This window comes from Cryptomeria japonica, chromosome 11, assembly GCF_030272615.1.
Source record: "Cryptomeria japonica chromosome 11, Sugi_1.0, whole genome shotgun sequence".
Taxonomy (NCBI): Eukaryota; Viridiplantae; Streptophyta; class Pinopsida; order Cupressales; family Cupressaceae; genus Cryptomeria; species Cryptomeria japonica.
Window position 1 is genome coordinate 661,392,213 of NC_081415.1, and position 72,089 is coordinate 661,464,301.

A 72,089-nucleotide genomic window follows, 5' to 3' on the forward strand; every position below is an offset into this window, starting at 1 on the left:
ATTTATAAGTGAATCTTTCTTGCTTCTACATGCATTCATAGTTCAATCTTTCTATCTACATTCTTTACAAAAGAGGGTATCCTTGCTATCACAACTCTTGAAACTCACATAGAATCCAATCTTGCATTGCGTGGGATTGGATCTTGTGGGTTTCAACCCCTCTTTTGAATGTAAAGTCCCTCCTAAGTGAAAACCATCAACCCTAGTGACTCTCCCTTCTCTCTCCTTGGAGTTGGGGAGGGGAGAACGACTAGGGTTCGATTTTTCCGCTTTACACATTGATATGATGATCTTCCACAAGTATGGTTCTTCCCTCGATGCTCTAGCACGCCTACAAAAAAATGTAATAATCGAAGGTAGCATAACGTTGTCACAACAAATCATCCATACATTATTGAATGCACAACAACTTTTTGATCGTCTTTAACATTTGACAACATGCATACAATCCTTATACATTCATACATACATATTCAAATGCATAAGTACATACATATACATATCCACCTACATACATATGCACATATACATAGATTGCACATATGCACACATACATACATATGCATATGCATATGCATATATATAACATACATACATATTGCAAACAAATAGTCACATAAGGAATGTGCAAAGGGAATTGTCAGAAATATGCAATGAATTGGATTGTAATGAAAGTGATATGGAAAATTCTGTCTTATAATATAATTCGAATGTGCAATGCATTCGATTGTGGTAGCTAGCTATTTTCAAATTTGAATTTTTGTGGGAAACAGTCGGTCATGTCATATTAAATATGCAGTCCTCCATTGCTTCAAATTGTTCAGTTTTCTTCTATGCTTTGATTAAAACTTGATTTTTTTAATTTGATTTTATGCAAATTCTTCTATACTATTGTGTGTGTCTACACACATAGGGGTGTGTGTATGGACAATAACCATATAAACACATTATAATGAAGCAAAGAAAGTTGAATCAAATTCACACTATAATGAGTCAAGTTCACACTATATATATGTATGCCTAAAACCATGAACTTTTCCACGAAACCTATTTAAAAAAAAAAAGAAAAACATAAAACTAATTTTTTTTTTTTTAAACCATACAACTAATTTTCCTTACAAAGCAAGGAATGTGGGGAAGGTTTGAATTGAATTTTCTATAATATATCCTTCAATAGAGCTTTCGACCAAAAAAGAAACAATTTTGTCTAACAAATACCTTAGTGTCTTCTGTTTTTGATGGTCGTATGGCCCTATGTTTGTATTTTAATTTAAAATACAGTCAAACCTTTGCTAGAATTTTATTATTATTTTTTAAATCAACATGTACACGCTCGTTGATGTTATCTTCATTTTAACATTGGGTGCCTTTGAAGGGCAAATCTCTCTGAGCGTGAAATTTATCCCTTTATTTGTGGGACATTTTAAAAGGTTTAAAAATTTAAATAACATACTTAATTCAAACATCAAAATCACAATTACATAACAAACTTCAAGTGATCATTTCCCAAAAAAAAAAGAAGGAAAAATCCAGACATCGAAAGAAAGAGTCCAGCCAAAGAATGGCAAATGGACGGCGGCACCACGTGGACTAATGACAGCGACGCGGCCCCTTCCCATAAAATGCTGTGTACCGCACCATAGCTACAGCTGCTGGTATGCCGGCAGGGAAAATGGCGTTGCAGGTTGGGCGTATATGAACACCTGAGAGTATAAGCATTTCGTATGTGTCGTTTCTCTGAGGGTTGCGGTGTAAATTTCTTTCCAGAAATGGGGGTTCCTCTGGCAATGGAGAGCCTGGCGCAGCGAGCGCAGATGATGAGGGAAAGCTTGCTGAAAAGCGAGAAGAATACGGAGAAAATAGTTTCGATCCTCGGATCTTTCGATCACCGCCTTTCCACGCTCGAAACAGCCATGCGTCCTACACAGGTCAGAGATATATAACTCTAATTTAACCCTTTTCAACCACATCTTAGTAATTTAGAGGGGGCAAAATGCCACAGATCGGAGATTTTGACAGGTTAAAATTGTCCAAGTTCTTGTTGACGATCTGCCTCGTAATTTGTTTTTTCCTGATGATGAGTGAGATAGTTCTCTTGAAATGAATGGCTCAACAAATTATAACTCAAATTTAACCCTTTAAAATCAAAAAGCTGTTGATCGAAGCTTCTTGAGGGCGAATATTTTCCAAGATAAATTTCCCGTGGATCATCTGCTTGGTAATTTTGTTTCCCTGATGATGAGTGAGTTAGCTCAAACTGTCGGTCAAAAAATAATCATGAGCAGGTCAACATTATTTAACTCAAGCGTAAACCTTAATCAAATCTTGATAATTTAGATAAAAGGAAAATAAATTTGGATTGGAGCTTTTGGCAGGTTGATATTTAGAAGTATTAGGTTTCACAGTCCATATCAGCGAGTTGTAAAGCTTCTGCAGGAAATCGTGTAACAAATTTTTACGTCAAAGTTTTTGATCGCACTCCATTATCCGTCATCAGATTAACTCAGGAAAGACAGTGGGGATTACTCCTTGCAAATTTATCTGACATAATTTTCATAACCTACCATTTGTCATCTTTACTCGTACCAGGGTACACACTATAACTGCATTTCCCTAGGTAGCCTACTTTTTCTCGGCATCTTGAACATTATATAGGTGAAACTACTATCTGCAATCTTCACTTTCTTGCCAGAGTAATCTTGATGATGGATCTTCAAGGTATGGCTTGGGACCGTGGGTTCTGCTAAGGTATGACCTGAGCAATTCAGGGATGTACCGAGCAGGACCCCTGGCACCTGGGATGTGTTTGGGGCCTGGGTTAGAATGAATTGATTTAAAGAGGGGAAACGATAACAGCATGGTCAAGAAAGCATGATTAATTTTACCTCAACAGCAGTTATATATTCGGCAATCATAAACAATATGAGCCGCGTGTACAAGTAAGGTGAAGCAGGGTAGGATTGAAAGTGAGTTGGGCATGGCAGCTGCTAAAGTATTGGGGTTACATCAGGGAAGGGCTCATTGTCCTGCATTTATGGTGCTCATGGACTCGGTGCCCCTAAATTTGGTACATGTGCTGCCCTATGACACTTATGATTTCTTCATCAAAAATCTATGATTGGTTTAATCTATCTCTTTGATCATATGAATTCTGCCTCCTTTCACATCACTATCTGTACCACGTCTTATGGCTTGTCTCAACTTCTTTTTTTTTTTATTTGCTTATATATTCTCACCCAGCTGTGTGGACCCAGGAATTTTTTTCATTATCAAACCACCATACCTGAACCTGAGCCATAAAGAGCAACTTGGGTGGGGAGGAGAGGACAGTGAAATGTGGGAATCCAATAAGTGGATGCCTAGAAGTACCTACAGAATGGCAAAATCCTAAATATTATCTTGATTAGGAAAATAGTATGCGGATGTGAACGGAATTGGGAATGGAGCCAAGGGGTGGGGATGCGTTTCTTGGGACATGAATGTAGCCCATAATTGCTCATTGGAGTTAAGGGCCACCTGATTTGAACCTGGGTCACAGTCTTAAATTTTCTCCCATTATGATGAGCTGTAGGTACTTGGACCAGAAAAACCCCGATGACCACTGCCACTTAGCACTAAAACTTCTTTTCTATCTAACACTACTTTTAGTCAGGCCTCTTTTCCAGTAGCTTCTGGAATCTTCCCTCTTCAAAGTAGGCGCTTCTGTGTTTTTTAAATGGGGCAATTCAGTATATTGCAATTTGTAGAATCCATAACCTTTTTATCAGACCATCTGGGGCTTAAAAATTGGATCTGCAGCAACCTCCTTTGGACCTTCGTGTTCCTTAATTAGCACCATGTTTAGGATGCAGTTTTTAAGTCACTTCATTCTTTGCTACTTTTGCTGTTCCTTTCTAAAATACTGGTCATCTTACCTTAGGTACAGTGCTTTTGCTTCATTCAGTGTAGCCAGACATGGACTAGGCCAAATCTATTTGCCAAATCCACTCAACTTCAAATTGCATTTGGGACAAAAAAATTGCATATTTCGAGATGGGAAAATGTTGGAAAAAGTTTAAGATCAGGAGCACAATCTCTCAATTAACTTATAATTATCTACATATAGATCTGCTAAGGATTTGTAGCTGTCAGTTAACATGTGCAGAACTAATAGTTCAAGGCAAAAAATTACTTTATAAATAATGTGTAACGTTAAGCATTCATAACAAGTTAGGGAGTAAGGAGGACAGATGCATCAACTAATACTAACTTAACACTTAACAATGATACTAACAACTGTGCCTTTGAACTTATGGTCAATGTTTGCATACTGGAATTCGCAACATAGATACAACTACTATATATAAGAGTTGTTTGGATAAGAAATGCATAATCTATGTACTTTTTTCTACAATGCTTCATTGTAAGGGTTGATGGTGCAGAAATGTAAGGGTTGTTGTAGTTCCTGAGGTCATCATGCTTTCTGTTGCTATTAGTTCCCTAATGATGTAAATTATCTGCTGTAGAGTGTAAAAAAAACCAAGAAATGGATTATTATTGGCCTCTGACATGCATTTGACATATAGGCCTTATGAGAGATTGGTTACAACTTTTAAATATATTCTACTATTTTTGTGGACAGTGCTTGCGCACTTTCCATTTTCAAGTTTTTCTTTGTTGTGTAACTTTGTTTGATATTTATTGTCATCAGTGAGCATGCATTATGTATTTTTGTTAGTTGTAGTTAGCCATTTTGCTCATTTACTAGTGATGTCATTGTAAGTGTCGCATTTTGTTGTACAGGTGCGCACACATGCTATTAGAAAAGCACACGAAAATATTGACAAGACGTTGAAGGCGGCTGATGTGATATTAACACAGTTTGATATATCTCGCCAGGTGTGTTCATGTTGTAAAGATATGAAACTGTGATCTTATATTGTTTCTTATAATCATTTGGCACAGGTCATATTTTTTATTGTGTTGCTTAGTAATAAAGTTGCTTTAGTTTTTTTGGAAATTTCATATTAGAATGTTTGAGTTAACTTCACATTCATGCTATTGGAGTATGAAGGGAGCCCTTTTCATTGACACATTATGATATGATATGAATGCACATAGAGAAATAAAGCTCTTTATATATTATACATGAGGATCTTTTTTCCAAGCTATATTATTTATGATATTCCTAGAAGTGTATTGAAATCAGTTATATTCATGGAGTTCTCGTCATTCGCACATGATGACATGATACAGATACACACATAGAAACAAAGTTAATATACACACATAGAAACAAAGTTAATATATTATGTTACTAGGATTTTTATTTCCAAGCTATTTAAATATAATGTTTTTTGAAGTGTTGAATTGAAGTCAAATATTTTATCATTATATTTGGAAATTTGATATAAAATATTAGAGTTAACTTCTCTCTCCTGCTATTGGAGTATGTATAAAGCTTTCTTTATTAGCACATGATGATTTGATATGGAAACACATGGAAACAAAGCTCTCCATACATTATGTACTGGGACTTTTTTCCACGCTATAGTAAGTACAATGTTCCTAAAAGTGTTGAATTGAAATTAGTATTTTATTTTCACATTTGGTAAACACTGTTAACAAAATGTACAATACCGATGTTAGGTTCCTTTGTTGACAACATACAACGTGTGGTTTGTAAGCCAGTATTCTATTCATGCCCCTTGACCCAGCATATGGGGTTTGATAAGTAACTAGGTCTAATGAATTAATTGAATTTGTTTGATACCTGCTTGATCAAGAAATTCATGCCTACCGGGGACAATCATTGCATCAGACTTTTGTGACTCCTTTTTGCATCATGATATGATTCTTTTGAAGGGTCAATTGTTGAATAAAACATGGTATGATTATCCCATTGATGCATGTAGATCCTCTCACACTTAGTTGTTCAAAATAATTTTGTGCCATAGTTATTTTCTTGACCATTTGATGTCTTATAAGTTGGAGCATAATTTGAGTTGTGCAAAGTACTGTTGTTGCTGGACCATAAAGTGTAATGTACCTACTTTGAAATATAATTAAATAATAAATAATAAAAAAATTAAAATACAAAAGAATAAATATAAAAATAAAAATAAAAATATAAAGAATATAATTAAATATAATTAAAATTTGATTAAAGCTAATGAAAGGTCAAAAGGCATGAAATGATAAGTCGTGACTCCCTCAAACATGAGATATAAAAGGGAGAAGAGAAACTCATTTGAAAAATGAGAAGTGCAGATCTGATTATGAAAGGTTGTGTCCCTTTCAAAGGGCAGAAATAATGGAAAGTTGCACTCTTTCAAAAGGTGCTAATGGTGAAAGGGTGTGTCTCTTGCCAAATGGCATGCATGATGAAGAGGTGTGACCTCTCCCTCACATTGAGAGATATAAAGGAAAGGAACTAAAGCATCCAATAACATCACCATGGATTGATAAGATCAGAACTGTTATTAAGTTACAGGCAGTAACATCTTTGTCCTTGGTGGTATGAATGGGGATGAGCTGAGTATGTATTTTTAATATATGAAACCTGATAATGTTCTTATGCAGAATTAATTGTAATATTAATATGGACTGCAATATGTATGACAGTCATACTTAATTTCATATATATTCATGATACATAAGAAATTAGTATACTTATAGTCTAAATCATGTTATTACTGTCAGTATTTAAGAAGATGGGAATGAGATGTTCCAAAGAGGGGCAGTCTAAATCCAAGCAATAGGTTAAGTCTCAAGATAGGGTGGGGATCAGCGACCCATAAGCCTTGAGGGTATAGACCCAAGATAGGTAAGGGCTTGGATCTGTAAACTTTGAGGGAACCTATTGTATTTGGTCTCTAAGTGCTTTGGTAACATGCATAGACGCTTCTCCCTTAAAACTGAAGTAGTGGCAGGGTTTGATATCTATATGAAAAACTATGAATAATGAAATTAAGCATCTAGTGAGGAAAATAAATAAGAACTTGTTAATAACTAATTGAAGAATATCAATCAATTTTAGTATATTGAAATAGATCAAGTAGGGGACATCACATAAAGTGACCCACATGGTGTTGCCTATAGTTATAACAAGATTTATTGTGTAGAGGTGTTGTTCTAGCAACACCTCAAAATTTTCTTCAAAGAATCTGCAATACAACAAAATTAACTTCTGGAAGGTGCTGCCCAGTTGATACCTCATATAAAGAATTTGACTCCACCGTTGGATTACTCTTAGAAAAATACATGAAATTAAAAAAGAATTGACACTTGATATTAATTCCATATGAAGACTATCTGGTCTCTGCAAGCTATTGTTGCCAACATACCACACAATTTGCAAGGTATCACTACACAATGTAAGTTTTGATAGAAATATTGAATTCCTCTTGAAAAAAGTATATGATGTTGAAAAAAAATGATACTCAATTTATAGTCTGGACAACAATGTTATGCCCTCTGCAAGTTTTCGGTGTTCGACCAAAAAGTCAAATCTAATATGGTCATCTCATGATGATTTCAAGCATGACTCTTCTCTTAAATTCCAACAAAGTGCTTTCTAAATGATATATATATATAGGGGTGAAGCTCTCACCTGTTTGCAGCCTTTCACATTTAGTATGATCTGTTCATTCTTGATTCTATAATGAATATATTATGTTCATGGTGCCTTAAGAGCATTACCATATAATGGTGTTCTTGTTCATTGAACTCTTTGTGTGGGTTTGCTGCCTTTTAGTTGATCATAGGACTTTGTACTTAATTTACACATGGTTCAAGAGCATTGGGTTAAAAAACCTCCAATGTTTGGCTCTTTGCATCTGCTAGGATTGGCAGCAATCCATGAAAGTGTTAAGGCTGTATTTCAGTGTTCTGCAGGGTTTTCTTTTCCTCAAGAGAAGAATTAGAACAAGTTAGTGGAACATAGGACACTTTCTAGCAGTGGATTTGCAGTTCTTGCAAATTTTCTGAGGTGGAAAGTGCTTGTTTTCCAGCTTTGATCACATATTTGGGTTTCTTGAATTTTTTTGTCAGGGTTTATGGTATATTTTCTAAATTAAGGAGCTTGGAATACTTAGGTTATGTTTGAAATTAATTTGATCATCATTTGGACATATCCATAGCCACTTGGGCTCGAGTTTGTTTTCTAGCAGAGTATTTCTTACAGATTGTAGAAGGCATCATCATTTAACCTGACGAGCTGCACCATCACTGACTCCATGAATTGAGGATTGCCAACTAATGGGGTGGTCTCTACAAATATGTGAGAGTAGCCAACATAACTTGTGGGCTAAGAGAAGTGCCATATCTGCACCTCCAGGAGGTTGGGACTGAGAACCTCTCTATTATTAGATGTTTTCTATTATGAATCCAAGGAGATCATAAAGCACTCTTTATACAGGAACTCAAGTAAATGTTTATCCTTTCCTTATTACGATGTTTGATCTGGCTTGGCCCTCTTCTTTCAGATGTGATTGTAGGCACATATATTGTAGGTGACTCTTGAGCTGTCAGGTTAATTCTTCCTTCTTTCAGTCCACCACATGGATTTAGGCTTTAAGCATTCCATGTACACAACTTATTCATGGCCAGAGGGAGAAAGTTCAAGGAGACAAAATTCTCTGAGAGCTCTCCAATCCTCTGGCTTTATTCTAGGCGGGTGGATTTCATTGTTTCAGTGTCGAGGGGCTTCCCCTTGCCTGCAGCATAAGTCATATTTTTCTAGTCTTTTCTTAGCTACCAGGGTTTCATTGGCCTTGGATGTTAGGAGAGGCTCGAGGTAGACTATTTAACTTCTTTCTAGGGATACGTACTCTAGATCCTCAGCTTTGGAATTTTTCCTGCAAGCATTCTTTGATCTTGCTTGGGCTCTTTCATTGTGATAAATGATTATTTCATTGAATATTCTGTTCCCTGTGACAATTTTGGGCTCTCTTGCTGGATCATCATTAGCTCCATGCCTCTTTGAGGGTCTCTTCTTTTGCATTCTATTTATACTTGTGCCATGTCTTCTGGACCGATGATTAAATGGTTTAACCCTCATTGTGTTGTTCACTTTTCTTTGTTCTGTACGTTTAGTTACGTATAACAGATTTTAATTTTCTGTCCCATTGCTTTATTTTCTTTTATTGGTTGAACTTGATACCTTTCTTTCTTTCTTAAGGCTCAATAAGTCAATTCCCTTACCATTTTGAACTACATTGAAAAATTTCAATCTTTTTCTTGGTGGTCGGTCTGTCAACCACATTTTTTGGAACTATCTAAATTAGGTTTAGTCATCTACAATTTTTCAATGGGAAAAGGCTATTTATAGGTGGATGGTTCTCTTCACCAAAAAAATGGGCAAATGATCTACCCCAATATTTTGGAGGATGTTAGACTGTAGGATTAAATTTGGATCCAATCACTTAATACATAATATTTTTTAATAATTTAGCTATATATCTGCAATAAAATATTTTCCTTTTTGTCCATTACTCCAGGTTAACATGCCATAATATTGAAGGAGATTCCATAGATGCAAATTAGAGATGAAATTAAGCGAATTGGAACTAAAATGTTCATCAGTAAGAGCTCCCTTATTTCCTTACCTGCATGGAAGATTCCACTTGGTGATGGTATTGCTAATAATGAAAATAGTTTGTCACAATGGATAACCTTACTAGGCTTATCTGCTACACAATACTTTCCAATCATTTTTTATTAGCATATATTTAATTTTACTATTCAAAGCCAATTTTTGTATGCTTTGACCTTTCAAATACTCAATATTTATAAGATTTGCCTTTCAATAGTACGCTACACATCTTTATCGGTTTTCACATTCTCCAATAAGCAATTAAAATATCATAAAAATGATTTTGAACATCTATTGATATCTCTCTATATAATAGGATTACTGAGTTGCTAGGCCTCCTGATATAGATGCCCTTATTCATTTAACATTGCTATTCCAGATACGTTTTCCATGTTATTGCATAATTCACTGTATGATTTTTTGTCACTTGATTATTATCACTAACATGTTATTGTGAACTCAAATACACATGGAGTTTTGGCTCATATTTTAGCAAATACACGTGGAGTTTTGGTTCATATTTTAGCAATTGTCTTTCTGGTTAAATAGGTGGAAGCTAAGATTATGAAAGGTCCTATGGAAGATCTTGAAAGTTATCTAGCTGCAGTTGATCAACTGCATGATAATGTTGAATTTTTCAACTGCAACAAAAGCTTCAAGAGTAGTGATGGAGTTCTCACAAATGCAAATAGTTTACTTGCTAAGGCAATGCTAAAGCTTGAAGAAGAGTTTAAGCAACTTCTATCTGCTTACAGGTTTGTTTTCTCACTAGTTGTACTGCTAGGTATTTTCTTATGTTTATATTGGCTTTTCTACTCATCTTGTTACATCTATAAGGTGTTTCATGTTTGCCAGGTGAAGTGATAATAATTTATTTCTGGCTATTCTATTAGTTCTTTATTTATCCTTGTTAGAATTTGCTGATTGGTCATTCCAACAAGTGCAATTGAATTATTTAATGTGGAGATTATTTATATCAGGTCATGCTTTAGTGGCATGGATCAACAAGCATTGTAAAATTGAAATATTTAGAGTTTGATTTCGTTGGATTTCTAATGCACAATGCATGCTGGATAGACTTTCAATAGAAAAAGAACTCGAAAGCTATGCCATTTTTAACTGAAGAGCTTACTATTTATGTGTAAAACTGACATATAAGTAGAACAAACATCACATAATGAGGGGGACATTTATGACATGAGGTTGTGAACATCTAAATCTAAATCCTTGGTACATCGTAAACAGTAAAAATAATAAAGAAGTTAAGAATAGAGTTATGTCCCGTTTTTATAATTATATGCTGACTTGAAGAGTGATTGTATATGTTGAATTCTTATCACAGCAAAGTTGTCGAACCTGAACGCTTGTTTGAATGTCTTCCAAATTCCTTGAGGCCTTCAACAGGATCTCCTGGGAATCTTGGGGATCACAGTGTTAAGAAAAATCATACTGAACAAATTGCAAAAGGCACTGAGGGATCCGCATATACACTTCCCACATTGATTCCTCCTAGAATAATCCCGCAGCTACATGATTTGGCCCAGCGGATGGAGGAGGCGGGACATGGTCAGCAGTGCTTAAAAATTTACAGGTAGGTCTAGCTGGATTTTTAATTTTTTTTTTTTTCCTTTTTCCTTCTCAGTCTCTTCATGTTACCTGCTTTATCTGTCATATGGTATCAAAATTCGAGGGCATGGTTTGGAAGTGTTTGGTGGAACTCTTGGTTGTTTTCAGCCTGTTTTGAAGTGATGTCAATATCTTCCATCAGTATTATCTTTGTAAACAATGGCTTGATTTTTATACAACTCATAACTAATGTAGATTGGAAGTCAAGTGTTTATTATTTTGGCATAGGACACTAAAATGTAATCACGTTGATTTGACTGTGCAGGTAGAATTGTGTATGGGATAAGATTGATGCTTCTTTGGATAAACTTTGCAAGTTTGTGCAAATACTTCATGGTTCTAGAAAACATAAGTCATGAGATTTTTTTGTGCTTTGGGTCAAGTGAAAATATTGCTAATGCCTTTTAAGCACCTGCACTTGTCAGAATCTTCTTTGCTAGACCACATGAAAATTCAGACAATCTACTGGTGTATGAATAATAGTCATCAAGTTATGATAGTAAAGATGTTTCAATATGATTTGCTTCAGGCTGTTGTAATGATTTTATTTTAGCTGATTATATGCTTTCAAAACATGCTTCCTTTAGAGAGATGCAAAGGTCCAAGTCAAGTGGTTCCTTGTACAGTTCCTCTTATGTGCTTGGCACAGTGTGGCCTTGTACTTGAACACGACAAAGACATGGTACCAATATGTTTGCCTCCACCACGTTTGCATGTTTACTTTATGTATGTGCAATTGACTGGGTTTTTAGTTTTGAATTATTAAACTTCTTTTGGCTTTCTTCTATGCCCATATTCATGGCAAAAATGCAACAGAAGTGAATGCATTCATAGTCTATTGATTGCTCCCACTCGATTCTTTCTTATTGTAGTTTGGAAGGGGACACACCAGATCCATATCTATCTTAGTTCCATGGAGTTGCCTGATGGGGGGACAAGTTTCGTGGGTGGGGTGACCAAGGGCCTAAGTTTGGGGATGACATGGAGATGGCGGTGGGGGTCGGACAAATACATATAGTACTTGAAAAATTAGTTATAAAAAGATGTGTAAGGAATAAGTATAAGAATTACAAATGAAACTTTGGCATACTATGTAAAGGGTAAACTAAAAAGCATTAAAAACATGACAATGATTGCATTGAAATTTGAACATTAACAATGGTGGGCAGAATTTTGGAACTTTGGGAGCAAACCAATCATAAGTATAAGAATTGCAAACGAAAATTTGGCATGCTAAGTGAATTTTAAACTAATAAACATAAAAAACATGACAATGATTGTATTAACAATGATGATGGTGGGTGGGGGCACAGCTGCCAACAAGGTCAAGGGGCAGTGCCCCTTGTGGGGGTTTGGGGGTAGAATCCCTATCGGGATTGTGGGGCAATGCCCCTTGCAAGGTATGGGGTCAACAAGCACAAAGAAGGCCTGCAAAATCTCACAAACCTTTATAATGTCATTTTTACAATTTTATTATCGTTTTTAAACATTAGTTGGAGTTTCTAGCAAGGGGCCATGGGAGACTCTTAGGCGTCCCCAAGACAATCAGGGGACTCCAGGGAATCCTAGGGACATCCCTAGCATCTTGGCGGCAGTGGCGGTGGTAGTGCGGGGGAAGGATGTTTCCCCCAAGACCTTGAATATCGGAAACGTCCCCTATCTGGAAATGCACAATCAGTAAGATTAGAAGTCTCTTTTCCCCTAGGTAGGCATCTGCTCAAGTGTAAAAACAGGGAAATGAATTTGAAAAATGTGAAAGTTGTAGATCACCAAACGAGGCCAAGTTTCCTCATGATACATTGCATGCTTGTGCAAATGAAATGGCCTCAATTGAGGCAGACACCTCAGCACCTTTCATGCCAGCAGAGATGGAAAAATACTCACAAAAGGTGACATGAACAATGAACATTGTGCATTCACACTTCTAAGTATCAGTAAATGAAAGACAATAAGAATTTTAAATGTTTGATTTGAAGCAAACAAATCCACAATAGAAAATGGCCACATTGTATTGGAAAACATATAAATGTAAATATAATAAGGTCCAGCCTCATTTAGGTTCATAGCTACACCATTAGAAAAACTGAAAATATGACACGTTTTAGAAGAAAATATTCCGACAAATGCAAGGGAATAAAATGTTAAGCAGGATGAAAGGGAGAAACATTCAGGAATGAAAGTTCAATCTCTACAATAAAACTATTACATTGCCATACAATATAGCTACTTAAAGGTGAGTTATTAAATAAATGTGAGTGAAAAAAATGTTAAGTGGGATGAAAGATAGAAACTTTCACAAGTAGAATCGCAGCCATCTTCTCAATGGAGAAACTTAAAAAAATTGCCCTAAAGAGGCCCTTGCCCAAGGAAAAGAAGGAAGTGATACCAGGGATAGCTATAGTGCACCTTCATGTAGGTTTATGCTTGGAGTCACTCTTCTTGCTTTGAATAAATAAAAGTAGTCATCTTTGTGCTATAAAGATATTTATTCGTGTGGCCAACTTATCTTCTTTTTAGGCAAATTGGCTGAAGAATGGCTATCATTGTGCTATAGGAATATGCATTCGTCATGGTTAATGTGTTTGTTTCTTAGAAGTAAATTAGGTAACTGATTACTGAATTTTTATTTTACTTTACTTCAATCCAACAAGGAAAGAAATGTGACTTTCTATGCTGGTGGAGGAACAAATACATACATGTGTGTGACTGTTGACGTGTATTTTGTACACCATCATACACAGAATAAAATACCAATAGGCATCTTATCCTCTCTTGAGAAAATAGTCTCTAACTGCTGAAGATCTGCAAAAAGGATCAGTTAGGTAGACTCCAAGGTTCTTTTAGTAGGGTCTCTACGTGTGGACAAGCTCCAGTGGTATGATGTGATTTGCTGGGATCACAAGGGGACTTACATGTGATGATTGAACTTCCGATCTGCTTTGCTGGACACAGGCTCTTACTAACTTAGATTTGGAAAAAAGAATGAAAAAAGGATAAGGGCGAAGAGAGGATCTAATCCTAATACTAAGAATGTAGGAGCAATGACTTGATTTTTGATGAAACTCTAACTAGATCTTGTTTTGACATCAATGGAACATCTACACAAGGCTAGTGCGATCTTCTAAGGGAAGCTTTATGATGTTCAAATCATCACCACAGGCATAGACACCATCAAGTTGATGCATATCAATGAAGAAGCGACAAATTGAAATTGAGCTTAGGCTGAATGATTCCAGTTGACTACGCAAGGCAAGTCTGCAATCAACAAACTGCTAGTAGTATGGATGTACGAATTCCACCATTAATCAATCGCATTTCCTCCATTCATCTAATCATTTACCATCTAGGATTGAAGACTCAACAAGAAACCATGCAAATTGCAAGAAAACGACATATTTCACCATTACTTCAATGAAAATGGAGTTTGTTTACAATCAATGGCAACAATTTCTTGCCTTGTCCTCCTATTCTACTCTAATTGCTTCCAACTATTCTCTAACTATTCTAACTATTTACAAACTATCTCTAACAATTGCTAATTAGCCTTTACAAATGAAATGCCTGGGCTTATATAGTGCCCACAATACAATTTGATGGCTTAGATCAATTCAAGATCAATGGCCAAGATTCAACAATGAAAACCCTAATTAGGGTTTGTTACAACCATTACATAACATTTAATGCTTGACCAATGATAAAATTGTATTGCTTGGACACATGTCCCCTCTAGAAAAATCGACCAATGGATAGCCGGGGTAGGTACATCGGAGTTTGTGCCACCTTCCATGAGTTAAGTACATTGAATCTGGACATGCTGAGGTGGACCACACTGACTGGAGGAGCGATGACTAGGATGCCACCTCATCTGACACTTGTAGCTTGCTAGATATTCAATTTGGATGTCGTTGAGAGGCTATCTTTAATTAACTCTTGTCCTAACTCCTTTTGTCCTTGATTTGCAAGATGATGATGTACCTCGCCTCGGAACGCTGGATTGAGAGAGGTCGCCCATGTCCTGGCGAAGACCGTCCTTGATCCGGCTTGATTTCCCTTGATGAGATCTCCATTTGATGCCTGCACAATCATTTCAAAATTAGTAACATGATTTTGCAATGAATAGCATAGATTAAATTAATTTTAGGAAACTTCATGATAAGCCCTTGAATTATCATTTCCTAAAAAACGATTGAGCTTATTGAAATTCAAAATTTCAAAATTCACAATTTAAGGCTATGACGATCAAAATTCAAAATTAAAACAATAAAACCAAATCGCCATACCTCACTATAGAACTAACTCTAGAATGCAAAACAAGGATTGCCTAGGCAAAAATCAAAATTTGAAGCCTTTGACTTGATCTTGAAGGATAATGAACGTCCTCTTTATCAATTCGCCACCCTTGGGGATGTCTTGGATGTGATCTCATCTTCAAGTTAGCAATTTCGCCATCTTTGATACGTCTTTGACGTCCTAGGCAACTTCGCTCAAATGGAAACTTCAAGTTCGCACCACCTTGCTTTGAAATAAAATTCGCTCCTTTGAATACAACTTCGCACTTCTCTCTTTGATAGCATTTGAATGATAAAATGGTGATGTAAAAATGAAATCTTTCACCCCCCTTATATAAGCGCTTACACCATCAATTCATTGAGGCCGACTTGGTAATTAATAAGGCAATTTAAACGATTTTTAAACAAATAACAAAGCCGACCTTGACAAAATAAATAAATACTAAGTGCTCCATAATAATTAATTAATTTGCCATCGTTTTTTAATTAATGAACTTCGATTTTTTTTTTACAAGGCAAAATAATTAATTAACATTTAAATGCAATATTTAAATGCTAATAAATTGAGTTTCAAAGCATATCGAAATTTAGCATTTAAAAAATAAATTCAAACAAATTTGTTTGAGCGCTAAATTTTGAAGATGAAGGATACGTACCTCATCGCCCTGGTCCCTGACTGAGGGACAGGAGCGATCCATCAATTTGGCCTTGATCCTTGCATTTTTGACGTCCAAAATCTTGATCCTTACGTTCAAATCGACATTTTAGCTGGGTCCTTCAAGTTTGATTGACTTGCATGTGTGAATAAATGTATCTCATGACCATTATCACCCTGGTCCCTTGGAGAGGGATAGGAGCGATCTCCATTGTTTCTCCTTGACCTTGCATCTTCGATCTCCAATTTTCCTTGTGAGGGACAAACAATGTTATTCCTTCATCCCACTTTCGTTTCACTTGAATTCAACGAGGCGTATTTGATGTTAGGAGGAATATCGCCCTTGTCCCTTGGAGAGGGACAGGAGCGATCCTGAAGCTCTAGCCAAAACGTGTCATCTTTCATCCTTGGTTCCTCGTTCATTGCCTCTTAAAGGACGTCCTTGACCTTAGCTATCCTTGCATTGTCTGGATTTTGTCGGAACATGAGTGTTTTAGTAAAAATCGCCTTGGTCCTTGTCCAAAGGACAGGAGCGATATGAGTTCCTTAGCTTAATTGATAGCATTTTGACGTTTGGAACCTTTGTAAATCATCTTCAAATGACACCTTATACCTTGTATGACCTTGCAAAACATTGACTCAACGTGATTTTTGCATGAATTAGCAAATATATTCAACATCGCTCTGGTCCCTTCCTGAGGGACAGGAGCGAACTTCATGATGTTGAGCTTGTCATTGCCTCGTTCAACTTGTCATCGCTATCATCGTGCAAAATAAAGTTCCTTGATCCTTCGTGATCACTTGATGCTTGATAAACTTTCAAATTTTATGCCTTTATGCAAATTTCGCTCTGGTCCCTTCCTGAGGGACAGGAGTGAACTGGGATATTTTAGTGCAAATCTTTCAATGTTGATGACCTTTGATGCTTTGTGTTTGACGAAGATGCCTTAAGACGTCCTTGCCACCTTGTTCTTCGCCTTGGAGTGTCTTGAATTTGGAGGGACGGCAATATAATCATCATATCGCCCTGGTCCCTTGGAGAGGGACAGGAGCGATCTTGCTCTTGTGGGCCTCATCTCACTTTATCATCTTCGCAAATTATCTTCAACGGTCTCGTAATGTCCCCTTTCATTCATCCATGCCTTGGAATTCATTGTAACTTGGCAAGAAAATCATCTAAAACAAAAATCGCTCTGGTCCCTCCCTGAGGGACAAGAGCGAACTAGGACATTTGGGTCGCTTGTTGATGTTTGGCAATCTTCAATTTATCTTCAATAGGTTCAACTTGCCCTCTTTCTTGCCTTCAAACATAAAACTTGCTTGATCTTTGCCGAGATCGTACCTTGTGAAGAATTTCGCTCTGGTCCTTCAGTGAGGGACAGGAGCGAATTTGACCCTCTAGGCAAAAACTTCATCATTTCATTGTTTTTGATCAAGTCTGGATGCTCTATCATGCTCATTTCGTCCTTCACCATGCCTATGATGTCTCGATTCGTCCAAACAAGGTCAGGAATGGCTCAACTAAGCATTTTCGCTCTGGTCCCTTGGTGAGGGACACGAGCGATTCGCCTTGGTCCCTTGGAGAGGGACAGGAGCGCTTTTCGCTCTGGACCCTTGGAGAAGGACACGAGCGAAATTTGGCATTTCGCACTCTCTATCAGGATAATTTTTATGGAATATAACATTTAAGTATAAGTGAAGAAGGAAATGTCACTTATACTTTAAGTTATATTCCATATATACTTTCAGGATGTTTGAGAGTGGTTTCAGACCTCTAGGAGTTATATTGCAAAATCTAGTTTTTGGAGGTTTTTTCAGTTTCCAGACTTAGTCAAATTCAGGATCAGGACATTCCAGACTTAGCCAAATTTCAGGATCAGGACCTTACTCAAGCCGGACTTGCTATCCTATGATCACCCCGACAGCACTCAAAAATGCAAAGGCCAACTAACAAAACCCTAAAAAACCTAGAAAACAAACCCTAAAAAGCAAAAAAAAACATGGGTCCCCATTTGCAATGGGGCGATGTGTGAAAACGTCACAACAGTGACATGCTTCCTACCCTAGATTTTCAGTTAGCGGGGAGATTCTTATGCATGCACATTTATCATGAACTATTAATACCGTTGGCCTTCACCACAAAAATGGAGGAATTGTGCTTTTTGGTTTGTTTTTGGGTTGTATTTTGATAATGAGAATATGGAGCAGTGATATGATACTGCACAAGACAAGTGTTATAGTGTGCAACACTTCATGAAGGAGCCATACAAAATTGGCTTTGGAGCATCTTAGCTTTAGGGTATCTGGCTTTGTCTCTATCTCAACCTCAATCCTCATCTCCTATGCTTAAGAAGATTCCTAAATGATGAAGGATGCAATGATAGATGTTGAAAATAAATCTAACACTAGACCAAAGGTTCACAACAAATCTTACGAGGAAGTAAGTTTGGCTTTAATTTGCATAGTTATTTGGAGTTCTAAACCATAAACCATGAAGCAAGCTCTTGAGTCACCACCTTGGAAAGATGCCATAGATGCAAAATATGAGGCATTGTTTAGGAACAACACATGGGAACTTGTTGATCTTCTAGTAGGGAAGAAAGTAATTGGATGGAAATGGGTCTTTAGAATCAAATTTAAGGCACATGATAGGATTGAAAAAGTACAAAAGCCAACTTGTGGCTAAGGGTTACGCTTAGAGGGAAGGTATTGACTATGATGAAACTTTTGCCTACATAGCAAAGATCAATTGTATTTGAATGGTTTTGGCAATGTCAACATAGTTTGCTTGGCAAATTAATTAGATGGATGTCCAGATTGCCTTTCTTAAGGGAGTTCTCAAAGATGACTCAACCTGAGGGATATTATTGCATCTGGCCAATAGCAAAAGTGTGTCGAATTGTGAAATCCCTCCAATGTCTGAAGTAGGCTCATTGAGCTTGATATGTATTCACTAGGAGTCCATATGAACTTAATTTCTACCTCAAAGTGCAAGGGGGGAGATTGTGATAGTGAATACATATGTTGATGATCTAGTTATCTTAAGGAGTTCTTTGCAAATGATTGCAACGACAAAGAATGATCTCAAAATGGTAGTTTGACATGTCATTTCTTGGGCTCCTACATTTTTGTCTTGAACTTGAAGTATGGAAATAGAAGATTCATAGTTTTCTCTCCAATGAAATATGCCAAGACATTGTTTGGGATATTCATTATGGAAGATTGCAAGCCTATTTCAACTCCCATGTAGAGAAGATTGATCTTTTCTGCAATGATCCATCACCTCAAGTGAATGCTACTATTTATTATCAATTGATTAAGAGTCTCATTTACTTGACCTTGCCAAGTTCGATATTAACAATGCTATCGACTATCTCTGTAGGTGTATGAAGGAACCTAATGTTGACAATGTGTTTTAACTTTTGAGATACATTTGCAGTATAGTGGAATATGACGGAATATAAATGAACTGGAAATATTTCTAAGGATACATGGATGTGGACTGTGCAAGTTCTGTGGATGATAGGAAGTCCACTTCAGGTTTTTTTGGGATCTAGTTTGATATCATGGGGGAGCAAAAATTAAATCACTGTTGCTTACTCTTCCAAAGAGGCAAAATAATGTGCCGCAAGTGGAGTTGTTTGTGAGGTGATATAGTTATAGTTATGTTGTGTTTTGACAAGCTTGGGTGTTGTTGAGACAAATCCTGCAGCTTTGTTTTGTGACAATTTAAGTCACAGAGTTCGCCGAATTTCAACCATGAAGTTCGAAATTTGGCGAACTTCAAAACATGACTTAAAATTCGTTGAAATTCATCATATATTCGAACAGGTATATGGCATAATTTTTTTCAGAAAAACGTATTCAAAAGGTATCTTTTTTACAGCTCCAATTCAGTTTATTTCCCATTTCGATAGTTCCAGGAACAGACACAGAAATCCTTGTAGCAGGGATGCGGGGGTTCGAGATGGAAAAAATATTGCCGGTCGTCACTTCTCATACTCAAGCGAGGCCTAAGTTTGTGCATAGTTGAAGCCGCTGAGCACAAACAGATGAAATTTTCCTGTGTCGAAGCATATTTTGCAATATTTTGACTCGGCATTTTTTATATATGTGTTCAAACATCTTATGTAAATTAAAGTCGTATTAGAGTCTTCCTGTACGTGTTTAGATATGTAAATCAAATTCATATTAAAGTCATACGTAAATTAATATATATGTTAAATTTTCTAACGTATGTTAAGATATGTCTTCCTGCTAGGCATATATAATATATCAAATATATATATATATATATATATATATATATATTAAAGTTGTATTTTAATATATTTATGATTTATATAGTAATAATATTTTAAGTTTAAATTTTAAACTTATTTATATTATAATATATTCAAATTTAATTAATAATTATTTATATTAGTCGAATTTAATTCGAATTTTTTTTCCTGAATTTTTTCCTCGAATTTCATCCGAATTTTATTGTTGCCGAATTCGAATTCGAACTCGAACCTTGTGACATAGGTGACAATCAAATTGTGTTGAAGCTTGTTCAGATTACAATTATTCATGAACACACCAAACACATTGAGGCTTAGGGCCAATTCATTTGGGAACATGTCCAATAGCAGCATATCCAACTCTAGCATTGTCACACTTTCTTGATTTGTTCTCTTGAGCATATGATATAATAAGGAGGGTTTGTTGCAATGTAATCATATACTATTACATCATTGTATTACATATTATAATAATTAGTTAATGATGATAATCAAACATTCTATTTAACATTAATTGGTTGGATGGGTAGATGATCTGTTTCCTCTTTGGAACTGTTTATTGTCATGTTGCCATGTATATATTTTTGCTTCCTCTCAATAATATACTGCTCTCTGCTCTCTGAAATTCAATCACTAAAATCAAAACCTAGGAATGTAGTGGATCATACTCAAGCAATCAGAGAGATATCCATGCTTATTAAATGTTGTGATTTTCTGATCGTATGGTAAATCTTTCTCTAGTTGATTGCAGGAAATACTTTACATGGTGGATATGCCATTTAACAGAATGGAAAATATCTTTCACAAACGAGAAGATTATCTTCTAAATCTCCATAAGTGATCTACAACACATTAACATTCATATTATCTACAATAGTTTGAGAAGTGTGGTCGATGTGACTGATAATTAAAAAAGATGCTACACTCTTGATGTATTCAGAATGAAATTTTATGGATGTTTACATGATATATTCTTAAAATGCTTCCCCCCATGAAATTCTCCTCTTAAAAGAAGTTGATTATTCAGGGACACAAGAGCTTCTGTTTTGGAGCAAAGCCTTAGAAAACTTGGAGTAGAAAAACTGAGTAAAGATGACGTGCAAAAGATGCAATGGGAAGTGCTAGAGGGGAAGATTGGTAATTGGATCCACTTTATGCGCATAGCTGTAAGTTGTTTTCCCATGTTGTGACCTTTGAAGATCTAAATTTGCCTTCAAGAAATTGGTTTTTAGTGTTTTTCTTGTTCATAATACTGATTTCTGTTTGGTTGATTTGGATTTCATACAGGTGAAGCTGTTATTTGCAGGGGAACGTAAAGTTTGTGACCAAATATTTGAAGATTTAGATCCCTTGAAAGATCAGTGCTTTGCTGAAGTAACAACAAACAGTGTTATAATGTTGTTGAGTTTTGGAGAAGCAATTGCGAAAAGCAAGAGGTCTCCGGAAAAGTTATTTGTACTGCTCGACATGTATGAAACAATGCGAGAGCTGTTACCAGAGGTATTATTACCAAAGCATCTTATGTGTTTTACCTCTTTGGTATGAAACGCATGCATATCTAAAATCAATATCTATGAAGAAGTGAACTGTTATTGTAGTATTATCATATTATGCATAAGCATTTTCTTATTGCTTACAATCTCTACTTTATATGATTAAGTGTTCTACATATTAGTATGATTTTGATTTTTGTCAGTTAATTATGCCTATTAAGTATATGCAACCTGCAGGTGTGTCGTATGCTCTGTTTGATGTATTATATATGATGTTAGTGTTTTGTCCCATTGACTGTTTTGCTTCAGACTAGTTGAGAATAATTTGTTACTTTCTGCAGTTTCTCTAATCTTGAATTGTGTGAAGATATATATTAAAAATGTCATGTGCCTAATTTTAGTAATTTCATTTACCTATTTGAACCAAAACTTGTTTTGATCTGACAGTATCAAGAAATTTGAAAGGTAGAATTCCTATTACCTCATATTTTTCAAAATGGTGAGTTCTTTTGATTAGAATCCCTACTATTCGCATTGTTCAAGCAACCATTTTGTCCCTAATTCTTTTTGACACTTTTCTGAATTGTTGTTTTATTCTTTTTCACATTTGTCTCAATCAACAATCTGGGTTTCCTCAAATGTTTGCAATCCAAATGGCATGTATTAACCCACTGGCCCCTTGGTCTTTTGACAAATTCACTACCTTTTTTAATCTTTTCACCAAGGGTAAATCAAGGACATTGACATGACCTGTTACTGTGGCTTTGATGGATTGACGTTTATTAATCAAAACAGAATTCGGGTCTAACACTTGCTCTCTTGGAAATCCATTTTTGAAATAAAATCTTTTCTGCCTTAGCCAAATTGAAAATTATAACTGCTGCTTTTTGTATTTGATCACCACTGCTGTAAGAAACTGCTGAAATGGCTGTCACAGAAGTGCCATACAAGTGCTTGTTTTAGGCTTGAAAAATTAGCAATCATGGATGCCTGATACTTTACCCAAATCAGCTCAAGAAAATTGCTAAAAATAAAGCCTCTAACCTTTGTGAAAGGATAAAACCTTAGCACTTGAATGTAGAGATTTTTATGGTGTCAAGCTGTAGAGGACAAGCTGGAAATTGCTTGGTGCTTGACATGAAGTTGTCAAAAACTGCTGAAATCTGTTGCAGAACATCATAGCAGTACCTTCAATTTCTCAGTAAATATTCACGAGTCCTTGTTTCTTCTTCCAAAGCTTCATAAGCTTTAAGTGCTTCAAATAAAATGAAATCTTCCTTCACTGATTTATAATGCTCCTTGGGCCACAACATTTCCTCAAGACACTTTTCCTTTTCTATTTATTTAACTTTCAACATTTTTTTTCTTTTTTCTTTTGAGTGGCAAGGAGTGGCCGAGTGTGCATCTAGAGGGGTCAATTACGATGAAAATTGGTGAGATATAACATTAAAGGCGCATTCCTTGAAGGTGTTTTTCACTTCACTTTTGGTCTTGATTGGAGAAACATGCATTTGGAGGTGTTCTGTCACTTGAAACTTAATTAATTTACCAAAAGAATGTTTTGGAGTGTTGCATGCCAAGCCAAAACGTGCACTAGGAGTTCACTTGCCACTTGAAACTTGGGCATAACTAGTGAAGTATGTGCTTTTGGACACATTATCACTTTTTTTAAGACTTCGTAAAATTTCACTCTTTTTTGATACTCACCCGTAAAGTGAGTGCATGGAGTCACTTTGCCATTGTTGGACACCCAAAAGTGTACACTATATTACTTCATTCTAACACTTGGCTTGATGCACAATTCATACACTTCCTTGTAGATTATGCTAGTTTGAAAGATCCAATTTCATCTAGAGCTATTTGGAGGTTAAAATTGCCATCTATGCCTCACCATTAACCACACACCTTTGAATGGTTTAGTTTAGGTATTGAGAAGCGCTTCCTTCATTAATGTCACTTGATGTACACAAATAATGCTTTTCCAAGACGTTGTCTATTGTGGCATTGTGCCACTAGAGGTGTGTAATGTTTACTTGGGAAATTATATCTTTACCAATGTCATGCAATCTGTGAAGCAGAATCATAGAATTGATTCCATAGATGTGGGTTGACAGATAGTGCATAGCAGAAGTTGTTGGAACGTGTCCAGCATCTTCCCTTGGGATTAATGATATGGTTTAACAACCTCTTGTCAGATCCTCAACTGGGATGGTAGCAGTTTCCTAAACAGGTGCATCTTTTGGGAGAAACAACCAGCTCAACTCCCTTCAAGTGGTATTAGAGCGAGGTCACAGAATCCCCTCAGATAACACTAAGGTGGAAATTGTTGGATTGTGTCCACTGTCTTCCCTTGGGATTAATGGCATGGTTTAACAGCCTCCTATGAGATCCTTAACTAGGATGGTGGTAACGGTTTCTTGAATAGGTGCATCTTTTGGGAATAACAGCCAGCTCAACTCCTTTCAGAAGTAGTACCTAAGCATTCACTTATTCGTTAGTGCCAAGCAATGTAAGAAGGTGGTTAGTTCTAGCAAGAAGTTTTTTCTCTTGATGGTTAGATCTAAACATAATGACATCTGTATAGTACTGAGAACATTGAACCAAAAACTAATGGAAAATGAGAAATTTTTCCAATTCCAACTAAATTACATAAACATTATTTGGTAAGGCATACTATGGACCTAATACAATGACTACCTCTTTCTATGGGTTCCTTTACTATGTCTCATTCCTGGAGGATAAAGAGATAAAAGAACTTATTTGGGAACTTGTGAATTACAGACACATCTATCACAGCTTTCACATTGTAACAGCCTAATATTGCTTATGCCAAAGTAAGAAAAATAGAGTTTATGTATCTGGCACAAAGCCTTGAACTGGATTACGGTACAATTTAAGAATACAAGACCTACTAGACCAGCTCAGCCGACAAACTTCTTTACTAGGATAGATTTTAAACCAAGGTATCTTGAGATTAATGATGAATCTTCTAATAATCAGAAAATTGCATACATGGAAAAGATGGTTTTTATGTATTTGGCTTGACCATTGCTCCCATAACATTCATGTTGATGACGAATGAAATCTTAGTGTGCTTTACGATATCCTTTGTTATTGTCTACCTACGTAACATATCCATTTTTAGTAGAACATAAGAAGGATATTTGAATCGCACTCAACAAGTTCTCCACACTTTGTGGCACCACAAGTAGTATACAAATCTTGAAATGCTCGTTACTATGATGGATAAGTTGTTGATCCATATGGAGTACTGCAGCCCTGATCCCAATTTGTGTCATTCAAGAATTACTTACACTAAAGATTGTCACAAAACTTCTCAGTTTCTTGAAGTTGGCAAATTTATATAGGAAATTTGTACACGATTTCTCTCACATCACCTGGGCCTTTAATCAAGTCAGCAAAGGTGGTGGTAAGGAAAACATAAGCTGGTCAATTGTCGTAATAAAATCATTGAGGAATTGAAGTGCATATTTTGTTGCAAGCCAGTGCTTGTACTTGTACTACTTGATCTTGAAAAACCGTTTGAGATAGACATTTATGCATTTGAATATGCAGATGGAGCATTCCTTTTACGATTTAGTCATCAAGTTGTTTACCACAATTATTCTGTTATTGTCAAATTAAGAAAATAAATGACATATTTGTATGCCATTGTGACTCATGCAAACATGAAGCAACTTATATTATAAATGGTCTTCATATCCTCAACCATTCCACTTGAAAATCAGGCATAAGGGACTGTTAATATACTTCTCATGCAAACACAAAGCAACTTATATTATAAATGGTCTTCATATCCTCAACCATTCCACTTGAAAATCAGGCATAAGGGACTGTTAATATACTAACACATTGTTTGAATTTCCCTTTTTCAAGCCCTTCTCTCTTGACATATGTGAACATGAGACCAACAATTGAACGAAATTGTATCAGGCAGATTCAAACTTTTAAAAAATCTACCAAACCAAATTGCTACATGTAGGACAGACTTTTATATCATTAAGGACACTTCCTTGTACCACACAAATCACAAAAACAAAAATTGATAAGAACGGTTCACTTCAGGAAGGTTGCAAGTCATTTCGGAGTCAAAAAGACCTTTACTATAGTGGAAATGTACCTCGTTTGGCCAAATCTCAGTCTAGATATTGCATGTTAAATTAGAAATCATACCACTTGTTGGTGATAAACTATGTTTTATTTGCATAAGGAAATGTTTGCAATGCCCTATTGCAAGATCCTACTTTTTTGATATAGAGCATGCACTACCTCTGAGAAAGGTGGGGATAATACCTAACTTGATCTCCATCCTTAGCCATTGCAGAAGCTCTGTGCCAGTACTTCCACCTTTGTGATACATTCTAGGTGCAGCAGCAGAACCTTAGGCAACATATATCAATCCTTATTTCAACATGCCAACAAACACTGATCAAGTTATTGATACATGGGTCAAACTCACAAGGAATCAAGAGATGCTAATTTAGTAGATTATGAAGCTTGGTTGGGCACCTCATAAATGAAATTGGCACATTAAGGCTCATGTTACAGAACTCTTTCCCACCTCTTTCGACTTGCTGGAATTGGTAGGTGAATGATCCAGAAGGATCTAGAACTTCTATCATCTATTATTATTACAAGAGTACTCCATGGCAAGCTTGGTCCTCAACAGTAGCTCCATCAACGTCTTTAGAACATGTAGAAAAAAATGATATCACCAATTTGTTGTATCCTATGATAGATGGACACGCCCATGTGGTTTTTGGCCATTCCCATTGTCTTGACATTTTAGGGATGTGTGAATGTGTCAGAAACATCCCTGAGTTGCCCTTATCCCCCTTTCCTGTACGATAATGTCTTGGAAATGGGTGTCTGCTGTCTGGGGATGGTTGGTGATGCCAAGCAGGTGGAGATGTTCATAGACATCCCTGGCCATCCAAAACATAAGTACAATTAAAAAGAAAAAACACTCGGTCAAATGTTCTGAAATGGATATGTGATCAATTTTTGGATACTGATGTTCTTGGATGGCTGTCTGCTGTCTGGGGATGGTTGGGGACATCAAGCAGCTGGAGATGTACATAGACACACCCGGCCACCCAAAAACACAAGTACAATTAAAAAGAAAAAAAATCCAGTCAATTGTTCTGAAATGGATATGTGCTCAATTTGGGGATACTAGTGTACCATATTCAACCTCTTTATTAAAGAGTGGAACAAACATTTTGACTGCCTTTTTTAGATCTATGTCCATACACCACCATCTACCTTAAACTGTTATTCCTGCCATTGTTATAGTTACATCGAGAGGTGTTCTACTGTGGCATCATGGAGTTTTATTTTGTTACCGTGTACATAAAATCCAAAATACAGCCAACATATATTTAGGAAAAAAATTAAATTATAAAATAACTCAAAAGTAAAAAAAAAGCTCTTCGAATAAAATAAAGTAGCCAATCTAAATAAATATTACATTTTTTAAATAGTAAATAAAATAACTCCTAAGCAAATAAAATAACTATTAAAGTAAATAAAAATAGCTCTTCAAAATATAAACGAAGTAAACAATGTAAATAAAAGAAAATAATTCTTTGGGGGTTCTAAAGTAAAATAGTAAAATAATTCAAGACTGATATCATTTTGCATTTTTCAGATAGAGGCATTCAACAGTGGTATCAAGGAGTATCATGTTGTTTCCGTGTACATAAATAATTATAATAAACATAATATTTGTGATGCCCATTTAATAAGAAAAACTGAATAAATAAGTAAAATAAAATAACTTTTAAGTAAATAAAATAGTTCTAAAGTAAAATAAAATAACTTGAAATTGACATTTCATTGCATTTGTTAGATAGATGTACTTAAGATCTTAAGATTTCTAACTAGTACTATTACTAATGGCTGTGAATATAATGTGATAATGACTGAAAGTTGAAACCAAAAACTTATACAGTGTGGCAGAAAAAGGTTCATAAACTCAGTCATAATGTTTCCTGCTTTTTTGTATATCAGAGTTTTCAGTTCATTCATATACAATTTCTCTTTAAACACTTTGTGAGGACATCTGTTTAATATATATACTGCATAGATTTATGCTTCAGCCCTATTAACATGGGGTAGATTTAGGTCATTAACCATAGACTTAGTAGCCTCTATGATAGACTTGTTCTTCATTTCTGCGCCTCATTTTGTTGAGGGTTGTAAGATATGATTGGCACTTGCTTGAGCCCTGCATCTTTTTAAAAAGCGTCAACTCCTTGGAGTTATATTCACCTCCATTGTCAGACCTTAACACTTTAATTCTTCTACATGTCTGAATTTCCACAAGAGCTTTTTAATTCATGAAATATTCAAAAACCTCATTCGATTAAGTTCTTCATTGAAAAATCATCAATGAAGAAACATTGTAAATATTTTTAGCCAATGAAGCTGTTGACATGGATCCACAAGCATCTGAATATATCAGATCTAGAATGACTTTTAACTTGCTCACTGCAAGGAAAAACAATTTTGATTTGCTTGTCAAGTGCACAATACTTGCATATACCAGTCTTCTTTTACCTTAAGGTCAGGTAATCTATGTACTATATCCATCAAAAGAGGTAGAGCTCACACAATTGGTCTTTATCATGTAAAAAATGCTGTTTTCTTGATCGGATTGGGAATCAACCTATAAGGACCTCCTTTGTGAATACCTCTAGCCAATACTTGATTGGAATCTTGACTACAATTTCTGATGATAACTTGTTTATTATCAAATTTAGCCATACATCTCAAATCTGTCATGGCTGAAACTGAAAGTAAGTTCTTTGTTAATTGAGAAACATGAAGGACATCCTGAAGGTCATTAATATCCCTAGAAGGCATACAAAAATAAATAATTCCAGTCCTAGCAATAGGATATGTGGCATCATCGTCAAGCTCTACCTGTATAGTAGCTCCCCGCTCCTTAAGTATACTGAAAGTTTTATAATCCAATATTATGTGTCATAATGCTTCTCTGCCCACATACCATCCGACAATAGAAATGGTGCTAGTGGATAAGCATGAAATCAAGGAGATGGTAGTCTCAAGGTTGGATGGAAGCTCATCCACTGTTGAAGCTTTTGCATTCCTTGTAAATTGCTTCTGCTTCTGCTGTTGCTTGCCCCTTTCTCTTTTTCTCTTTCCCCTTTTCTTCTTAGGACATTGAAAAAAATGTTGGCCAAACAATTGTCACTTGAAACACTTGATATAGTTCAAATCTTTTTTCTCTTGTTGAGAAGAATTTGTATCTTGATGCTTCCTTTTGATCTTTTGTAGGTGCTTTCTTGTCACTTCTTTTCACATTCTCATGATTGTTTGGTTGTGACTATTTTCCAATATGACTAGAGTAGCTTTAACATTTGTTGTTTTCTTGAATAAAATCATCCCAAAGCTGCTCAAAAGTAGGAAGCTTCTCATGAGCAGAAACACCTTGAACAAATGATTCCTAGAATGTAGAAAACCCATTTAAGGCTATAGCTATCAACTCTTCATCCTCCACCTCAATCACAATTGCTGCAAGTTGGTCACGAGGTTTTATGAGCCTCATTAGGAAGGTGACCACCCTATTTGTGTCATTCATGCATGTGGCACTGAGTTTGTTCTTTAGCATCGTCTTACAAGAGATTTTCTTTACAACAATGTGAAGAATTGAATAATCTTTCATAGAATCCAAGATGAAATGCTTTGCCTTGGCCAACTTCTTGTTATCCTTAGCCAACTGAATAGGATCAGCTGGCGATGTTAACATGGTTACCACATAAACCCAAAGATCAACTTCCTTCAACAACAATTGCAACATGCACTTCTAAGGAGTAAAACTTGTAGCACCCTTTAGACTATTACACTCTTTTAGATAAAAGCTAGCCAAAGGAAAATTTGAAGCGCCTTTTTTAGGCAGAGGTTCTAATAACCTGAATAGGATATGCACTATAATTCTGAAATTAATTTTCTGAATTCTGCCCTAATTAAATGCAAACATATATATGGAACACATCTGAATCAAGATTATTCAGTCTGCTGCTACAAATCAGAAATTCTGAACATGCAATTACAATCAAATAGATAGGCCAAACATGCCCAAATACAACTCAGACCTATCAATAGGTTTGTACATACTAGAATGACATAGAATGATGCTTAAAACCCTTCTGGCAATATTTCAAACTGCGAAGATATAACTCTGAAACTCTACGAATCTCTCCAAACTGAACAATGAAGCGCAACTGTGATTTCTGAGATGAATTCACCAAGTGGGCTGATCTGGGTTTCTGTCCAAACAGCCAAAACCTCTAGGGTTTCCGTCCTAGGGTTTACTGAACCTGCAAGCTAAGCTCTCAAGGAAAAGTTTCTTTCAAAATAACAAGTCAAGAATGAATCCTCATTGCACTTTTTCCTCCTTTTATAATACTTTTCTTTTTCGAAAGTAATACTTCATTTTATTTCTCTTTTAATTTACTTTTCTCCTCAAAAGTGACTTTACTTTATAATTTGTAATTGACATTAATATAAAGTCACTTTATAAAATAAAGTATGTCTAGCTGCTAATTAATTAAATTTAAATAATCCCATAGGACTTAGGACTATTTAACATTTAATTAATTAATTATCACTTCAAGAAAAGGGGACATTACAGTCTTCCTACCCCAAGATTGCTTGTCCTCAAGCAATCACATGTATCAACTCTGCATTAAGCTCAAATATTCCAGTCAATACCTGGTTCCCAAATTAATCTAGGACCTTGGTATGTCTTCCCATGTGTATCTCCTTTAAGCTTCCACTGCTCCACTCTAATATAAACATCATTATGCCCAAAGTTGTGAAGCAACTCATCATGATTCCAATGAAGTAGTGCACCAAACATGCCAATGCCAGGATCCCAATTCAGCACGCTCTCGCACCAATGAAAAGTGGAGGAATAGATGTCCCTTATCATGCCACCAATGCCAAATGTCCATCTATATCTGAATGAGTTCCCATGGATATGAGAAATTATCATTACAAGTGCACAATCAATCATTTCAATCCACCATATGCTGCTGGAAATTCCACTCAAAATGATGGCGCAGGTACCTCTAATAACAAACGATGATGGAATCTCATCACCATACCAACCTCCAACAAAGGAAGAATGATCCCAATCTTTCCAAATCCTCCAACCACCTGCTGTCCTAAAGAACCAATTTGAAGTCTTTGTGATCAATAGTGTGAAACAACCATTGATCACCATTGTGAGAACTCTAACCCAATGAACTATGGCTGAAAATTGCATGCTCAAAAATGTAGAACAACCCTCTATCCTTGTGATGTAACTCAAAACCCAAAGGTTCGAACATGAAGTGCTACCGTCCTCTACATGCTCCATGATGTCTTCTTCATTAACCACATATACTCTCCAAGTGTGATCAAGGAATGATATTGTTATGTAACAAAGGTAAAGGTATAATGTCAAACCTTGTATGCAATGTGGTTCTTCAATTCTTATTACATGTTCTTGCATAACAACAAGATGAATGTAACCATGTAAAGATGGGAGATGGCTGATCATCAACATGAGACTCACCTTTATTTTGTATCTTCCAATGTTGCCTTCATATATGCTATCATAGGCTGCTGTCCCAAGGTGTGTGACAATCTGAGAACTCCTCTCAAGAGCTGTCAGACTTTCCACCTCAAGGCTGCTGTTATAAATCAGACCAGCAACTAAAGTGAAGGCAATGATGTTTGCATACCCATGCATGAGAAAGAAACCCATCTCATACACCTTACCTATCAAGTGAACGTGTCTCCATAAACTCCAATCCAACCCAATAACTGATGTAGACCCAGATAAATCTGAAAATGCAATGTACAACCATATAGGACAGCCACGCGTAAACCATGAATCCATGAAAATTATGTCTCAACCCAACCAATAAACAACTGTATAAGCATATGAAATAGGTGACAATTCCATAGTTGTATTGAAGTTGTCTCCATTAATACCCAAAGTCAAAGCATGAATGGTTGATCCACTAAACATATCACCCATAAAATCATGATACACCTCAATGAAATTGTCAACATCACAAATAGATTCATGCCCTTCTTCAACCGCTGGTAAATATCAGGTTCTTGGCAAATTGAGGTTTCAACCTTTACCTCATACTTATCTATCCACTCATGAATGTCTACCATGCTACACTTCTTGTCACCACTATCCTTCTTGGATTTGTGCACATGTGACATCACAAGATTGCTGTCCCGACTAAAAAAACTAGAACCTTTCCAAGGTGTCTTCATTGCTCTTTCTTGTATCTTTTCTGAGGGAAGATTGTTCCTCCATGAGTGCTGGTCTATGAGGTGTCTACTGCTGCAATAACATAAATTCCTAGCTGCTAAAGCTGATCTGTTTTTCATTACTAACCAACTCCATGGTGTAGTATGCAAAACAAACCAAACAATATCAAATTGTAAGATCTTCCTATTAGGCAATCTCTTAGTCTCTATAATCAGCTCTCTAAGACAATATGCCTCATCTGATCTTAACAAGTATTCCTCCAATGTAATCATGTGTACAAATCAAGGAATATCAAACTTACTAAGGGCAGTCATACCTTTCAAGCAGCTTACATCTATGAGCTCCTTCTTATGCACCTCATTGTTGATTGAACCTAAAGTTGTAGCACCTATCTCATGACTGAAATTTGCATCTTCATGTGAAAGTTTGCCCCACAGGTGTGGCTGCCTTAGAGAATTGTTTTCTTGATTTGCATTCAAAGTCCTGCCCCTCAAAATCAGCTACCTCCTTGACCTCTACTTCACCAAATTCCTCTTTTGAAGCGTTATGCCCCACCCAAGAGTCATGATGGCGTGATGCTGAAACAGAGATGGATTCCTTGAGTTCTTCGTGATGGGTTAGGTCTTTACAATCTGAAATAATGTTCTTTTCTACACACTCTTCCACATATTCTTCCTCAACCATAGATTGATCATTCAAATCATGCTGTGCTAGAAGTCTTTGATCCACAAAACCTTCATCTATATGAACAATGTCTCTTTCAACATTGCTTAAATCTGAATTTGTACCCATGGATACTATTTTGTAATCCTTATTAGTCACAAAATCCACATTTGTAGATGCATGTTCAAGTAACGGTTCTTGGAAAATTAATGTAGTGCTGTTATTATGCATAACCAAATCAGAATTATCTTCCTCCCTTTCAGCAGCATTACCATTGCTGCCACAAGTTTCATGTGCCTCTTCTTCAAATGAATTTTCAGCGTTGGAATGATCTTTATGCTCATCTTTAGTGACTCCAATGTGTTCATTGTTGTTATGCCTCTTATCCATCTTCTTAGCTTCTTCCTCCAAAAGCAATTTCTCAAACAATAATAACCTATCTGATTGATATTTTTGAAATGCTTGAAAGAAGTGATTCATACCATTCATAAACTTGTCCATATGTCGATCATTTCTTTGTGGACTTATACTATCCCTTCTATCCTTCCTTGGACTTGTTCCGCCTTTATCCATTGTTGTAACTTTTTTTACATCTGTTTTATGTGACGTTGATTTTGGAAGGAAAGTAGGTGGCAATCTTCCATCTATAATTCTACCCATTGTTGTGACCTTTTATAAACTTGTTGTATGTGGCTGAAACAACTGATTTCAAATTGACATGCAACTGATTAGAAGCAACATCCAACACTCAAAATCAACATGCAACTATCTGGGCAGTCGCCAAACTGACATGCAAGATCTGTTTAGTTGCCAAAACTAACATGCAAGTTCACTAAACTGACATGCAAGATCTGGGTAGTTTACAAATTGACATGCAAGTTCACCAAATTGACATGCACTAATCTGGGTATTCACCAAATTGACATGCAATGCTGAAACTCCAACAGGCTGGCAAGATCACTAGCTCTGATACCACTGTAATAACCCGAATAGTATATGCACTATAATTTTGAAAATAATTTCCTGAATTCTGCCCTAATTAAATGCAAACATATATATGGAACAAATCTGAATCAAGATTATTCAGTCTGCTGCTACAAATCAGAAATTCTGAACATGCAATTACAATCAAATAGATAAGCCAAACATGCCCAAATACAACTCAGACCTATCAATAGGTTTGCACATATCGGAATGACATAGAATGATGCTTAAAACCCTTCTGGCAATATTTCAAATTGCGAAGATATAACTCTGAAACTCTATGAATTTCTCCAAACTGAACAATGAAGCGCAACTGTGAATTCTAAAATGAATTCACCAAGTGGTCTGATCTGGGTTTTCGTCCAAACAGCCAAAACTTGTAGGGTTTCCATCCTAGGGTTTATTGAACCTGCAAGCTAAGCTCTCAAGCTCTCAAGGAAAAGTTTCTTTCAAAATAACAAGTCAACAATGAATCCTCATTGCACTTTTTCCTCCTTTTATAATACTTTTCCTTTTCGAAAGTAATACTTCATTTTATTTCTCTTTTAATTTACTTTTCTCCTCAAAAGTGACTTTACTTTATAATTTGTAATTGACATTAATATAAAGTCACTTTATAAAATAAAGTATGTCCAGCTGCTAATTAATTAAATTTAAATAATCCCATAGGACTTATGACTATTTCACATTTAATTAATTAATTATCACTCGAAGAAAAGGGGACATTACAGAGATTGAAACTAGTCATATTTGCAGCTGCTAGAATTTGCTGAAATTAAATAGATTAACTGAAACAAATTATATCAGGAAGCTATCATAGGGTTAGATCAATACTTCAAACATAGGAGCAAGTAGGGCATCACACCCTACAACCTTTCACATGTCCTAGATACTTTAATCTTTGAAGTAAGAAACTGCAGTCTTCCTTCAACTGCTGCTCACAGGCAGCAACATATGGCATAGTTCAAATTGGGATACGAGTAAATGAATAAGGTTAAGGATACCACAATGAGATTCCTCAATGGGGACTTTCTTGTATAAATATTCTTAACAAGTAAGTATATTGATTGGTTTTAATTCATAAGCAACTGTGTTGATCTCTTCGTATTGCCATTGCTTATTGAAATCAAATTCTAATTTATTGTTACCAATAATGCTTTTATTCATGACTAGAATTTCATTGTGAGCTATAGGAAAGTGTAGTCATGTAGGATGTTCAACTTTGTGTTTGCTTCTGGCAGATAGAGGCAATATTTGGAGGCAAGGCTTCTGCTGAAATGCGAGAGGCGGCCTTAAGTTTGACAAAGAGATTAGCACAAACCGCCCAAGATACGTTTGGTGATTTTGAAGAAGCAGTTGAGAAGGATGCCACAAAAACTTCTATATTGGATGGAACGGTCCATCCTTTGACAAGTTATGTTATCAATTATGTGAAGTTCTTATTTGAGTAAGTCCTATAAGAATTTTTTCATTTTTTACCTTTAGAAATTATTCCTATGTTTTGATAGTATGATGACAATTTATAAAGTTAATTATCTGTGTTTTTTATCCTCTTATATGTTGTGTTTAATTCAAAATATTCTGATATATATGTGAATCATCTAGAGTGTCTTTGAAATTTGATGATGTCTTTGAAAGCAGATTGATATGGTTTAGGGTTATTTTGTGAGTCTTTGATTATTTTGTAAGCACTTGCATATAAAAATAGAGGAATACAATTTTGTAACATATGATCATGTTTTTATTTAGGAAATTGCTCCTGGTTAAAACCTGGGCCTAAATATAAAGTTAATCCTGAGCGGAAATGAAATAAATTTGTTTCTAATGGTATTTGTTATATGTGGAAATTCAGTAACAATGAACTTACAGTGAGGAAGATCATTATTTGACTTATTTTTTAGTGCTTGCTAATCAATGTTACATCATCATTTCTGCATACCAGTCATTGAGTGAGTTTATATCATACTTAATTGAAATAGTGTGCTCCTAAAGTGGAGTTGTGATAGATTTAACTAATCTGTTTTACCATTTAAAATATGCATGCTAGAAAATGGACATCAGAAATTGTTTCTTCAAATATGGCTGATTACATAATATGAGGTGCTATTACAAGCAGGACTAATTGATATTGCTTAGTTTTTATTACTCATTTAGTTGTTTGGATCAGGGTTAAGCCTATTTTATACATGTTTGGGATTTTGAAGCATATTCATTGCATTTACATTTTATGTTCAAATATTTTTTATTGCATTGCTCTTGAAATTTAATACTAGAATATTCAGGAGGGTTTTTAATGTTGTAGTCACAGGAGTTTCCTGTCGTTATTCTTAAGTATGCTTCATTGTATTAACAAGGGTTGTGTTGTACATGTTTATTAAAATAGATGTATGGAAGAATCTTCGGAACACCCTATCAGGATTATTGCATACAAGAACTGCAGTGGCAGATGATTGATATTTACTTGTTCTTAATGTTTATGTTATTGTTGACAGTAATTACACAAGTTTGTGAGGATTTGCACATCTTGCCTACTTTCCATTGCCAATCATACAAATCTAGCCAATGATGTAGATTTGATACTCACTGCTGTACTCTCATCTTTATTTCACTGCTGTTCTCTTTCCTTCCTCACAATTGTTTTCCTTTCGTCTTAAGTATGGAAACAATCATACAAATCTAGCTATGTCAATGATGTAGATTTGATGCTCTCATCTTTATTTCACTGTTGTTCTCTTCCCTTCCTCACAATTGTTTTCCTTTTGTCTTCTTCCTCAAAGTATGGAAACAATCTTACAAATCTAGCTATGTCAATGATGTAGATTTGATGCTCTCATCTTTATTTCACTGCTGTTCTCTTCCCTTCCTTACAATTGTTTTCCTTTTGTCTTCTTCCTCAAAGTATGGAAAATAGCAAAATGAGTTCTTTCTTTTCCTTTAGTTGCTAGTGTGGTTTTTTTAGGTTTAGGGTTGGTGTAAATGGTGCGGAGGTCCTTGTGGGCCCTATTGTCATTTTATGACACCCTTGGTCCATTAGCGAGCACTGATCAGAGATATGTTCCATGGACTAGCGCTGCCTCAGTTGGTCAAGGACAAAACCAATGGAATCACGAAATGTTAAGTGTTATCTTGTCAGGAGGTGGCTTTGGGCCTTCCCTTTCTGACCCCGAAAATCTGGACCTCCTTTCCTCCCTTTCCTCCTCCCCTTTTGAACACCGGAATACCAAAACCTCGGAATTCTAGACCCCCTTTACTCCCTTTTCTCCTTTCCTTTCGAATCTCGAAACCTCGGAATTCCAGACCTCTTTCCTTTCCTCCTTTCTTTTCGGACCCTGGAACCCTGGAATTCCAGATCTCCTTTCCTCCCTTTCCCTCCTTCCCTTTCAGATCCTTGAAATTTCGGACCTCCTTTCCTCCCTTTCCTCCTTCCCTTTTGGACCTCGGAATTCTAGACCTCTTGTCCTCCCCTTCCTCCCCTTTCGCACCCCAGAATTTTGGACCTCCTTTCCTCCCTTTCCTCTCATTCCTCCGGACTGTGGTGTTCTCTATCCTCTCCTCTTGCAACATTTTCTTGAGGGTTTGACTTGCGACATTTCCAGATGATGTGATCAACACTCAAGGCTCTTAATGCTCCACCAACCCCCGCAACTTGTTCATTCATGGAGCTATAGGGGCACATTTAACATTTTTGTAGGATTACCATCAATTGGAGTCCAAGGCCTTGCTTATTTATGGTTACTAGATGGCCTTCATGTCGGGTCTGCAGGCTCTGACTTTGGAATGTCAGACAATCCACCTTCTAGAAGTACTTCTCTTCTTGGGATTGCCTTGTTAGGGTATGGCTAGGTTGCTTGCACGCACAACCATGTCAAATCTGTGCAATTCCTTGCCTTCTCGGACTGACATTCCTTTGAGCACACCAGGGTCAAGGTTTCCCCTCCTTGACCATTGGTATCTGCTCTGTGATCAGTTTGCTATATATAGGCTATTAAGTTTCATTGTAAAGGGTATTCTCCTTGTTGGCTTGAGCTACTCTTTGCTCTTTCACTTCTCTTGAAGATTTGTATACTTTCTTGTATTTCTGCAACTGTAAGTTTGGCTTGAAAATGAATTGAAATCATCATTGTTGCCTCTATTCAACTTATGCGTGTTGTGTATGTTTTCTTACCTTCATTATAAGTGTATGTTTGGTGGCTTTTTCTCATGTATATGCTATGTTAACTTGTTTTTGAGTGCAACTTGTGGGAAACCTTTCTCGCCTTTTGACATTCAACGAATCCTAACCTCCATACGTGCATTTGATGTCATTCATGCAATTGAAGTTTGTGCATCCCCACGGTAAGAGGAACATTTCTTATCTTGGTGCATCACCTCCTTTCTTTTTAGCTTCTCCTTCTTCTCTTTTCCTCTACAAGTTGTTAGAATAGGTCTAGAAGTAGAATTTGAAGTGTTTGGTTGGTTCAACACTGCAACTAGATTGAGAAAGAAGACGGGCTTCTCTAGAGATTCAACCTCTTGCACAAGGTCCCACATTTTGGGGTTGTTTCCATGTTTCACAAGGATGCTGGGTTGATAGCTCAGCAAGGGTGCAAACTTTTGTGACAACAGTCCCCTTGATCTCTCTCTTTTTTTAATGCAAATTGCATTTTATGTTGACTATGATGTAGGAAATGACTAATCACTGCTGCCATACTAAATAAGTGTCTTGGAAGTATTTTTGATATCTATTATCTTTTGATGATTGGGGATGGTGGGGGGACATTTCCAACCCATCCACATGTCCCTAAAATGTTGCTTACAAGAAACAAGCCTAAAACAAAGGGGATGTATCCCTAGGGTGCATAGTAGTGTACAATAGCCGAAGGATTTAATGTCCTGTTGGCCAATTTGTGCTCATTTATGCTTCAACTGTGCTTTCAACTTTAAGTGTTGCATGGCTGGTTCAAAATTCAAATGAAAATCAGTTGGTTCTAACACACAAATCTTATCGGAAAGATGAAATTAATTCAACATCTAAAAGTGTTAAAAGTCAATGAAAGACAAACCTTACCGGTTTAGATTTATAAAAGAAACTTTTTTAGATGAATGATTGTCTTAACCATAGTTTTAAAACTTGGACTTGGACTCAACTTGAGAGCCCTAAATTTTGACTCAGACTCAAGACTTGGCAAAAACTTGACAAAAAAAACCTCATTATATTATGCAAAAAAGAAATCAATGCATTTTGACAACATAAAAGTCTAATTTAACTATCAATTTGTCACGATTCAGACATTACACATGTCATATGATCCTCAAACTCTCAAAATTTGAAATTCTAGTCTCTATGTCTATTATTTTCAAGCACCAGAAGAGTTTGAGCTTAGGGCTCGGGAGTCTTGGAGCAAGACTTGGAAGAGTACTCTTCAAGACTAGGCCAAACTTAGTGCCAGAGTTTGGTTGATTTGGCTCAACTAGTTCAGAGATTTGATAGTTTGGTGAGTCTTGTAGAGTACTCTTAGAGTCTTCAAACTATGGTTGTAATTTTGATTGCCATGGCACTAGTGAAAACATCCACCTCTTTTCCTCTTTTGGATTTTTCCTTTAATCTCTACGTAAGATACTGCTCTCTGTTGCAAATCTAGTGACCATTGGCCAAAAAATCTCTTCCTTTCTTGTGTATTGACCCCTCAAGTTCATGGTCTAAGTGTTATTGTAGATGTATTTGGGTATGTTCCATGACATTTCTAGGATGGGGACGATAGGAAGATAGGGGATGCGTTTCGGGGATGATAGTTTCAAAGAGAGAGAGAGAGAGAGAGAGAGAGAGAGAGAGAGAGAGAGAGAGAGAGAGAGAGAGAGAGAGAGAGAGAGAGAGAGAGAGAGAGAGCATCATTTAGGCACTTTTGCTCTGACCACAAACTTAGTAGTATAACATCAGCAATATAACATGACAATATTAAAATAATGTTGGATGATGATGTTTGCAAAAGCTTGCATACCAACAACGTTCCAAAAATTGTTCGTTTGTTTGTATTTCATGCCCTTTTTGGGGGACGACGGGGGAACAACTATACACACACGCACATGGAGCTTGACAAATGCACCTTTAATCTCTTTTGCAATTGACAATTGTTGATGCGAAAGGTGTATTTTACCTAGCAAGTTCATCACCTAGGACCTAATTACATATGTTACTTAAGTTTACTTAGGTTACACACATTAGGAAATTTTTTTAAAGTCTTAGTTGTCATATGATCTTATCTTATCACATTTACCTTTTGTTTCATTGGTTATCATGTTAGTTGTCTCAAGTCATAAGATTAAGACACATGTCATAATCTTTTGCAATTTGATGATCACCTTGGCCTATATAACCAAGGGATCCCCTTTGTAATTTCTTATTCATTGCATTGTAATCTATCATCTGCATCTTTGATAGAATAGCAATATTCTTTCATTGCTGATCTCTCTTGTGTTTTCATGAAGTGCCTAGATCTTGGGTGGCTATAAACTTCAACCAATCTTGCATATGGTATAGAGCATTCTATACCAACTCTTACATGTTATTAAAGCTTGTGCAATTGCTTTTTGTTAGTCTTATTTGAGAGATCTAGGTTGCAAATCTTGGTGGATCTGGAAAAGTTGAGTATGCTCTTCTCTTACATCCAATTATGATTTGGAGAATTAGGAAGATATGATAGAAATAGCGGATTTGGGGGTTTCCTCATTGTGGCTTTGTATTGTAGGTAACTAGAGCTTGGTGGTGCAAATCTGAGCTCACTATTGTGTTTAAAGGATTCAAGAATGTCAGTTTTGCATCCATTTCTTTCAAATCGAACATTGGAGGCTAGATCTTGGGTTTGAAGTTGGGAGATGGTTACCAAATCTAGAAGGTACTTGCCATTTTGGAGCATTTTATGTCAAAACTTAACACTTTCAAAATGCCCAAAAACCCCAAGGTCGACTATCAAATCGTCAAAATCAGGACAGGCCACCTAAAGCAAAGGAACAATTTCGCACATCTTCATTATTCGTATAGTTGTAAAGCCATCATGATTGTAGGCTTAAGTGAAAAAACAAAAGTTCGAGTAAAATATTTTATTCATTAATTTTAAATAAAATTATCAAAAATAATATATATGTTTTTCTGCTTATACGGGCTTGTGCAAGCACGTGTAGATCTGCGCAACACTGTACCAGACTAGATGAATTGTGCCATGTGGCATAATTTAATTCGCCTAGGGACCTATCTTTTTTGTTGACCCCACCATGCTAGCAACCTCATGCCAAACCGACAAGAAGAATACTCTACTTCTGGAGTTAGCAATTTGTGAGTAGGGTCAAATTTTTTTTTGCCTCCCTCTCCATTTGCATTTTAGTTTCAGATGGTCAACTTCAAAAAACCATAACTCAGTCATCTGACCTCCTTTTTGTTAGCAATTTGTTTTTTCTAAAATTTATTTGGGGTAAATTTTGTGCTTTTTGCAATGGTGCAATTGGATTTTTTATTTTGATGCTTGGTTTTCTAGAAATTGCAGATTCTCACAGACGTTGAGCAGTTCTTGTTTTGGGAACTTTGGGGATTTTTTTGTACTTTGTAGTGGTGCGATCAGATTGTTCACATTCTGTATAAAAATTGTACTTTGAACTTGTAGCCAAATTTGGCTTTTGTATGTGCCAAGATCAAGTATAGTTGCTATTTTTTGGCATCTAGCACTTGTAAATGCATTGAGCATAAAGTGCTAAATATTTTGTTGGGGGGGGGGATCTTGTGGTGGTTAATTGCATTCTTTGTGCTTGTTGTGTGTTCATGCAATGGGGGAATCTCGAATTGAACTCCTAAATCTATTTAATTATGCATCATGGAGAAAGTATGGAACAATCTCATGGGAAAGGGTTATCATGGCCATCTAAATGAAACAATTTCTCAACCTACACCTAAGGAGGCTTGGGTGGCTTTTGAGAAATTGTATGGTTAAGCTAATAAAATTAGGGGATATCAGATTGACAATGATTTAATGAATCTTGATCCAAAAAATTTTGACCACATTCAAGAGTGCATCTCCAAAATCAAGCAATTAAGAACACAACTAAAGGATTACAATATTGAAAAGGAAGATTTTCAATTGATTCTTAATGTGTTATCCAAGCTTGAACCTGAGTATTCAATGTTTGTTTTTGGCGTTCATACCAATCTGTTTTCTATGGGAGAATCATATGTTGATCCTAAGTTTGACGCCTTTTCAAATCTATTAATCCAAGAGGAAGCAAAGTTAATTCACATGGGCCTAATCAAGTCTTCTAAGCCACAAGCATTGGGGGCAAACGATCCAAAGGTACAAGAATCTTGATAAGAAGCAAAAGAAGAAAAAGAACAAGCTAAACAAAGAATCTGAATTCTTTCCCTCTCAAGGGGAATCATCTAAGTAGTCTAAATGTGCATATCCCAAGAAATTAGGGCATGATGAAGAACAAGGTTATTCAAAACAAATTGATGAGTTGAAGCATCTTCTTAATAAGAATCAAATCAGCTTTCCTTTATCAAGGCGTTCATTTCTTCTTCTTCATCAAAGGCAGAGAGACATAAGGGGCAAGCACTTGTTGCAGTTGCAGATTTTTAGTCAAATAGATGGATGCTTGATTTTGAAGCCTCACATCATATGGCTTCATCACAGAGTATTTCTCTTCATTTGAACCTTGTTCATCACCACACATCTTGATGCTTAGCAATTCATATATGTGTGTTTGTGAGAAGGGATCTATTGACATGGATGACAAAGCATTCAATGATCTTCTTTGTGTGCCTTCATTGTCAACTAATATCCTTTCTATCTATCAGATCACTTATGGTGGAGCAAGAAAGAATGTTTACACAGAATTTGTCATAATCCAAGATTTGCATGGTAGAGATATTGTTGCAATTGGGGAGGTTGATCACCAATCTCAGGTCTACACCTCACATTTTGCTCCTATTGTTCCTTCAGCTAATGTACACACTATATCATCTAGTCTGGATACATTTGAGGAGATTCAATTTGGTCATTTGAATCTTGGAGTGCTCTCATCTTATGAGGTTTCTTGAGACACGTGCTGATATTGCATCTCCTTCATCTACTATTGCATCTGATGACACTTGTGTTGCTGCAATATTGGCTTCTTGAGATTTAGTGTAGTAGGACTGTCATAAGTCTTATAGAGATGGCTACATGGGATGGTCACTTGACATTCATTGGAGGCTCATTTGTAGAGTCCTACATTTCAAATTTGGGAGATGCCATTGATTACATTCATCTTCTCTTTGATGGAGATGATCCTTCTTCAATTGTTGTGAGGGAACACTTTGATCCTCTTGTTCATTCTCTACATGATCATTCCTCACAGTTTGACATGAGTGTGGATACTTTTGAACAACATCTGGAGGTCTTTTTTGTCTTCAGATGAGATATCTTTGTCTTTGGATGATGTTCTACACTTGTTTCTAGGAGATTCTGAATTGTCATCTTCATTAGTGTGGCCTAGAATGCCTGATTGGATGGTGGTAACTTTCAGCATCGACATAGGGACACTTGAGCACTAAGTCACAAGGTTCGAATTCGAATTCGAATTCGACAGCCATGAAATTCGGATGAAATTCGACAAGGGAAAAATTCGAAAAAAAATTCAGATAAAATTCGCCTTCTATAATTTTGTTTATTTTTAAATATATGTATACTTCTAATAAATTATCAGAATAGCGACCCTTGTTGGAGAAAATCTGAGGGCGACCCAGCAGTTGCAGACACCCATGACCCAATAGATACAAAACATATACAAAGAATACCCACGACTAGCTGAGTTGTGTTTAGAGGCGGATAGCAGTGCTTTATAGAGGAAATTCGATTAAATTTGATTTTTTTTATAGTTTGAAATTCGATTAAATTCGAACCTCATCCATGAAAATCGCTGTATCCTGTGACTTAGCTTGAGCATACTTTAGAGACATCACGTTTCATCTGTCTTCCCTCATCTTCCTTTTAGGAATAGGAAGACATCTGACATACCATCTTAGTTTTGTTTCTTCCTAAGGGGAGGAACGTTGCTCAGCGAGATTGGATTATCTTCAACATTCAGTGTTGAGCATTTGTTAATTTTAGCACTTTCAGATTAATCTAAACTCAGAAAATCAGAATTTAATTACCAACTAAATTGATTAAATGAAGGGTTTGTAGTTTTCCAGATTTAAGCATAACAAAGAAGGGAACAAAATAAGAACAAGACATGGTTACCCTGGGAAAACCTCCTAGGAGGAAAAACCCAGCCAGAAAAGATCCTCAGATCTGATTATGAATTATGTTCATATGAGGGTTACAACACTTATCTCAAGTACTTGAAGGTGTTTGTACTTAGGACTGATAATGTCTTCCACAAAACTGCACTTTCACAAGCATCAAGTAGTCACATCTGCACCTTTAACCCTTCCAACAGCAATCAGGTCCAAACCCTAGGTTGGTAATGTATGAAGTCTGCTCTTTTATGGACTGCAACTTCAGTTTGCTCTCCTCCAACATCAGTTCGCTCTTCACATGAATGAATTTCACACTTTTACTTGCAGAAGTAGATCGCTGACATAACTGAGGTATTTCGCTATAATGGCAGATATAATATTCCTCCTTTATTCGCAATGGCAGACATATATTTCGCATGGAATAGATGAATAATCAAATGTGTGTGATTGAGGTGGGAAGCATCTTTATTTATATGGTGCATTGTTCATATATGTCAGCTTATACGTGAGTCGGCTTTATCCTTTAATTTACATTGTTTTCCTTTAATCCGAAATGCATTGATTATGGGGTTGGACCTTTGCATGTGGCGTGGAGTAGCGTGGGGGTTCTTAAGCATGTGCTGTGAAGTATAGGGCCCAGCCCTACACGCTAGAGGAGGGACCAGACCCTTAGGCGGATTCCAATGTTGCCTAAGGCAATTGGAATCCGCCATCCCTAATTACAACCAACAGCATTTACCATCATTGTAAGAGACTTTACATTTTGGGAGGGAGGGGGGAGGGGGGAGGGGTGGGGGGTGTGGTGTGGTGTGGGAGTTGCATAGTCTCTCTTCTCTCATATGGGGGGACTTTTTCCTCGCATGGGGTTTTCTCTCCATCTCATTGTTCATTGAAAAAAGCATTTTGTTTTCATCTCTCTTTTGGGAGGAGTTTGGTCCCACTAGGTTTTCTCCTCTTCTCTATTTGTGAGATATTGCATTGCATTGCATTTGTACATGGCTACCTAACATGGCCTAGTAGCTGTATCTTTGCATTTATGTACGTTCTCCCTAAGTTGCACTTAAGGGGGGATTTTTTACCTATCAAGTTCATTATTGAGGTCCTAATCACACGTTACTTAAGTTTACTTAGGGTACACACATATGTTTTAGGAATCTTTCTAGAAGTCTTAGTTGTCATGTGTATCTCATGTTATTGCATTTACTTTTTGTTTCGTAGGATATTATTTTTTGTTATCTCAAGTCATAAGATTAAGACATGTCATAATCTTATGCAATCCTATGTTCACCTTGGCCTATATAACCAAAGGGCCCCCTTTGTAATCTCATTCATTCCATTGTAATCTATATTTGTATCCTTGATAGAATAGCATTATTCTTTAATTGTTGATCTCTCTTGTGCTTTCATTAAGTGCCTAGATTTGAGCATTCTATAGCAACTCTTACAGCAATAATAACTTACAATAATACAATATCAATAATTTTGAAGTTTGATGTTTTTTTGAACAATGAAATAATGAATCTTTATCATGATATATTTATGGCTCTTATACTATAGTTGTTGCTGTCACTTCTGTCTTGATTAATTTAATTTCTGTTATACTATTGTCATGGTATATTTATTGCTGCTGTTATAATGCTGCCATGATATATTTAACAATCCTTTTTTTAATGCTATGAATGAATTATTTATAAACATTATTAAAAATTGCTTTTTAACAAGAGACACTTGGCCACCCCGGGACAGTCAAGGGATGTTTATGATGTTCCCAACTGCGTTAAGGATGACCATGAATCTGAATCATGATATATTTATTGCTATTATAGTCACTTCTCACAATAACTTAATTTCTGTTATACTTCTGTTATAGTGCTGTCATGATATTTATTGCTGCTGTTATAATGTTGTCATGATATATTTAACAGTCATTTTTAATGTTAGAATGATTTTTTTAAAACATTATTAAAAATTTCTTTTCAACATGAGACACTTGGCCATCCCTGGGATGGTCTAGTTACGTCCCTAGCTGCCTCAAGGATAGCCAAACGTCCCCAATGTGTTTCCTGCTGTCCCCGATTTTAGGGATATGATCTGAGACACTTCCACATTTTCTTAGTTTTGGTGGAGACAGTCAGGGAACGATGTCCTGCCATTGCTGAAACACTTTAGGGGACAGGGATGGGGAGGGGGGTTTGAAGGGTGGGGACGTGTTTCTGTGTAACAGAGGTATTTGGTTATCTTCTCTGCATTCTTCTTTAACAAGTCAATAAAACGTATATTACCTGTAGTCCTAAACTATATGGTTTTTCATGTGTAAGTCTTCTTGCAGCTACATAATTTGCAGTATTGTCTATAACTAGCTGGGCAACATATTTGATAACCCACCTCCTTCGATAGCTATAACATCCAAATTTAGCATTGTTAGTTTGAGCTAAGTGCAACCAAGTCCTTAGGAAAATTTATACCCCGCATAGAAAGCAACAAGAAAAGTGAAGGGCGTCTGAATTTTCACATTAGTCAATCCATCAAATATCATGTTGCAGCCCCTCTTTTCCCACATTGCCTTCTATCATCATTTCTCAGTCCATTGAACATTGAGCCCCTAATTTCATCAATAGGTGCTTTGAAACCTGTAATGGAGCTAAGAATTCCATGAAAAGTTTGATATTATTTAATTCAACAACCAACGCCAAAAATTCAAAGCTGGAAAGAGAGCAAGTTTTCAATAGTAAGTCTAGAAAGAACAAATATTTAGAATTTTTTTTTTGTTGCCTTACACTCATCCAAAATCCATCTGATGCATTCAAGAGGGATAATGGAGAGTAGAATTGGCAACAAAAATGATTTTTTTTACATATTAGCTTGAGTTGGGCTGTTAAGGTTCCTAGGATTGCTAGTAGAGAATGAAGATGGAGTTGCCAAAGGATATTTATTGTGTCTATAGATATAGAAATTTTTTCCTTCTGCCAAGAAAAAGAAATGTAATTAAAACAATCACCTTTTTGCTTTTTAATATTTGACCCAATTATCCTAGGCATTTAAGATTCAACTATGTGTTAAATAATGCCATTGAAAAATAGCAGTAGAGAATTCATTGCTAAAGTGAAATATTTTGGACCTTAAATATCTACAAAACTGATATTTATCAAGTCAACAGTTGAGATATTAAGTAAACTTGTTAATTTTGTGAAAGTAAAAAATCCACAAGCAATTGAATTTTGGGTGTCATTTAAGCCTTAAGGTAAGTAGAAGTCCAGCTGTCAAGGATTCTTTTTTAAGTGTTTTTAAAAAATATATCGTATAGTGGGACTCATATTCATGTTTGTCTTGCATGCAACATTGTGTAATTTTGTGGAAGTAATGTGTTATCACATTTCTGAGTTGTGCAGTTACCAATCTACATTAAAGCAACTTTTCCAAGAAAATGAGAATGGAGGTCAGTCAAATTCTCAGTTAGCAGCTGCAACAATGCGAATAATGTCTGCACTTCAGACCAATCTTGATGGGAAATCAAAGCAGTATAAGGATCCTGCACTGACACAATTGTTTCTTATGAATAATATCCACTATATGGTTAGATCTGTAAGAAGGTGAGTGGATATCAAATCCCTGAAAAGGATAATAAAATGCTTTATTGAATGAGTCTGTTTAATGCATTTTGTTGCAATTTACTGTCTTTGAAATGCTTTGTTCTGTGAAAGCACTTTAAGTTTGTTTTCCTCTATTATAAAGGTCAGAAGCAAAGGATTTGCTGGGTGATGACTGGGTACAGAGACACCGTCGAATAGTACAGCAGCATGCCAACCAATATAGAAGAATTGCTTGGGGAAAGGTAAATTTCTGTGAATCAGGGCAGAAATTTCATATGATTTTTGTACAGCATTAGCCTTTGCACAATTCATTATTTATAAAAAATCAATAAAAAATCACAGTAAAAGTAAGTAAAGCAATGAATAGATTGAAGATGTGGTGGAATTTCAAATTTTTACAACTTTGGAATGCAGTTGGATTAGATTGTTAACTAAATAAATTATAAATATCAGAGTAGTTGGATACACCTCTGCCCCTCCCTGGGTGCGCGTATCCATATCCAATACAATGCTGATACATGTTGGATACCGTACACACATTTTCCCAAAAAGCCTTAATTTTCCAACCATGTTGAATACCGTGTGATTTGTTTTTTTTAAAAATTTAATGGTAAATCTTCCTAAACTCAATTAAAAAAAACTTCGATCAAGCATTTTTTTTTTTGTTATAAACAAAACTTACACCAAATGAGGAAGAAAAATAAAATGCTTTTCCATTTCAGTGACCCATTTTTTTGGGTTATCTTCCAATGCAACTGTACATGCATATTGTAAATTGTTAAATCAACTTATAATTATGTATGTAGAAATTATGTGTGTATGTTGCTTTTAAAGTAACTAAAATTTCCTTTAATAACTTACAAAATTGTGTTAAATTATATGTGTATGGGCTTTTCTATGAATGTCATATCCAGCTGTATCCATATTGGGAGTCTTAAAAAAATGTTTGTATCCATATCTGATAATGTATCTGTATTCATGTCCATGTAACTTTGATAAATATGTATAGAAACCTGCAAGGTGGAACAAATTCAGATAAAAGTAGACATGAATAGGAGCATTTGATTAAATATTTTTTTTTGAATCAGGTTTCAGTATTCAAGTATTCTTTTTTAAAAGAGACGTGAGGTGATCTTAGGACATTTGGATTTTGTTGAAACATCTCGGGAACTGGATGGAGTCAATTGGATAAGCCATTGCTCTATGCATTTGCATTTTCCTAGACTCTTAGACATATATTAATATTTAAGATCCACCAACTATGCATGGAACATGTTATTTTGAATCTGTTCAACATTGTAGGATGGTGTGAATAAATATGGTGTAGCTTTGTTTTAAAGTTTTTCAATCCTTTTCTCAATTTCTATTGTGTAAAATAGTGCATTGATTTTTAGGAAGAAAGGCATCTTATATTACTTCAAAGAACAACTAATTATACCAGCTAAAAGAAAAGGAACACAAAAAAGGTCTCTACATCTTACCTTAGTCATATTACATGTTGTGTCTTATGCAGTTGTTTTCTACTGTGTTTTAATAATTTCTTTGTTAATGTAATATTGTACCATGCTCCCATCAAATTTCACATACATTTGAGTCAAGTCTTTTAGCCATTGAAAATATAATTTGTGCTTGTGGTTTGTCATATTAATTGTTTCAAAAGATGCCATAGACAATGATTATACTACTAATAAAAATTTATAATAACAATGAATCAGTCAATTTTGCATATCAAACTTGAAAGAGCTAAAAATTCTAGATGTTATTTGGGTGTCTTTGTGGGTTAGAGCTTTAGATAGATTTGGAGAGATGTAACTAAAAAGCGGCATTAGAGGGAAGCTATTTTTGACTTTCAAATGTCATAATTCATGTCACTTTTGCATGCTCATAAATGATTTGTTCATCCAAAATGTCATACAGAATGTTTGGAAACTTATCAAAACTACATTGAATGCTGTTCTTCTTTTAGTCAAAAAAATAACAGCATTCCATGGGGTTGTGTGGAAAAATTGTTGTCTCTTGAGATGGATGTTTTTGAGATGCTGGGATGACAGAGAAACAACCCTCTGCCGTGTCACTTTCGCCACCACTAGGTAGGAGATGTCCCCAGGATGTGTCCTTCAAAAAGGGGACATTTCCTAGGTGCCCCTCTTGATGGGGATCTTGAGGGGATGTTGGGATGTCCCCAAGACCCTTAGGAAACTCAGCCATGTCCCTTGAACATCCTGGATACCTGAGCCATTCCTCACATTTGGCATTCAATTGTTTTTCAAACATGCATTTTTAAAAATTTTGGGCCAACAACCCTAACCCTCAAATTAATGGGCCCTATTTACACCCTTAACACTCAAAAAGCTATAAAAACAGCACAGCCCCTATCATTTAGATTAGTCAGATTCTTTAGCTTCATTGTTAGTTCTCTGAAGAATGAAAATTTCATTAGACACATTGAAATAGTTATGACTTGAAGAAAGCAAACTGATGAAATTATGAAAATGGCATGTAACATGAAGGCTCGTGTGGTGTTGAAGGTCCATAGACCCTTGCTAGCCGCAACCCCCTTGCCATCCCCAAATCAAGGTTCTTGGTCCCCCTAATACCAAAACATGCCCCCTTGTTTTGAGACTCAATGCAGCATAGAAACAACATGGTTTATATTCAGCAAAGAAGTTATATCTAATACACAACCTATCAGTGAAACCAAAACAAGGACAAAGCAACAAAGGCTATCACTAAGGAACAAGATTTCGACATTACTATATTGCTGCACTTGTGCTTACCAAATCTAGCAAAGCGGATAGAAAGCTGCCCCAATGCAAATTCTATGTCATTGACAGTATTCACAAATAAGATGTCATTCCATAAATATATTAGCTTTAAAAGATAAGATAGCAACCATATGACAATTTTTGTATGAGCAACCTTTAAACATTTTGTCTCGGAAGACTTATGTCCTGCTTAGAAAATCAAAAAACCTATGTTGACAGTTCTGGCTTGTGGATTTGACAATTTTTTGGGGGGTTTGGGTTCATCCATACGAAAGCCATGCAAACTTTTTACATATACATATTTATTGCAACAGTTCTAATTTCCAATTAAATAATATATAATTTAGGATTGTAATAAAAATATTATAACTATTAAAACTAATAAAATAATAGTTCGAACCTTGTAGGAGAATTTCATTTTTGACTCCACTTAGAGCTTGTTTACCTTTTTGATTGATTGCTTCAATTCCATTACTTTTGTGGATCCAGTTCTAGCAATCATTGATCCAGTCGAATTTGAGGTTTAGTGAAAGGGAGGAAGAGTGAGTTCCACGACGAGATAGACATTATGATGTTTGTGTTGAATTAGTCGAGGTTTTTGTTGCTTGTAATCATTATCTTGTTCAAGAGTTAGACCATGATGGTTGAGATGGAGATTCAGAAGCAGATCCGATTCTTTTGTATCCTGTAGTCAAATATTGAAACCTGACCTAACTTTGGAAGCAATGTAGGGGCCCACTTAGTGAATCGATTGGTCTTGCAAATGAATAGGACCTATGGAGTCATACCCTTGTAAACAATCCAATCCAATGCCAACCAATACTGTATTAGTAGTAAACCTCTACGGGTCCCTGCCGCATTGAATCAGATCTTGAATTTGGTTCAAATCGGACCTGGATCCAGCAGCTTGGAGTACTGTTCTAGTAACATAGGAAAAAACCTCAGATCTAAGTTTGATTCATTCCTAGTCTGGTTAGGATGGGTGTGGGCATGCTTTTTTCTCTTCTATTTTTATTTTTCCTTTTTCGAGATCAGCCACTCTATAAAAAATTGTTTGTCTGTATTTCTCACACAATACCACACTGTACCAGACCATGGCCAATGCATCTTTAATCTCTTTTGCAACTGATATTAATAACTGACTCTAATACTATATTGAAAATTTTGAAGTTTTGTGACTTTGAATAAGTTTGAACAATGAAATCGGAAATTCAAATTATTGCTGTTAGTGTTAATTGTTATATAACTTATATCATTAGCTATGAATCCGAATCATGATTTACTTTTTGCTGCTATAGAACTGTTGCTGTTGTCATGATTGCTTTTATTGCTGTTACACTGTCATAATATATTTATTGCTGCTGTTATAATGCTGTCCTGTTGTACTGCTATCACATTTTATTTAGCAGCCCTTTTTAATGTCATGAATGATTTTTCTCTCTAAAACATTATAAAAACTTGTTTTGTTGTTGGGAAATCCACAAACACCTCTGGTGTTCTGAAGATTTCCGGGGGTCTTCCTGCTGTGCCTGAAACATTTGGGGATGGCCGTTTGAGGGGCAGGGACACGTCTGCATGGAACACAATTAAAACATTAATGTACCACCATCCCTTATGGTCTCTAAAAAATGGCCTCCTAGCACTACTGTCCCTGGAACATGTTCTGACATTTCTTGTCATCCCTGTCCTGGAAATGCTGTGGGACAGAGATTTGTCACCATGCATGTGGGTGACTGCAGGATTGAAGGGATGCTTACCACCTCTAATCGCCAAAGTAAGCTGAAAGAAAGAGGTAACCAAGGAACCCTGCAAATTCTGATGCCTGGAGATGGCCACTTCTTGGAGATAATAAGCCGAGCATCTCTGATTATGAAAGTGGAAAAATGTAGCAGGTAATCTGGATGAAAATGTTTACAAGCAATAATGACTCCTACAAATCTTGTAGTAGATGGGACCCCTGAAAGAAAAGCTTCTCAACCATCTCCATTTCCTAAAAGGAACAAACACTACATCTATATCAGTGGAGAATGTAATAATGAGTCTCAACTCACAACTGATGAGATGTCAGCTGAAAAAGAAAACTCTAAGATCATGCGTCCAATGGTGCCAAAAATTATAAGGGTGGATGATAGTGCAATTGCTAGTCTTAAAATATTTATCAAAAGGAATGCCATCATAGAGCCAAGAGGCTTTAGGGGTAAATTCCAAGCGGCCTTGATATTCTTGTGTTGTATGCACTCCCTGACTCCTTTTTCACCTAATGAAGAAGGTTTCAGCTGTATGTTATAAACTGTTAGAAGTATCTCTTAAGTATAACATACCACTACACTCAAGAAAATGTTTCAACTTTAAACTGCTGGAAACCTAAAGTACCATCTCACAGTCTTAAATTATAAATTGTCATCAACAAGCTGCATAGCATAAGAGAGCTTAATCTATATCAGAGAGCTAATACACTGTCAAGGAATAAACATTGCTGCAACTTATAATGGAAATTAAATGTCACCTATAGGTGCCATCCTTGTAGGCACGCATATGGTACCAAGTTCAAATCACAATAAAAAAAATTAAAAAATTAAATGTCACCATTGAGATTCCCAACAAATCCTGATTAACAAGAGTGCAAGTTTTGCTGCAATAACTCGTTTTTAAGGACATTATCTGTTGCTAAAAACAAATGTTTACAAAAGGCCATTATCTGTCACTGAAAAGCAATGTTAGGCATGAGACATTACCTTTTTGGCCAATGAAATACTATCAATTAAAGCAACTAACAAAATACATACGTGGACAAGTCAAAGAACCTCCACTTTGGTTTATCTATTCGATTGTATGGATGCTTGCAGGAGATGCAAAAGTTGGTCAAAATATCAGAATGTAATAGTAGGCCAGTGATGTCCAACTGTTGAGATCCAGGCTAATCTGTATCTGCCACTGAAGATCATATATATGTGCAGTAAAAGGAAGATAAATGCCCATCTTACTATCCGAGATAGTCTCCATTGAGGATATTAAACAATAAATTTTCTAATTAGGGCCCTTGGGATTATAATTTTGAATCAACATCCTCCTCTTGCTAGCCATCTCTTGTTACCACCTGCTATGAAGAGAGAATCTCACAAGGGTTTGAATACGAGGGGTGCTGTCCTTGAAACTTCCAACTTGGCCTTGGTTACTGGTAATTGCTATTGAAACAACTATAAACTTCAATAATCGTAGACAATCTTGGTCTTGATTACTGGTAATTACTATCCAAACAACAATTAACTTCAATATTCTTTTACAATCATGGTCTTTTTTGGAAGTAGATTTGATATCCAAAATCCAAACTATGAATTTGTTTTATGTTTTGAATAAATCAACAAATTTCTATTAAATGTTAAGAATCAGATTGCTAATGTTCGCTAATTGAGATTTTTGCAGATTTTGCAAGCCCTTACTGTGCAAGGCTTGACTTCTTCTGGTAGTGGTGGACCTGGACCAGCTGATGGCAGCACTAGCAGTGGTGTTTCCAGAGCTCTATTGAAGGAAAGGTTAGTTACCAGTTTTGTTGGTCTTTCAAGGTGAATTATTTCAATGTTCTTTAGTACATTGGATGTCACAAATATTTCATGTTAAAGATTATGTCAGTTCTTTTCATGGACGCAAATTCCTAAGGTGATCAGATTCCATACGCTTGATAATTTGCATTTTATTGGATTGTACAGGATTATTTTTTTTCTTTTACTTTTAACAGAAAGTCTTATTAAGAAAGAATGAATAGGGATTCTGGATAAGTTCAAGAGGACCAGACAATGGGTCCAGCATAATTTTGTCTGATTGAGGTGTTGAAGTGTCTCTTGTTTTGTAATGTGGGATGATATAACATGAATTGCCTTTTGTTGCAATTTATACAGGTTCAGAGCCTTTAATGTACAATTTGAAGAGCTTCACCAACGGCAAATACAATGGACTGTTCCTGACAATGAGTTGCGTGAGTCCCTACGTTTAGCAGTGGCTGAAATTATCTTACCAGCTTATCGTTCATTTATCAAGCGTTTTGGGTATGTTGCTTTGTGTTTGTAGCTAAGTCTGTTAATCAAAATAGTTTTTGGTTTGGCTTTGAATTTGAGAATTCGGAAAGTATATTGTTATATACATTTAGATTAGCTAGATAGAAAAGCTTATGATTGTTCCCATCTCAAATTTGATTCAGGTCTTTGATAGACACTGGGAAAAATCCTCAGAAATACATAAAATACACTCCTGAGGACTTAGAGCGAATGCTAAGTGAATTATTTGAGGGAAAACCAAGGGCTGAACCAAGGCGATAGGTGGAACAGTTGTGAGTTTGTACATTTTTCAAATAAATTTTTCATGTAAATTAATGTGCGATTAGACAGAACTTGTGCTATTTTCGGAAGTTCGGGACCTGTGGTTGTAACACTAATTGATTATTTCGAGGTGAAGTTTCTTTCCTCTGCCGTTATAAATAAAATTAATTCAGAGAAGTTGATCGATTTACATCAAAACTTGAGCATCACTATATCTAATTGGATCGATATATTCTACCATGTCTTCAGGCATACAAGTTGATTGTATACGGGAAGATCAAATTTGTTGAGCTCTTATATTATTGATCTCTGAAATAAAATATTTTCTTCTAAAAGCTTTTCGTTAAAAATTTGGAGATCACAATCAGAACACTAAAAGTAAAAAATTAGAGCACCCTTCTCTTTTTAGGGCTTTTGCTTACAAAATCTGGAATTTGACTACAAATGCAACTTCTCCTGGTTGGATTAGTGCTTGTGGCTTGCCATTTATGTGACTTGATACATTAACTTGCAATAATTTAAAATATCAAATAGCGTTTGCAGAACAGTGTGAGCAAAAGAAAAAAAGCACCCAGAAAAATACTCTATAGAGGATTGCCAACAAATATAGCACGTACTTGTTGAAGAGTGAGGTTTGTTACAACAAATTGATATTTCTTACATAATTGTCGGGGAGCATTGAGTTACGTTTATAGAGCTTCGCAAGATTTAAAAGAATGATAACAATTTGTTGTTTAAATGAAGAATGATAATGAACCCAACCATATTAATACTAGACACAATCACATGACCTTTTTTTATAATTGTCTAAATAAATGCTAGAAGGTTTGAGAAATTAGACACCTATCATATGTAATGGCCATTTATAATTGCATTTCATTTTGGTAGATACTATTTTTATAAAAACTAATTACAATACTACATAGCTTAAAAGTGGTACCGATTACTTCTAATGTTTCCTATGGATCGGTTTTTGGAACAATTTGAAAGAGTTTGTTTTTTTCCCTTTCCCTTCTTATTAGCATCCAAGGTCGGAATGTGATTAGTAGTAGATTTCTGGAGGCATCTTACTCCTTGATCTTACTTCTAATGTTTCCTATGGATCGGCTTTTGGAACAATTTGAAAGAGTTTTTTTTTTTTCCTTTCCCTTCTTATTAGCATCCAAGGTCGGAATGTGATTAGTAGTAGATTTCTGGAGGCATCTTACTCCTTGATCTTTCAATGTTCTTAACTTGATGGCTTATCTTGAGTAAATGATCAATGAATGATAATTTGAGGACTTTTTTTTCCTCTTTCCCTTTTTATTAGCATCCAAGGTCGGAATGTGATTAGTAGTAGATTTCTGGAGGCATCTTACTCCTTGATCTTTCAATGTTCTTAACTTGATAACCTATCTTGAGTAAATTATCAAAGAATGATAATTTGAGGACCTTTTTTTCCCCTTTCCCTTCTTATTAGCATCCAAGGTCGGAATGTGATTAGTAGTAGATTTGTGGAGGCATCTTACTCCTTGATCTTTCAATGTTCTTAACTTGATGGCTTATCTTGAGTAAATGATCAATGAATGATAATTTGAGGACTTTTTTTTCCTCTTTCCCTTTTTATTAGCATCCAAGGTCGGAATGTGATTAGTAGTAGATTTCTGGAGGCATCTTACTCCTTGATCTTTCAATGTTCTTAACTTGATAACCTATCTTGAGTAAATTATCAATGAATGATAATTTGAGGACCTTTTTTCCCCCTTTCCCTTCTTATTAGCATCCAAGGTCGGAATGTGATTAGTAGTAGATTTCTGGAGGCATCTTACTCCTTGATCTTTCAATGTTCTTAACTTGATGGCTTATCTTGAGTAAATGATCAATGAATGATAATTTGAGGACTTTTTTTTCCTCTTTCCCTTTTTATTAGCATCCAAGGTCGGAATGTGATTAGTAGTAGATTTCTGGAAGCATCTTACTCCTTGATCTTTCAATGTTCTTAAGTTGATAACCTATCTTGAGTAAATTATCAATGAATGATAATTTGAGGACCTTTTTTTCCCCTTTCCCTTATTATTAGCATCCAAGGTTGGAATGTGATTAGTAGTAGATTTCTGGAGGCATCTTACTCCTTGATCTTTCAATGTTCTTAACTTGATGGCTTATCTTGAGTAAATTATCAAGCTATACAATTTTTTTATAAATGATAAGGGTCCTGTCTATTTATCATAGTATGACACTATTTTACCTAATAATTATTTATTAGTTTTATCTAGTAATTATTTAACATTGTAATTGTTTTACATTCATATACATATATTTTAAAATGAAATGGTTCATTTATGTAATTGTAATATTAAGAATGTTCTTAACTTATGGCTTATCTTGAGTAAATTATCAAGCTATACAATTTTTTTTTATAAATGACAGGGTCTTGTCTATTTATCATAGTATTTGTAATATTAAGAATGTTCTTAACTTGATGGCTTATCTTGAGTAAATTATCAAGCTATACAATTTTTTTATTATAAATGATAGGGTCTTGTCTATTTATCATAGTATGACACTATTTTACCTAATAATTATTTATTAGTTTTTATCTAGTAATTAATTTAACATTGTAATTGTTTTATATTCATATACATATATTTTAAAATGAAATGGTTTATTTATGTAATTTTAATATTAAGAATATTAATATTGAATTAATAAAGGAGGTCGTAAATTTATTTACGACTTATTTTAAGTTTTAAAAATCTATCATTTAATTTTATTAAAATAGTGGCAGTTCTTGATAATGATAATACTTGATAGATGCTTGATATGAGTGAAGGTCTAATTTATGTCTCACATAACACTTAATCAATGGTATGAGAGCATAAGACCTATATGCACATGGTTTGGTGAGGTAGAAGGATAAGAAAGGGTACATATGTATATAGTAAATAAATAATATATTAATTTAATAGTTCTATTTATTAAAGGTGGGAAAAGTAAATAAAATATTTGAATTTATTTAATTATAAGATTTTTTTTAAATTAATATTGGGTTAAAAGGGTAGAATTAGTTAAATAAAAACATTTAATTAATTATGGATAGAAAAAGTTAATGAAATAATTAAGAACTATTTAACTATTAGAGAAACGTTAGCCTAATTAAATGATTAGAGAAAAGTTAGCCTAATTAAATGATTAAAAATTATTTAATTAATTAAAGATATAAGAAAAATATTGGTGGATGACATGGCCAAAAAGTGCAGTGAAATTGAGATGTCTACAAGTAGTATTTTATAAGAACACATCTCTCATGAATAGTCATCTAAATAGTTATTGCATCTAGTTGATGTTTATGTGAATGAAGAATATGTAGAAGTTGATGATCAACCACAGGAGCTAAGATTCATCTGCAAGCAAAACGCCTATCACATAAAAAAGATCAAGCAAAGATTGTATGCTCTATAACAACCAAAAATATTTGTATTATTGCACAAAACAATATTGGAGATACAATTACAATGAATGAATTAATCCTTATAAAGGATGAATGAAACCGTAGGTACAAAACCCTAACGCTAAAATTAGGAGAACGAAAGCAATGCAAAATAGGAGGTAAATTATGCTCAACTATAGTTAGAAAAGCAAACTCTAGTTAACAAAAAAGCATCTAAGTTTAGTTTAAGTGAAAAAGCAATTAAAGGACTTAATTAATAGATAATTAGATAAATGTCCAAATTACTCCAAAAAATAAAGATTTCTTAGGTCACTAATTGTAGTACTATCACATACTAATATGTTTCCCCAACCAAGACTATTTAGTTTACTAAACTATTTGCAAAACCTTTGCTAAGTAGTGTGTCTTATAAACCATTCACTATAGGACTCCTTACCTTATTTGTGTTTATATGAGTTGCATTTTCACGATGTATCAAATAATGTGATAATTTTTGGGGGTTTCATAGTGTAGTTTCAAATCAATCTATATCAACTTATATTACAAAGCACTAACTTTTTGAGAGAATCCATTTTATTATCACTTTGGTTCTAGAATGCTTAACCACACAAATTTCCTCCATTGCTAGGGCTACTTAAGTTGCTACAACATTGTAAAACGTTTTTCAAGTATTTTGTCTTATCAATAATTTGTTAGAGAGCTTCCTAACTCATTTGTTTTCATAAAAGTGATGTTTCCTCAATATAAATAATGTGACAATATTCTCGTCAAATATATAGTTTTGATTCACAAGAACCTATCCATCTTTAGTATGAATGAAGCATTCATCACATCTTACATCTAGGTGATGCTCATTGTGGGTGAAGCACTAAATTACTAGTAGGTTACCCATCTGAGTTTTATTCCAGCTCAAACATGCTTAACCTTAGATTCTTGACCACAACCAAGTCCACTTAGGTTACAATTACATTTGTAAAATCTTGGGAAATATTGTACCTTATGAACCATTCATTATAAAGCTTTCCAATGCATTCATTTTTATATAAATGACATTTTGAAATAGCATATGAAATTGTGCAATTTCCAAGATTCAATTACATGGTATCGATTTAATCTATGTAAATTGATATTTTTTTATATTGTATCAAATTATATGATGATTTTCTAATTATAATATTGCTATAATAAGTTGCTTTCTTCAATAAAAAAATTGTGATATCGAGATGGGCTACAATTTAGGAAGGAGTGCATTGCCTTTTCTTTAGAGCTAGCAGAAGTCCAACAAGATAGTGTTTGTGTGTGTATTCCTTTCAAAAATGAAGGTTGCAATCAAGGATAATTATAGTAGTGGGAAAGAGAGTTAGGACAACAAGATGCATTCAAGAAGAGTGGCAAAGTTTGAAACATACTAGAAGTTGTAGGATGAATCAAGGTTGGAATTCGCAAGGGGAATCTAAACTAGAGTGGAAGCACTTGAGAAGAATAGGAGAAGAGACCAAGTACATTAAAAGGCTAAAAGTGAAAGTGAATATGGAGTGGAAGCATCAAAATATGAAAATGAAGATACACATGCAAAAATATATGTAAGGGAAACGAGACTCATCAAGGTGCTTTCAAAAATTGGAAAGGGAACAAAGATGAAGTTTTCATGCCTCTTAGGGGGTTTGGAACCATATGAGTTAATTGATTTGTTAATAGAAATGTAGGAGTATTTCATGGATGACAAGGTAGAGGACCTCAAGAGAGTAAAGGTTTCTCAAACTAAATTGAAAGGACGCATGACACTTTGATGGAAAGAGGTGTAGATGAAGAGAAGAAGTGATAGAGAGAGCATCACCCAAGGAAATAGGATGGTGAGAAGAATGAAAGCCAAGTTTCTTACTGATAACTATCAGCTTGAGTTGCTGAAGAAGTTGCAAAACTTGTAGCAAAGGGAGATGAATGCAAAAGGCTACATGAAGGAATTTTATGAGATATACATTAGGTTAGGTCATTGAGAGTTGAATCATAAGAAGGTGACACAATATGTCAATGGCCTAAAGTTGAGTATAAAAAATGAGTTCGAACTTGATGAGGCTAAATAATTGAGGAGGCTTACCAATATGCACTAAATGTTGGAAAAGAATTATCAAGAAAATAAGGTTTAGCTAGAAGCAAAGGAAGACTCGCTGGAGAAAGAGATCTTGCCAAGGAAGACAAAATATCAATGTGCACAACCAAAAGAAGGTATAGCTAGGATGAAGGGGCTAACAATATGCACAATTAGAAAAACAATTATGGGGTAGGAGGAACAACCTTCCCAACAAAGGAAGAATGTAGATTAGGATGTGTGCAAGGAAAAAGTTAAATGCTGCAAGATTGTAATTGATAGTGGGAGCTTAAATTAGATTTTCTTGAGATATAGAGAAATTAGGGTTGATAAGAGTAGCTCAGCCTTACTGTTAGCAGGCAAGGAATTCGTGAGATAGACAAACATGAAGTTGCGTGTGTCACATAAATGATTTTTAAAGAGCTGCAAATGGGCTCAGATGTGAGATTGCACATGGTGGCATTACGATTTTTGAGATTGCATCTGGTGGTACATCCAAAAAAAGGAAGTTGGTTGTGTGAATGTATATGTAGATAGTGGAGTCGGCCAGTGCTATGAAAAAAGCGACAAAATTATGCTGCAAGTAGGTACAATAGATGATGGCAACAAGGAACCTTTGGATGTGGATAACTTATAAGAGATAGGCGAAGAGGAGAAATTGGGAATGGAAGGATTTGAGATACCAGTTGTTGATTTGAAAAAAGAAAGTCTGTTGTTAGAAGACGACAATGAGAAGTACCATGAAGGGGCTCAAGAGGAGGTACAAATTGATCAGTGACTGTTCAGCTTGAGGGACACCAATGAATGTAGTGTTGAAAAATGGGAAGTACCACTTGAGGTGGATGAATACAAGGTGAAAGGGAAAGGTTGTTTGAGTTCATAGTGCATAAATTGAATTTAAAAAAAAGTTTCACATCTAATGATCAAGAGTTGTTATACATAACTACAATTAATCTTCTTTGGTAAAAATAATTCCAAGCTATTTTGGAAGGAATTTCAGTCAAGAAAGAAGCAAACTGAAAAACACCATTACAACATCCCAATGGTTCGATTATGCAAAGCAGCTTTATGAGCAAGATTCTCAAGTTGTCTCCCCCCCTTTGGTCAATACTACCACTAAGATTTTCACCATTCAAGAGATCAAGATGGGTATTAAGAAGTTGGTTGCTGGTAAAGAAAAAGACTTAGTTGAACTTAAGGCAAAGTATCTAAAGTGTGGCACGAAAATTCTTGCACCTCACATCAAAAAACTTTTCAATAACATCATTCAACAAGGGTTCTCGACTGATTGGACTACTAGCTTAGCAATACCTCTTCTCAAGAGTGGGGATGTCAATGATCCCTCCAATTATAGAACCATTATGATAAATCCTTTGTTTGCAAAGTTATTTGGCAGTATGATAAAAAACAGAATCAACAATTGGGCGGAAGAAAGTGATAAATGTGCTAAAGGGCAGGCAAGTTCCAGACCTAAGCATTCCATGTTTGATCATGGTATTACTCTAAGGCACATCATTGAAAAAGTTTGGGAGCAAAATCAGGAGGTTTTTTGTTGCTTTGTGGATTTTAAAAAGGCTTTTGACATGGTCCCTAGAGATAAGCTTTGGCAAAGATTGGAGGAAATAGGGGTTCCTATACATCTTAGAGAAGTTGTTCATAGGTTGTATGAGAGGTTAAAGTCAAAATCAGAACTTCGACTCGCATCTCTGAAAGTTTTAGGAGTGATATCGGGGTTTAGCAAGGGTGCCCTTTGTCCCCTACACTCTTTGGTTTATACATTGACAAATTTGAAGAATGGTTAAACCTACAAGAAGGTGACGATGTTCATTTGGGTGAGTTTGTTATAAGACTCCTTTTGTATGCAGATGACCTTATTTTGACTGCTAGGTCTGCTCTTGACTTACAAGAGCACTTACACTCTCCTGAGTAATTTTGTAGAACAGTGGGGATGCAAGTCAACATTAGCAAGACGAAAGTGATGGTTTTCTCCAACAAAAGAAAGCATAACCAACATAAGTTCTTTTTCAAAGGCAGTGTTGTTGAAGAAGTGGAAGATTACAAGTACCTCGGTATTGACTTCAACAAAAATCTAAGTTGGGAAGGTTGTAGAAAGAAGAGAATGTTTGGAGGTTGGAAAGCATTTTATGCTTTTCAAAATAGGTGTAGAGAGGCAAAGTTATGGGATTGGAAGACTACCTAAAATCTCTTCGGGCTTTAGTGCTTCTAGTTGTACTTTATGGTTGCGAAGTGTGGGCTAGTAGCATCCCTGATGTACAGTGGAAACAAATTGAAAAAAATGAAAAACACCCAATTTCAAACAAGTTCAAACTCAAAAGTTCAATCCCCTATGATATCATGTTGAGTGAAGTGGGGGCTATGCCTATAGAAGCAATTGCTTTGGCGAGACTCATAAGTTATTTGAAAATAATTGGGCAAATGGAAGAGAGTCGATGGCTTAAGGTCGTCTTCAATGACATGTTATGCATAAGAAAGAAGTCTTGGATGCAACAAAATAGAAAATGGTTTAGAAAATGAGATATATACTTGAACATGTGCCCACAGCTAATAAGGAGACCAAGGAATAATATGTTATGGATAAATTCCACAAGCGTACTTGGGATAAAGAGCTAGGGAGAAAGAATAAATACTATATTGAAGAGTTTAACCCCTCTTGCAACCATCATCAAAAAGCGTACATAGGGGCCAATATATCGTGGAAATCCAAAATCCTCATCGCTCAATTAAGAACCAAATTCCTATCAACTCCGCTGCGAAACCAGATGTTGGAAAAGACCAAAAGAAGCTTGGGAGGAAAGAATGTGCATTTTTTGTACTTCAGGTAAAGTTGAAACTAAAAAACACTTCATCCTTGAATCTAACGCTTTCAAGGCTAGTAGGGAGAGCTATGAAAACATCCTGGTAGCCAACTATTGGGACAATTTATTCAACAAGGGGTTTGTGGAGAAGTTAGGGCCACTCATAATCACACTACACAAGAAAAGAGTTGAAATGTAGAAGTTGGTTTGTGAAGGGGTCTGTCCCATAGGCTATATTTAGCCTCGTGGACATTAAAATTATTTATTTCTTTCTAATACTAAGTGAAGAGTGGAGGAGAAATGGATGAATATGTGGTGAATGAAGTTAAGGAGAAATGCATGGGCAAGGAAGTAGTGAATGGAGTTAATGAAAAGAAAAATGGGTTTGTAGGGCAACAATTCATATTATATATGTCACTATAACAATTATAAGTGAGTTGTTGGATGATTTTGACAAAGGGATGAATGTGGAGTTATAGGCTATAAGGTATTCACAAAGCTACAACAAATGGGACGATAATTTAGGAGTGCAAAATTCTATTGGTAAACTAAAGGCAATTATATATTATAGTAGAAGTATGATGTACATGGATGTGAAGAAAAAGATTTACAATCTTTTTACTAAAAAGAAAGGTTGTTTGTGATGGTTTATTTCTCTCTCATAGATTCCCAATGATAGTTGGTTTTATGAGAAGATGTTTTAACACCAAATGTTGTTGGAAATTGCAATAAAATGTATTTGTATTTTATCGAGTTAAAAATGCTATTTTATTAGAACAAGGTGTCGTGTGATTACAATTGACGTGTATCATGGGCCAAACCCCTTTATTTTGTGTTTGTTGCTACCCGATATTATGTAGAGTGTTTTTTTGCATGATATGTACTAATATGTATGCACGAGCTATTTTTGTATTGGGGGAAGTGTAAATGTGCATGTGTATGTTATTTTCATTGGAAACAATTGAGTTGAGTGTGCAGGTTGGTAAGAGTCAATTGTAGCAATTTGTGAGTGTTGATAGGTGTTTTGACACACTCACCAACATGCAGGTAGAACATGAATGCACATACCACCTCTCCTAAAAAGTAGTCAATCTCGAGAGACTAACAACTCCAAGGTCACTATAGTCGGGTCATGACGATGTTGGGTAACTTGGTGGTTGGCATAGCCGTACCTGTTAAGGGGCCTATTGATTCAATTTTTTTTGATTTATCTGCTTAAGTTAGAAAACTAAACTAACCAACGAGAAAGAAATAGAAAAAGAGGAAGGGAATGCAAGAGGATGATAAACATTCAACATTTATTCCATTTGACAATATCAACTAAACCTGGAGGAAATTGGAACATAACATACAACAACATGCAAATCAACAATTTAACATACTAATGAAGCTAGATTCAATGAAAAGAAAGACTAAACCACATTGACATCAACATCAATCACTATATACATGCGCAGACTGAAGCAATGCAAACACAACTCTCTCTAGATTCAGGAAGTTGAATCAGATAGAGGGACATCAAATATTCATCATATGAAAGAAAACACTAACTAAGCTGGAAATCAAATTGAAGATCATATATTCACCTTCGAATGAGGATAATTATTCAACAGATTTGTCGCACTAAATGTTTGATTTTGATTACATCAAATTGCTTCAAGCTACATTAACATGGAAATGCAATGAAAAAGATCTGGAATGACCTTCAACCAAGTTCCAAAAATTTTCCAGCTCGTAAATTACTTCTAATTCTAACTATGGCCTCCAATCTTCGATTTTTAGACCCTTGAAATGACCTAATTCATTACATTTATAGTGTCTTGCCTCCTATACTCTAGGAGTAAGCTATGCCTAAGATTTAGTTTCAAAATGGTGGGAGTTGCAGTCCATGATTTTGAACTCCACTTAGCTATCACTTGCTACATGTGAACCCTGAGTCTTCTTTAGAGGTGATTGCGCTTGTAGTCTCCACGTGTACAATGTCCCTTGATGGCGGTGTTGATGCATAACAAGTGTAGTCCAAACCTTCCCTAAAAAATGTAGTTATCAACAAGATTATGGTTTCCCTCTCTGTGGTAATAGGGATGAGCTGGGAGTTAACTTCTTGTTTGTCGCCTGTTATCCTTGTAACTGTGGTAGTTCCGTATGTAGCAATCTATTGAAAGGGATGATGGGATACATTTTGAGCTTGATCTCGGTCTTGGCTTTCTTCCTTGGGATGGTTGATATTTCCATAAGAATTCTTTAATGTGCACAAGAGATTACGTGTAATCAGTACCTTAGAAGGTTGATTAGAAAGCAATGGACTTCAGAATCTCGGGGTTCCAAAGTCTAAAGAAGCCATACGTGATTTTGGGATCCTAGAGTTTCGGGGTCAAGAGAAACCTTTATGCATGATTTTGGGATTCCGGAGTTCCAGGGTCCTGAAGCATGAAAATCAACAAAGAGACCAATTTCGAGGTTCCAAGATCCTAGAATCCCGAGGTGGACTTGGCGAGAAAGACCATAACTTTGGGATTTCGAGGTTCTGGAATCCCGAAGCACTCAAGGAACAACAAAGACCAACTCTGGGATTTTGGGAACCTGGAGTTCCAAAGCTGGGGGCAAGAAAAAAAGGGAACTTTGGGATCCCATAAACCTAGGGTTCTTAAGTTTGAAGCAGGCCAAAAGCGAAGTTCCGCGACTTCAACAACCCGAAGTTCCGAAATGAAGAAAAATGAAAACCTTAACTGCCAATTTTAGAAATCGGCTTATTCACAAAAAAAACCCTAAGCTACCAAACACGAAAACAAATGAAACGAAAAGACAACAAAGAAAAGAAACACAAACACAAAGCCGAGAAGAGGAGAACTCACCCGAACAAGGAAAAAGAAGGGACACAAAGCACACCACAAAGAAACCGACCAACAAGAAAACCTAGGCACGCTCCAGGGTTTCGAGATCCCGAAGTTCTAAGGTCACTAAACAAATGACCTCGGAATGCCGAAGTTCCAAAACTTCGGAGGAAGACCACAAAACAAAGAGAACCCGGAGTTATGAGATTCCAGAGCTACGGGGCTCCAAAGAGGAGCAAAAGAGAAGGCTCAGGATTCCAGAACTTTGGGTTCTCGAGGTTTTCAAAAAGGAAGGGGAAAGCACAAGGATAAGGTTTCGACATCCCAGGATTCTGAGGTTCCAAAGCTTTGTCAAGGACAGGAAGGGAGAACTTCAGGATTCTACGATTATAGAGTTCTGAAGTTCTCAAAGAGGAAACAAAAGGGACTTTGGGGTTTCAGAAACCCAAAATCCCGAAGCTAAACAAAGTAAAAGAAACAAAGGGAACAAATCAGACTTCGGAATCACAGGAACCCAGGGTTTAGAAGTGCAAACAAAAGGAAAACAAAAGGGCTTTAGGGTTTCAAAAACTTGAAACGCTGGAGAGGCAAAACGAAGAACACAAAAGGGGGAAGAAAACAACAGGGAAACAAGCAAAGCAGAAGGGGGGTCATAGCTAAGGAAGCGAAAAGTTGGGGTATGTTATGCAGGGCATAACAGTGAGATTGATTTGATGCACAAAAAATATTTTTAGTAACACCCATGCATTTAAGACAATGAGTTAATTTATAATAATTAATTTACTTTCATTGGCTTTAGGAGTGGATTGGAGTTTTTAAATGTTGCAAGTGGTAAGGTGACGCCATCAATGGTTAAGAAAAATCCATCTCATGAGTATGAATGATCCACTTAACACTCGTTCCATATAGGTGATGTTAACATAGGTGAAGCATCAAGATTGCTTAGAAAGTTACCCATGTTAAAACTACTTTGCCTTAAACACATTTAATCGTAGAGTTTTCCCCACAATCAAATTCACTCAACTTGCTTTTTATAAACAATTTTTTTGACAAAGTTTAAAAAAATTTCGTGTAGTGTTCCCTATTATATAATTCATATTTGTAGTTCAAATTGTGATTTCATGGTGTATTAAATTGTGTGGTGATTTTTTAGGATAAAAATTGCATAGTTTCAAGTCAATATACATCAACTCTATTTCATTATTAGCAGTTCACAAGAAAACTCATTTCTCATGAGCATCCATGATTTGTTCAGTCCTCATTGCATCTATGTAGTATTTATATGGTTTTAAAAACCACAAATGCTCAAGAGATCATCCATCCTAATATTTCTCTAGCTCGATCATGTTTAATTGTAGAGATTCCTCATAATTAATTCCAAATAGCTCGCTAACCCATATGCAAAACATTTAGCAAGTACTAAAACTTTTGAATCTTTATAAAACTCCCTAGCTTATACATTTTTATGCAAGCGATGTTGTATCAAATATATGATGTTTTTTCAAGTCTCACCTATGTAGTTTCAACTCAATCTACATTAACTCATATTTCATAGGTGTTAGTACATAAGAACATATTTCTAAAGTGCATGAATGGTCTACTCAACACTATTAAGGTTATACTCAATAACATGAAGAATCAAGACTATGAAATGTCATTCATCTTAATATTACTCTCAATGCATTTACCATAAAAAAATTCCACGCATCCTACTTAGTATGTCACCCCATTTAAATTATCTTCTAAATGTAAATTTTATTGAGATGTCTAGAGAACAACTAATAAAGGTAATCATTTAATATAATGTGAAAGCTAACAATTTTAATTAATTTTTAATAACTAAAATTTCACATAGGAGCTTATCTATATATTAAAGCATTAGTTTTAGTTTACACTTATTTAAATAATTATATAGCATAGTGCATTTGGAAAAATGTTTGATGGAAATATCCAAAGTTCTATTTTTGAACATAACTTAAATCTTGTATAATTATCAATATATCAAACAAAGAATTATTTTTTTAAGATACAAGATAACAATCATTAAAGAAGTATATACCCTAATTATGAGTAGTATAATTCACAAAGAATTTATTAGGGATTATGTATTTTTATTGTGTTGATATAAAATTGTAAGAGATAAGGTTATGATTTTTTTTTTATATAAAAGGGTAGTAAAACTTTATCAATTAAAATTAATTAGTACAAGGCAAAAAAAACTCAACAAACCCAACACAAGGCCACAATCCAAGAAAAAAAACATCCAACCAGTCACAGTCCTCTAGAAGTCCCCAAATAGTCTCTCATGTCCTTCATAACTAAATCCTCTAACATCCAAGAATACTCCTTGGACAAGTTTCCCCAATCCTCAATACTCCATGTCCCCATTTTCTCAAAATCCCACTTCACCAATTAGTCTACCACCTTGTTCCACTCTTAAGGAATGTGACAAAAGGTAATAGAATGCAAATATTCACTAAGACTAGATTTTTTATTGACCGCTAGGGCCAATTGCTAGTTCGCTCCATCTAACTATCATTTATTCAACATATTGATTACTACATGTGAATCAAATTCATAGATAACCTTTCTCCAACCAAGGGCAAAACCATTTTTCAAAGCATAAAGAATAGCCAAAGCTTCTATAAATTTTTTAGTTTGTTGTCCTTTATATATTGAGAAGAAGAACAAAATAACTCTTAGTTGTCTCTTCAAATACCATTGGTCCCAACATGTCCTGGATTTCCTCTAGAAGACCAATCAAAATTGATCTTCAAGAAAATAGAGGAGGGGGTGACCAACAACTATCCCACTGAATCTTCCTTTTGGCACATGGTCAATCCTTCCTATGGAAAGAAAAATTCCTATTATAGTCAACCAAACCCAAAGTCCAAACTACACCAATATCCCTAGGATCCACAGGAGCACACAAATCACATTTTACCAATAAGGTCTTGCAATACACTAATTAATCTTATCTTGGAATATCCTTCAATTTCTTTCTAACCATATTTTCTAAATAATAAAAGTGGACCCGCTACTCTAGGTGATATGAAGAAATAAACTCTTAGCTGGAGGATTCCCCAAATGACCCCATCTTTCAACCAAAGAAGAAACATAATTACAAGCCTTATTCCAAGTCCCCCACCAAAAGTGACAAATCTCCCTAACAAAGGGAAATTGAAAGAATAAATGTCAGGAGCATTCATCACTATTACACATAACACATACAAAGGGACCTTGAAATCCTTACATAAATTCTCCTAGGTGAGGCACGTATTCTGCACAAATAGCCAAGAGAAAAAATTGCATCTACACTAAGAGAACTTGTTCCAAACTTGCTTCCACCAAGGAACACCAGTTCTCTCGTACACTTTCTTGTCCAATTCCTAATAACTTGAGGCAATCAACAAAATTTTCTTCAAATATGGGCTCCATGCAAGAACATCCCTCTCCAATAAAGAATTACGAACTTTGCTCACCAAAGTTTTAGCAAGCTTCTCACATTCCTCCTTCGAGCCCCTAGTTGGTTACTCATGGGGTTCTTCCCATCTAAATACCTCCACTTGACCCAAGTTTTGTGTAGTTTTGAAGTCTTCCACTCTACTCCACTCTACTTCAATAAAATTGTTGCATAGACACTTCAAGTGTGGGTACATAAATAAGATAGAAGGGTGCCAATCCCAAGAATCGAACCATAAGAGAGTCTGAAAACATTTATTGTCATACATAAATAATCCTTGCTTGATTAACTTAGCTCCCCTTTTTAGAGTTACATAAATCATATAACCCTTTCCCAAAAGACTAGATTGAGGAACATCAATAATCTCCACTCCTCTCAAATATTTAGAGGTAAGGATCTTATCCCAACCCCGATCCTGGTTAGTGCACCACCTCCAATAAATCTTGGCTACCAAAACCTAACCACTCAGACTTGCCTTCCAAAGCCCAAGACCACCTTCTTGTTTTTTCCTACAAATAGACTCCCACTTAACCAAACTCCACGTCTTTGAAAGTAGGTTTCTAGCCCATAAAGCCTCAAACTCGTTAATAAAGCTTGAAGGAGCCACCATCACAAAACATTTGTACAAGGAGAGAGCCCGAATAAGTAACTTCAAAAGAGTCACTCTCCTAGCCATTGAAATCTATCTACATGTCCAATACCAAACTATACTACATAACTTATCTAAAACATCCTTCTAGAACCTCTAGGTAAATAACACATAACAAGGGGAATACCGAGATAGAAAAAAGGAAGGGAGCCAATTTGAAATTCAAGAATATGAGCAATCCTATTCCATATAAGCGTAAGAGCATTAAAGAATAAGATAGAAGACTTGTCCTCATTAATTCTTTTCCCTGAGGCCACCAAGTAAGTATCCAAATCTTTTCTTAGATTAATTGCCTCTTCAACTTTTTCTAAGACCATCAAAGGGTTGTTACCCCATCTCCATCCCTAGATCAAACCTTTCCTCACACAAGACTTAATGAATCTCCCTAAACCTTTAGCCATTAAGATAAACAAATTGGGAGAAAGGCCCCCCCCTGTCCACGACCCTTAAAAGCACCAAAGAGATGAGAGGGATTATTATTGATAGGAATAGAAAAATAAGAAGAGGTAACACAACTCTTGACCCATTCAATCCATTCACTACCAAACCCAAAAGAACCCATAACCTTAAATAGAGAGGCCCATTTGACTCAATCATAATCTCCTGCCATGTCTAATTTGATGAAAATTGCCTTATCTTTAAAGGTCACCATGGAGTGAATAGTTTCATTTGTAATAACAAATCCCATATAGAATTTGTCTACCAATAATAAAGCCACCCTCATCCTCAGAAATTAGACTATTGAGTCATGGCTTGAGTCATTCTGCTATCAACTTAGTTATAATTTTATAGACCACATTGCATAGGGCTATTGGTCTAAAGAGGTCCAAAGTGTTATCGCCTTCTGTTTTTAGGATGAGAACAGGGAATGTAGCATTTATGGCTCTTAATATCTATTTGTTCCTTTGAGATTCTTTCACAACCTTCAAAAGATTGAGCTTAATAACTTCTCAAAATTCTTGATAAAATTCTATAAAAAATCCACCTGGACATGACACTTTCCCTTTCTTCATCTAAAACACAATATCCTCCAATTTGGTCATAGAAGTAGGTCTAATCAATGCATCATTCATATCATTAGAAACTAGACAGGGAATACACTCCAGAAAGAGATTTTCTTCCTCTCTAGCAGGGAGAGAGTCCTCACCAAACAAAGAAGATTAAAACTAAACAATCTCATTAAAATCTCACAAAAAGATAAAATTTGATTCCCCCTAGAGGACCTTAGAAGAGAGACAATTAGGTGTCCATGCCATTTATCCTTGACATAGTTGTGGAAAAAATAATTGTTCCTATCACCTTCCAGGAGCCAATCTGTAAGTGACTTCAACTACCAAAATATTTCTTCATGCAACTCCCATTCTTCCAACTCCTTCTTAGCTAAATTATATCACTTAGTTATCAATCCCAAGAGGCTTACACTAGTTAAAATTTCATTATAATAGTTCTAAGTGATATTTTTGTCATATTTTGTAGAAATTTTACCCACAAGCAAATTTATCGTAGGTATATTAATTTTACTCTTTGTGGTGGTTCGATTTTATCTATGTCTTCATTTCTTCTTAAATTTATTTCTTATTAAAATAAATTTTTATTTTTTCTAATTTAAACTTGTAAGTTCATGACTAGAAAATGGCCCATCCATCCTATTTTACAAATCAATTTGTTAAGGTATGTCATTATGAACTTATATTGTTAGAAATAGTTACCTCCACTATATAATTTCTAGCAACCCTTCTCTTTCCCATAAGTTTCAACCAACATAAATTTCAGAAGTGGGGAAATGAGGATGGATTCAAGCACAATACCTACTATTGATTTGCATGTGAAAACCATTGAAATAAAACTAAAATGATAATAATAAGTTTCTCTAGATTGGTGAATCGTCGACATATCATGTTACAAAATTTAAAATAAAAATATCACCTTACCTCTCATAAACTAATTGATACATCTAAAAAATTTCTACACTACTTCAACATTATTTTTTTATAATTATAATCAAA

General features: G+C 35.5%; 1 protein-coding gene across 1 annotated transcript; it reads left to right on the forward strand.

Annotated features, from left to right (window-relative positions):
* The first annotated feature begins 1,501 nt into the window (after positions 1-1,501).
* Positions 1,502-55,137, forward strand: LOC131065114 (exocyst complex component EXO70A1). Its single transcript, XM_057999527.2, has 12 exons — positions 1,502-1,928; positions 4,783-4,878; positions 10,124-10,329; positions 10,917-11,165; positions 21,455-21,593; positions 21,715-21,927; positions 35,133-35,338; positions 47,524-47,724; positions 47,867-47,966; positions 53,913-54,022; positions 54,386-54,532; positions 54,685-55,137. Exons 1-12 carry the CDS (start codon positions 1,725-1,727, stop codon positions 54,800-54,802), a joined length of 1,989 nt encoding a protein of 662 aa, XP_057855510.2. The 5' UTR covers positions 1,502-1,724; the 3' UTR covers positions 54,803-55,137.
* Positions 55,138-72,089: the final 16,952 nt, after the last annotated feature.

What these genes read in the sequence shown, in the direction of transcription:
- LOC131065114 (XM_057999527.2), top strand. Translation starts at nt 1,725, where the DNA reads ATGTGTCGTTTCTCTGAGGGTTGCGGTGTAAATTTCTTTCCAGAAATG. An exon ending in CAGCCATGCGTCCTACACAG is followed by an intron (nt 1,929 to 4,782) that starts GTCAGAGATATA and finishes TTTGTTGTACAG; the next exon opens with GTGCGCACACATGCTATTAG. An exon ending in TATGTGAAGTTCTTATTTGA is followed by an intron (nt 35,339 to 47,523) that starts GTAAGTCCTATA and finishes TGAGTTGTGCAG; the next exon opens with TTACCAATCTACATTAAAGC.